This window comes from Bos mutus, chromosome 7 (assembly GCF_027580195.1).
Source record: "Bos mutus isolate GX-2022 chromosome 7, NWIPB_WYAK_1.1, whole genome shotgun sequence".
NCBI lineage: Eukaryota > Metazoa > Chordata > Mammalia > Artiodactyla > Bovidae > Bos > Bos mutus.
The window spans coordinates 50,793,718-50,864,279 of NC_091623.1; the positions used below are offsets into that span (position 1 = coordinate 50,793,718).

The window sequence follows — 70,562 nt, forward strand, 5'->3', positions numbered from 1 at the left end:
GCTCTTCCTAGAGCCTGGCCCTGGGCTTCATATACCCCATCCTCACCCTTCTCCAGAACCAGGGCCTCACTCTATCCTCCTGAGAAATGTACTGTTTGCTCAGATAACAGGAAGAGCCTTGGCCAACTTCCTGCTCAGGCCAGTGGGTCCTAGGAGACCTGTACCCCGACCCCATCCCAGGTCTCAGGGACTTCCTCTTGGCAGTCTCCTGGGCCAGAGGGCTGGGCCCTCCTGTGAGTGCAGGAACAGAGGTTGTGCTTTGTCTGCACAAGGCTCACCCAGGCCTTCACCTGTCTGGAGAGCTCTCTAGCCTGACACCATCTGACCTTCAGTAGTACTGTGGGTGTGAAAGGGACAGGTATATGACTCTAGTCCTTTCCTCTGCTCTCAGACCGTAAAATGCTGTGCAGTGGGTGTCCTTGTGGCTCCTTCTGGTCCTGGGGAGGCTAGTGAGGTTGACCAGGGGCAAACTCTGGGTAGCCCTTCAGGTGTCCAGTTCTCACTCCTGGCCACCTCCCCCGTTAGTAAGGCCACAGAATGCTACTAAAGCAAACAGAAGGATGCCAGACATTTTTTCATCTTTGAAATCAGTCTACATACTGAGGGGTTCCTCCTGGAGTCCTCACACATCTGTGACTGCAGAGAGAATGAACAAAACATTTAGCCCCATGACACTGGTGCATCAGAGGGACAATGACTTTTTAGGGAATGTCTTAGAATACCCGCATCGTGGTTACAAGCGGGTCTTGACCTTTGCAGCCTGGAGGGATCTCCAGGCCCCTTTCTCCATAGTCGCCTCTGCAAGGTGCTTCATATTCTTCCTCCTGCAGGCACTGCATGACTTGGTAATAGCCCAGATGACTGTGTGTACATTCACATGGTATCACACTCCTTTCTCCCATTCTTCCTTGACTGTTTTGTTTGTTTTTTTTTTTGTTTTTTTGCAGCAGCGTGGGAAAGGCAGATGGCCATGGCCACCTCCAGAGCCCGAGCCTCATCTTCTCAAGTGGATGCCTCCTGAAAAGGTGAGGTTACCTTTTTCTACTAGCCAGGGTAACCATCTCCCCAGCAGGCAGAGGGTGCCAGTGGTGGGGTAAAACCAGAGGAGTTTCTCTATGAAACTCAAGGCCTAAGGGTTTTCCAAATTGGATACTGGTTCCCGGGTGAGTGGAAACAATAGCACAACTTGGGTAAGGAAAACCAGACACAGTTGAGAAATTTCTCCCAGTTTCAAACCAAGGAGATTCTGTCTTTGCCCACCTTCCTCTTCCCCATATTAGTGTGTCTCCTGCCATTTTCTCAGGCCTAAGGACAGGGACATGGTGTCCCCTGCACTGTGTCCTTTCCCAGGAGCACCACCTCTGCTTGGAATGGAGAATATGTGCCCTGAGGAGAATCTGCTGGGGCAGAATTGTCAGTAAAGTTTCTTCAATGTGCGTGCGTGTGTGTGTGTGTGTGTGTGTGTGTGTGTGTGTGTGTGTGTGTTGGGAGCATGGTGCTGGTTGGTGCTAGAATGTTCTTATATGCCCTTTTGTCCCTTTGAGACTTAGGGACATGGGTCTTACAAGAGCATGTATGGTTCATGCCAACTTGGGGTTGGGGAGAAATGTCAGTGGTTCCCAGGGGTCCCAGACGGCCCAGGTCCACCCACAGCCAAAGTGTCCCCACCTGCTGTGGGCCAGCAGTGGTGGGCATAAGGGGTCTCTGGCCTGGGAGAGCCACACGGAAAGGCTGAGGAGAGCTGAGGTCAGACTGCCATTGGCTGTGCAGACTTGAGTCACAGCTTCGTCAGTTGATATTTGGTTGTGGGGATTTTGGAAGGGACTGCACTCCTACAGATGGCCAACTGCAGGTCATGGGGTTGTTGACTTCACCCAGATCCCTTTGTCATCTGCTGGTCAAAGAGCAGCCCTACCTGTAGAGCTTGGAGAGTACAACTCAGCATGATTCCCAATTGGAAATGGAACATGGCAGAATTTGGCATTAGTGGGTCCTCAGAGTCAACATAATTCCTGAACCACTTCACAGTTCTGGAGCTGCATCTAGGCAGCGTCCTTTAAGATACACGAGCTACAGCCAAGTCCCTGAAGACCAGAGTCAGGAAGTTCTGACTCCCTAGGAGGCCACACCTTTAGCTTCAAGAAACAGTTGAAACCCTGAAAACAGGGTTTCCAGAAGGAAGAAAAAGATGGACCAAGTTCCCTACCAGGGAAGAAGAACTCAGCTCCTCTGCTTCTCACTCCAGCCTCTCCTAAAAGAGAGCTCCTGCCAGCCAGTTCCATGCTTTGGATAGTTTGATGGTGGGTCCCTCAGTGGTCAGCCCACTGCTCTTCCTCTTTTTCCTGGTGCCTATTTTTCACCCAGTGCTGACCTTCTCTGCCCCTTGGCTCTTCTGTCTCGCAGATATAGGACCAGGAAGCAAGCCCTTAGGCCTGTGATCTAGGCTCTTGGCTCCAATCCAACATAACAGACCTATGAGTTCAGGACTCAAAGTACTCTGGCATTTGTTTTTCTTTGCCATCGCTTCTCACTGAAGCAAGGCAGAATTCGTTGGGTTCTTGGCCAAAACCCATCTAATGGCACCCAAGGGGCAGATAACATTTTCTACTACTTTGTCTAATCTTCTGGATCAAATTAATTAATGAGGACTAGGGCCTAGCCTAGACCATTCAGGTATGACCTAAATCAAATCCCTTATGATTATACAGTGGAAATGACAAATAGATTCAATGGATTAGATCTGATAGAATGCCTGAAGAACTATGGACAGAGGTTTGTGACACTGAACAGGAGGTAGTGACCAAGACCATCCCCAAGAAAAAGAAATGCAAAAAGGCAAAATGGTTGTCTGAGGGGGCCTTACAAATAGCTGTGAAAAGAGGAGAAGTGAAAGGCAAAGGAGAAAAGGAAAGATATACCTGTTTGAGTGCAGAGTTCTAAAGAATAGCAAGGAGAGATAAGAAAGCCTTCCTCAGTGATCAGTGCAAAGAAATAAAGGAAAAAAATAGAATGGGAAAGACTAGAAATCTCTTCAAGAAAATCAGAGATACCAAGGGAACATTTCATGCAAAGATAGGCTCAATAAAGAACAGAAATTGTATCCTAACAGAGACTGAAGATATTAAGAAGAGGTGGCAAGAATACACAGAACTGTACAAAAAAATCTTCATGACCCAGATAATCACAATGGTGTGATCCCTCACCTAGAGCCAGACATCTGGAATGTGAAGTGGGCATTAGGAAGCATCACTATGAACAAAGCTAGTGGAGGTGATGGAATTCCAGTTGAGCTATTTCAAATCCTAAAAGATAATGCTGTGAAAGTGCTGCACTCAATATGCCAGCAAATTTGGAAAACTCAGCAGTGGCCACGGACTGGAAATGGTTCGTTTTCATTCCAATCCCAAAGAAAGGCAATCCCAAAGAATGCTCAAACTACCGCACAATTGCACTCATCTCACACACTAGTAAAGTAATGCTCAAAATTCTCCAAGCCAGGCTTCAGCAGTATGTGAACCGTGAACTTCAAGATGTTCAAGCTGATTTTAGAAAAGGCAGAGGAACAAGAGATCAAATTGCCAACATCGACTGGATCATTGAAAAAGCAAGAGAGTTCCAGAAAAACATCTATTTCTGCTTTATTGACTATGCCAAAGCCTTTGACTATGTGGATCACAATACACTGTGGAAAATTCTGAAAGAGATGGGAATACCAGACCACCTGACCTGCTGTTGAGAAACCTATATGCAGGTCAGGAAGCAACAGTTAGAACTGGACATGGAACAACAGACTGGTTCCAAATAGGAAAGGGAATATGCCAAGGCTCTATACTATCACCCTGCTTATTTAACTTATATGCAGAGTATATCATGAGAAACGCTGGGCTGGAAGAAGCACAAGCTGGAATCAAGATTGCTGGGAGAAATATCAATAACCTCAGATATGCAGATGACACCACCCTTATCGCAGAAAGCCCGAGAAGAACTAAAGAGCCTCTTGATGAAAGTGAAAGAGGAGAGTGGAAAAGTTGGCTTAAAGCTTAACATTCAGAAAACTAAGATCATGCCATCCAGTACCATCATTTCATGACAAATATATGGGGAAACAATGAAAACAGTGGCAGACTTTATTTTTTGGGGCTCCAAAATCACTGCAGATGGTGACTGCAGCCGTGAAATTAAAAGATGCTTACTCCTTGGAAGAAAAGTTATGACCAACCTAGACAGCGTATTAAAACACAGAGACATTATTTTGCCAACAAAGGTCTATCTAGTCAAGGCTGTGGTTTTTCCAGTAGTCACGTACGGATGTGAAAGTTGGACCATAAAAAGGGCTGAGCACCAAAGAATTGATGCTTTTGAACTGTGGTGTTGGAGAAGACGCTTGAGAGTCCCTTGGACTGCATGGAGATCCAACCAGTTCATCCTAAAGGAAATCAGTCCTGAATATTCATTGGAAGTACTGATGCTGAAGCTGAAACTCCAATGCTTTGGCTACCTGATGGGAAAAACTGACTCATTGGAAAAGACCCTGATGCTGGGAAAGATTGAAGGTGGGAGCAGAAGGGGACAACTGAGGATTAGATGGTTGGATAGCATCACTGACTCAATGGACATGAGTTTGAGTAAACTCCGGGAGTTGGTGACGGACAGGGAAGCCTGGCATGCTGCAGTCCATGGGGTCGCAAAGAGTCAGACACGACTGAGCAACTGAACTGAACTGAACTGATGCGTCAATAAAAAAATATAATCCATGTTGGACCCATTATTTTATATATATATAACTATATATATTCATTACTATGATGTTTTTCTGATTTAAAGCGAAATACAATGAAACCTTTCCGTGTCCTAAGTGCATCACTGGTCCTTGGCTCTTCTCTGGAATTCACGTATCTTATGGAGAGCATCAGCCCTGAACAGAAGTAACTGGACAACACCTAGCACGTTGTCAGAGAAGCTCTATGGGCCTCTCCCAGCTTCTGGTGTGTATCTCTGTTCATTCTGCTCATGACGCCAATTGTCTTGCTGTATCTCACTGTGTTCACTGTTCACTGAACCCAGGGTAGGCAAGGCTAAAGCTAAGATTCTGGAAAAAGACTTGAGGAGCCATGGGAACTGCAGACACCTTTATTCTCTCCTGGCTGACTCGGCAGCCATAGCATAACCTAACACTACACAACCTCTCTCCTGGCTGACACAGCAGCCATAATAGTATTGTCTCCTCGCTGACGCACAAGCTGTGGCAGTAGACACACTACATTCGCTCCTCTTGTGGCTGACACAACAGACACAGCCATGATACAGCATTAAAACCACCACTTTCTAGGTGGAGCTCATATAGCCTGTGACCAAGCGAGTACCTCGTGACGTGCATGCGTGGTGCTACAAATGATCTCAGCTGTTACATAGTCATTATTTACAAAATGTGGGGTGAGAGAGCCCGAACGGGCCATCATGGCCAATTTGCTCTCTCCCCACACTCCACCCGCTGAGGGTCTCTCACCTCATGTTCTATGCACAGTCCATCTTCTGCGACACTGCCTTGATGAATAACGCTGACCCTTGGACTTACCTCCTGCAACAGCAGTAGCTACAACAACAAACAGTTACATTCCCCAGTACATTGCAAAACCCAGAGCCAGGTATCACCTGGGACTCGTGTTCCAGTCCTTGCACTCATGGGGCTAGAAGAGCCACCCACCACAGGCACAGTGCCTTTATCTTCCATGGCCAAGTTCAGTCTACTGTCTGTCCATGTGAAATTGCAGGAACATCTCCACAGGGGCAACTCCACTGCCGTGGGATTTTTTTTTTTTTTTTTTTTTTTGCAGCATTCACATGATCACACTTTGTCCTAATCTGAGGACACTGTCTTTCTAACGCACTATCTACATCCTAGGACACAGCCTCTACAGTACTCTGTTCTAAATCTGTATCACAGGACACAGCTTTATAGTACACCTTCACACAAATCAGCCCACATTGCATCCGTATAACCCAGTGGGACCCCTGCCAGCTCAGGCCCCCTTTGGGATCTTCACATTTTTAAAATGTAGTCTTGCATGCCATCCCTCTACTTCTCTTGGTGAGGACCCACAAACCCCCCACAGGTGCGGGGCCCACCCCTGTGTTCCAGAATTGCAAAAGGCAAGCTGCCAAGGTTTCCCCTTGCTTTTTGCCAAAACTGCTTACCCCAGTGGACCAATGGCTCCTGAGTATATGGTTGATACGTCATCAACTCAGTCACACTGGGGCCCCTTGAGGATGTCCCCCCTGGGCCATAAGGTGCTCATGCTTCACTTTTTGCTGCACAATGGGCCTCTCTGCCAAGTGGGAACCCTCAGTCTCAAAACGTTCATCATCACTGTCACTTACCACCTTGCTGTCAGAGATGCTGGGTTCTTCAGGGCCACAGGGTTCTTGCTGTAACACCAATATACATTGCTCTAGTTCTTCCAAGCGTCTCTGCACATTGTGCACTAGCATGGCAACACAGAGGGCATGATACATACTTGCCTTCAGGTCAATCAGGAAAATCCACCCCCCAGTGCCAGCAGCAGTCCGTGCATTCTTATTTGGCAAATGGGAACTCACCACCTGTAACGCCTTTCACTGCTATCCAGTGAACCGTCCACTGCTTCCCAGTCTTCCACCAGAGCCCACACTGAGAGGATTGCAGCCACATGGCACCACATGCTATATGGTGGCTACTGGCTTCCTCCATCCAGTGGAGCCTCCATCCCCTACCTGCTGGGTATTCTGCTGACTGCCTATTGTATGGCTGATGCTGTTTGTGATGCCAGTTGTCTCACTGTATCTCACTGTGTGCACTGCTTGCTGAACCCAGGGTAGGCAAGTCACGAGCTAAGAGTCTGGAAAAAGACTCGAAGAGCCATAGGAACTGCAGACACGTTTATTCTCTCCTGGCTGATGCAGTACCATAGCGGCAGACACACTATATTCTCTCGTCTAGTGGCTGACCCAAGGGACACAGCCATGAAACAGCAGTAAACGCCACTGCTTTCTAGGTGGAGCTCATATATCCCTACAACACAAAGTAGCCCATGACCAGGTGAGCACCTCATGATGCTCATTGGCAGTGCTACAAATGATGTCAGCTGTTACATAGTCATTATTTACAAAATGTGGGGTGAGAGAGCCTGAACAGGCCATGTTGGTCAATTTGCTCTCTCCCCACATGGTGGCTGCCAGCATTCCTCAGCTTGTGGCCACACCACTCCAGTATCTGAGTGATCACACGTGATCACACTGCCCCTTCCTTTTATATGTGTGTGTGAGAGAGAAAGAAAAGTCTCTGCCTCCCTCTTAAAAGACTTATATGTGATTTCATTCAGGGCTCATTGTATAATCCAAGATAATCTTATTTCAAGGCAATTAACTTCATCACATATGCTGAGAGTCTTTTTCCACATAAAGTAACATTCAGAGGTTCAGGAATTGGAAGCTGGATATTTTAGGGATACTTCTAAGGCCACCTCATCCTGAAGGCTCTGCATGACATCCCCATCAAGTCCGTAGAGGGTGCTCAGAGGGATATTGGAAGCCCACTTGGCTCAGGGCGAGGGTGCAGAGGTGAGCAGAAGACATCCGGATCCACCTGGGCCTCCCGGATCTGGATCCTGCACGCCTTCCTCCTGCTGGCAGGGGCTGGGGTGGCACAGAGATGCCCCTCCTGCAGATGACATGACCAGCCTGTCCTGGGTAGCTCTGGCAGTCCCAGGTGCAGTTCACATACCAAATCTGGGGGCTGAGGCAGACCACGGGGCTAACCAGACCTGGGAGCCAGGTGCTCAGACGGAGTGCTTCCACAGGGAGCCGAGGGCACATGCAGCCACCTCTGCCTGGGCCTCCTCTGTGGCTCTGACTTCAGCAAACCCCTGGAAAGGGCATCTGGCAGTGGTCCCTGTGTTGTGACAGGGACCAGTGGCTCCTTCACACTGGGCTGGGGCTACCTTGCAAGCCACTCCCTGCCCCTGAGGTTCCAAGAGATCCCTCAGTCTCTTCCCATTCTCTTTCTGTTAGATTAGCATCTGTGTTTCTGAGCTCTGTCTGAGAATCTGGCTAAGTAAATTATTAAGCAAACTGGAACAGATTATGGACACCAATTCCACTTCTCACTGAGGGTTAGGGTTAGGGTCAGCCCTAACCCAGCTTCGCCTTTCACACCAGTGGGCAGCTGGAGCCTTGGTTACTGTACATCACTGGAGGGCTCTTGATGCCCACAGTTTTTTTTTTTTTTTTTTTTTACAATAACTCACTATGGTATAGTCTCCTCATATTTGTGATGTTTCTCAAGTATAAACTCCTGAGTCAATCTCTGAAGCCAGTGCACATACAAGCCTGTAAACAGCCCCCACGGTGCCTTGCCTCATTCCTTGGTGCTCCTTTCCCAAGGAAGGTGGGGATGGAAGGGCAGTCTTGAGTTGGTTCCCAGGGTCCTGAGGCCCCTTTGCCATAGCCTGGTCTCAGAGACTCCCCCTGCCCTTATGGCTCCCCTCTCCCCTCCCAGGGATGTCCTCGTGGGCCAGGACTTGCCACACCAACCAACCAGGAGAAGATCCCTCCCTCTCCTGTCCTGAGTAGTCACCACGACTCAGGCAGTCATGCCCAGGGCCCTCCTGGGAGCTCAGATGAGGCCATCCCAGCAAGGCTTCAGGGTTCTCCCTTGTACAGGTCAGAGCAGCTGATGGTAAGCCGGTGGGGGAGGGCCAGAGCAGAAAGCTTGCTGGGCTCGGAGCTGTGTGGTCCTCCCCATGGCCACACCGTGAATCTCTGCCAATACCAACTTTTGGCTCTTCCCTCCTCCTCCTAGCTCATTCATCTGGGCCCTGGGCTCTGCACTATGTCACCAGCACTTCTATTCCTGCCTCCATGGGCACCTTCCCTTGGGTCAATATTTATCTGGCTCCCTCAGCTACTTCCTTCTTCCCTTCCCCTGTGCAGGGCCCTCCTTCTCTCAGAGCCCTGCTGTGGGGAGGGTGGACAGGGTCAGCTGCCATCCACATGGTTTTGCTGTGTGAAAGGGGTGCACTGCACTGGTAAAAGTGATGGGCTATGGCTTAAGCAAAGAATGAAATTCTGCCTTTTCAGCTAGGTGTCTGGCAGCCAGCAGTACCAAACCTCAGACACTATTTCAGGCTAGGGGGACAAGCTGCTATCCTTAGGCCCAGTGTTGCTCTGCTCCAAGTGGCCAAGCTGTGTCCTGCATAATTAAGTCCAGTTTGCCTGTTTCAGCCTGAGCTAGAGTGGGGTCCTACAATTCGTGGACTGAAGGTATGGTCAGCAGTGGTTCCTTACATGGAGTGGCATCACCCTTGTGAATCAGAAGAAAGGCAGCTCAGAGAATGTTGGTGACCTGCCAGGGGTCTGCAGCCAGTTCCGGGTGTGTCTGCAGGGTCTCCTCGGTCTCACCTTATGCCTTCTAGTGCCGCTCAGGACTGGAAGGTCCCCCGCTGACTAGCACCTTGCGCTGCCTCTACACACAGGGGCTGGGGGCAGCCATCTGCCAGCTGAGCAGTGGGAGTTGGTGGATCAAGCCCCGAGGGACATCCCAGCCCAGAGCCCACCCATACAGAGATGTACTCCCTGCCGTTCCAAAGTGAGGACGCTCTGAAGCTTATTCAACAGCTTCAAACCCAAGGGTTTGATAGCAATCCCTTTGTTATTCCCATCTCTCACAGGCCATGGAGGGAACCATGATATCCATCAGTGCCCAGGGTGGGCAGACCCCCTTCTAGGGTGCCCATGCCTGACTGTACTGATCTACACAAACCAGCTCTGATGGACATCACCCTGGGAGACATTCTGACCTAACTGGACCTCATGTCCCATGGAGGCTGACTGAGGCTTTCAAAGATGCTGCCTTACCACCTTCCTAAGCGCTCAATTCTGTCTCTCCAACCTTTCTGAATTCTTCCCTTAGCCCCTTTGTATTTCCCTGTCAGTATCCCTCACCCCCTACCCTGCCTCCCCCGCACATCAGCACTGAGCTGATGACAAACTTTACCTCCTCTGGCTACAGCTGGAAAGTAAAGGGGTTTCCACCTGGATCTAAAGAGACAGAGGTGCTCTCATTCGCTGTGCACCAGGCCAGGGACGACTCACTCACAGTGGTGGCTGCAGCCAGCTGCTCTAGCAGAGCCTCAGAGGAGGCTCACTGACTTCCAGAAGGTGCCCGTTTGGTCTCATACAAGCGATACATTTTCTTCTATTAACGTCATCTTGACCCTAATCCTCCTAAAAATAGGCTTTTCCACCTTCTCCTACAGAAGCCCTAACCAACTAGCTGAGAATAACTCTGTCCCCATCCTGTGGCTGCAGCCCCCAAAGTCTCTGTGATTCCTGAGAGGGGTATTTGTGGGTGGCTGAGTTCCCATTTATTCTGCCATGGGGAATGGGTGTGGAAATGGATGTATGTTTGTATGAGGATATGGGGCTTCCCTGATGGCTCAGACGATAAAGAATCTGCATGCCATGCAGGAGACCTGGGTTTAGTCCCTGGTTTAATCCCTGGGTTCGATCTCTGGGTTGGGCAGATCCCCTGGAGAAGGAAAGGGCAACCCACTCCAGTATTCTTACCTGCAAAATTCCTTGGACAGAGGAGCCTGGCGGGCTACAGTCTATGGGGTTGCAGAGTTGGACACGGCTGAGCGACTAACACACACACACACACACACACACACACAAACACACATATATGGATAGATAGATACATGGAGAGAGGGATGGATGCGTGCATGGGTGTGGATAGATGGATGGGTGGACAGATGGGTGGATGGATGGCACAGTGGGTATCTGGATGATGAGCATGGGAGGTGTTGGTGTTGGGTACCACTTCAGACAGGGTCTTTTCAAGCTGAATTAATGTTGCATTGAAGGACATGACTTGGTGAGGGCAGGGCTTCCTCCTCAGTGTGGTCACTCCTAGGGGCATTTAAATTGTTACCTCATTGTCAAGGTGGCAACATAGCAAGTCACAAATAAGAAACTAAGGCCCAAAGGGGCAGTGCCTGGCCCAGGGCCACGCAGCCTCAGGGTGCCGTAGTCACCACTCTTTGCTGTGAGAAGCCTGCAGAGCAGCCTGGCCCAGGCTCTCTGCCCGGTGGCTCAAGGCACCCGGGCCCCACTCAGGGGCGCTCAGGGGCAGGCCTCCATCCTGGCAATGCTGCAGTTCCCGCTATGAACCTGCATGTGGACATCTGGTGGGGTGGACCCCAGGACATAGGCACTGGCTAGTGCCTCAGACACTGTCTCCAGCGGATTATCTGGGCTGAGTGTCCGGCCTCAAGTTGGCCTGGCACTGCTAAAGACAAGCGGCCTGAGGGATCCACGTGGGGGTGAGGGAGGCCAGTGTCTGTGCTGGAAGCTGCTTTCTGGGTTCCTCCTGCAGACAGTGAACACTGAGTTCATGGATCCTGCATGTTTGAGGGCACTGACAGGGCTGGGCATCCTAGCTGACCCACTCGGGTGTCCCTCTATCTCCCCAGGAGCCCAGCATTGCCACTCCATCCAGCAAGTCCTGGGTGCTTTCAGTACTGCTCTCCCCTCTCTTCTCAACTATTTCTTCTCCCATTTGGACGCTGGCCCCTGCCCAGACCCGAGGAAGTCAGGAAGCCCCCTCCCTGGGTATGGGTCAGGCCTCATGCCCCCATTGTTCTCTCATCCTCAGAGCTCTTTCCCTGGCACTTGCGCTCCTGGACTGAGAATGCCCTGGGCCTCAGGCAGTGTGGGTAGAGGAGGTTTCAGTTCAGTTCAGTTCAGTTCAGTCGCTCAGTCGTGTCCGACTCTTTGTGACCCCATGAGTCGCAGCACGCCAGGCCTCCCTGTCCATCACCAACTCCCGGAGTTCACTCAGACTCACGTCCATCGAGTCAGTGATGCCATCCAGCCATCTCATCCTCTGTCGTCCCCTTCTCCTCCTGCCCACAATCCCTCCCAGCATCAGAGTCTTTTCCAATGAGTCAACTCTTCTCATTAGCTGGCCAAAGTACTGGAGTTTCAGCTTTAGCATCATTCCTTCCAAAGAAATCCCAGGGCTGATATCCTTCAGAATGGACTGGTTGGATCTCCTTGCAGTCCAAGGGACTCTCAAGAGTCTTCTCCAACACCACAGTTCAAAAGCATCAGTTCTTCAGCACTCAGCTTTCTTCACAGTCCAACTCTCACATCCATACATGACCACTGGAAAAATCATAGCCTTGACTAGACAGACCTTTGTTGTGAAAGTAATGTCTCTGCTTTTGAATATGCTATCTAGGTTGGTCATAACTTTCCTTCCAAGGAGTAAGCGTCTTTTAATTTCATGGCTGCAGTCACCATCTGCAGTGATTTTGGAGCCCAGAAAAATAAAGTCTGACACTGTTTACAGTGTTTCCCCATCTATTCCCCATGAATGATGGGACCAGATGCCAAGATCTTCATTTTCTGAATGTTGAGCTTTAAGCCAACTTTTTAACTCTCCTCTTTCACTTTCATCAAGAGGCTTTTGAGTTCCTCTTCACTTTCTGCCATAAGGGTGATATCATCTGCATATCTGAGGTTATTAGTATTTCTCCCGGCAATCTTGATTCCAGCTTGTGCTTCTTCCAGCCCAGCATTTCTCATGATGTACTCTGCATATAAGTTAAATAAGCAGGGTGACAATATACAGCCTTGACGTACTCCTTTTCCTATTTGGAACCAGTCTGTTGTTCCATGTCGAGTTCTAACTGTTGCTTCCTGACCTGCATACAAATTTCTCAAGAGGCTGGTCAGGTGGTTTGGTATTCGCATCTCTTTCAGAATTTTCCACAGAAGAAGCCAGGTTAGGCACTTAACTGAGTGGAGTTGAGCCCCAGTGTCCCACTGCTTCTAGCGCCCTCTGCTGGTGGCTTTTGGGGGACTCCACAGCAGAGTGAAAGTTAAGTTGCACAGTAGTGTCCGACTCTTTGAGACCCCGTGGACTGTAACCCCCAGTCTTCTCCATCCGTGGGATTCTCCAGGCAAGGATACTGGAATGGGTTGCCATTTCCTTCTCCAGGGGATCTTCCCGACCCAGGGATTGGACCCAGGTCTCCTACATTGCAGGCAGATGCTTTAACCTCTGAGCCACCAGGAAAGCCACACAGCAGAGTGAAAAAGCTGGCTTAAAATTCAACATTCAAAAAACGAAGATTATGGAATCTGGTCCCATCACTTCATGGCAAACATATGGGGAAAAAGTGGAAACAGTGTCAGATTTCATCTTCTTGGGCTCCAAAATCAGAGGACAGTGACTGAAGCCACGAAGTTAAAAGACACTTGATCCTTGGAAGAATAGTTACGACAAACCTAGACAGTATATTAAAAAGCAGAGCCATCATTTTGCTGACAAAGATCCATATAGTCAAAGCTATGGTTTTCTCCATAGTCATGTATGGGTGTGACAGTTGGACCATAAAGAATGCTGAGTGCTGAAGAATTGATGCTTTCGAACTGTGATGTTGGAGAAGACTCTTGAGAGTCCCTTGGACTGCAAGGAGATCAAACCAGTCAATCCTAAAGAAAACCAACCCTAAATATTCATTGGAAGGACTGATGCTGAAGCTGAAGTTTCAGTACTTTGGCCACCTGATGTGAAGAACTGACTGATTGGAAAAGACCCTGATGCTGGGAAAGACTGAGGGCAAGAGAAGTGGGTAACGGAGGATGAGATAGTTGGATGGCATCACTGACTCAATGGACATGAGTTTGAGCAAACTCTGGAGATACTGAAGGACAGGGAAGCCTGGCGTGCTGTAGTTCACAGGGTGGCCAAGAGTCAGACACAACTGAGTGACTGAACAATAACAACCTTTGGGCAGAGAAAGGGGGCATGAGTTGCCTCTACTGCCGTTTCCTTTGCATGGCCTGTCCAATGGGCTTGTAGGGCTGATGATCAGGTGGGAGGAAGGCTAGAATAAAATCTTAATAGAGATCTGGAATTTAGCTGAGAATCTATTCACTGTAACTCAAGACTGGCATCAAATTTATTATTATCTTTTGTTAAATACTTTATCTTTTTGGAGCATATGTTCTGCAAGGGGTAGGGGGAGGTTTTCTTCTCAATACATTTTTGTGTGTGCAGTTATGTGACAGGAGCATAGGTGGACACATGTCGGGAGGGGTCTTGGGCCTGGGCCACTGCACGGAAGTCCTTGAGATGCTTCTCTGATTGAAACACCCTCTGGACCTCAACCAGGTAAACCTGAGACCCAGGTCTTACAAGCAGGTGATATCAGGGGAGAAGGACACCTGGGGACAGTTAGGGTTACAGCCACACTTACATTCAATGTATCTTAAAGGAACAATATACAACGTGGTTGGAGTGGGGGGGGGGGGGCGGTGGTTCCTGCCGGGCACGCCCCTGCTCGCTGCACGGCCGCCTGTCCTGCAAGCGTCTCATGGTGGGGAGCGGGGTGTCAACCTCCGTGATACTAACTGGGATGAGGGTCTTTCTCCTGGGGTGTGGGTGGCCAGGCAGTGCGGAATGGTCCAGCCTCCAGAGGGCCCTCCACTGTTCTGTGGCAGCAGAGGCTTGACCTGCCAGACCACTGATGTCAGGTACAGATCAGGGGGCAGGAGACAGGGGCCTCCATGGGGGTGTAGGGGCATCTGTGGATTGCCTCCTGGTATACAGTAATACTGGTGGGTCCTCTGGGCCAGCCCCAAAGCCTTTCTTGAAGGAACCCATAGTATTTGCCTCTCATAAGGATGTTCACAGCTTGGGTGGCACCTTGGGTAGCAGATCCAGGCCCCAGAGGGAAGAACCAGGTGGCTTTCCAACGGGCAGCTCTAGACCATCAGATGACTCTTCCAATTCCGGACCAGGCAGGTACGGCTGGGGGCCTTCTCCAGAAAGAAGTGGTAGCCACAGTGGGGTCTTTTATGACAGCAGTTGACTGGGTGTCAGAGGCAAGAATTTTCCAGATTCAGAAACACCTTTCCTGGCTTCCCTTCAGACTGAAGTTTTTAAAAGTAAATTCTTCACAGCAGCTCAAATAGCCTCTGAAATTCTAATAAAAAAAAAAAAAAGTTGAATAGTTCTCAGCACTCAGGAGAAGAAGGCTGCTGTAACTGGTTTGGAACTGCAGAGATGGCTACTCTGAGCTGCTTGGTCAGGCTCAGGAAAGGAGACTTCCATCCCTCTCCACTCAAATTTCTCATTTGTTGCTTTGAGTTGGAAATATGGCACCTTGTCTGAGCCTTGGAAAGGCAAATGAAGAAAGCCATTCCCACAGGAAGGGGCAGTATTTGGGGCAGGGCTGGGAGACCACAGTTCGACCTGGACTATTATGTTATTCTCTTATTTCTCATCAGAAGTCAGGGATCACACCATCTACCATGCTGAGAGAGGCACCCAAAGAGATATTATTTCCTATGAGAGTGCTCAGCCCAGAGCTGGCCCCTGTGGATGTTGAACTAAGTGGAACCTGAATCTGAAGGGGAGGAGGGCCCCAGAGATCTGCAGGGTGTCCTGGGCAGGCATGGTGATGGAATTGAAGGGAACGCTGGAACCTGGGTTTTACTCTTCCTAGCTAAGGAGGAAGAAATGTTTCCTGGCCCAAACTAGATGAGATAAGCTTCCAGCCTGGGTCTCTAGCCCTCTGTTCACTGGCCAGGCGTGACCCCCACCCACTGTAGAGCCCAGGGTCCAGGGTGGCTTGTCCGAAGCTGCTTTAGTAGCTGCTGTCTGTGAAGAAGGGCGATCGGGCGGCTGGGGTGCTGGCGCTCTCCTCCGGGGGCCCTGCCAGCTCCCCGTACTCGCTGTTGTAGAACACCTGGCCCCGGGGCCCCGGGTCGGGCCACCGCCTCCCTTGGGGGTCGAGGTGTGCCGTGGTCATGCTCACATTCCTGCCTGGTCCTTTACAGCTGCAGAGAGAGGAAGGTGACATCAGTCAGAAAAGAGTAACGATCGGAACTGTGTTCAGGTCTGACTGGAATCACCAGAAACAACCAGAGCAACAAGCAAAGCCAATGGAAACACACACACATTTGACTTAAATAGAAAAACAAAGCAATGTGCCTGCTGGCAAACACCAGGACGTTCTTTGTCATGCCTGGGCATGGGACAATGGAGAAAGCCTGACTCCATCCCCCCAAACCTGCTTCTCTCCCAGTCTTGCTCATCTCTGTAAATGGCACCAACGTTGATTTAATGTCTCAAGCACCCAGGTGTCATCCTTTCCTCCTCCCCTTCCCTCACCCCTCACATCCAGCCCACATGGCAGTCCTGTCCTTTCCGAGCTGAAATGCACGCTCCACCTCTTCTTTAGAGTGAGCTGCCATGACCGCATGCTCTGTACTGCCCTATCACATCTTTTTTTCTCCCACTCATGCCTCCCTATAGGCCAGCCTTCACAGATCCTTCAAGTTACACCCTTCAACACAACTCATTCACTACAACTCTCTCTCTGAATAAAGTCCAAGCTTCTGCCCCAGGCCCAGAAGGCCCTGCAGCTTCCGGTCCCCTCCTGCCTCACCGATGGCCCAGTGATTCCCCCTCCTTAGCATTCATTTTCTTTGAGATTTCTGCAAGGTTGTTTCATTGTTTTTGCTTTGCATGGTGCTATTGAAAAGCCTGATGCTTCAATCTCTCTCTCTCTTTTTTTTTTGGTGACTTGGTGTTTTACCTGGATGTTTATCTCTAGCTGAACTTGATAGTTCAACTGGGATATGTCTCAGAGTTTACTCTTTTTGGACCAGTTTTCCCAGGTACCCTTCTAATATGTAGATTTGGTCTCCTTTTATTTAAGAGCATTATCTTGAATTACATATTTAAATATTAGTTCTATTTCACTGTTGGCATTTTTCTTCTTCAGAGACACCAGTTGTACATCTGTGGGAGTTTTCTATTTAACTTCTAAAATTTTCACATTCCTTCTGACCCTTTAGACCTCTTGATTTATTCTTGACCTCTTTTCATATCTATCAAATGTGCCCTCCACTGCAAGTCTGATCGTATTTAATTGTCCCTTGGGCACTCTGCTTTTCATTTTTGAGAGGCTTTGTCTTTTATTTCAATTTCTTCCATAAATTTAGTCGGCTCCCATTTGATATTGTTACACTTCGTCCATTTTTATTCTGAATTTTTGAATTTATGATTCATAGTACAGCTACTTATTTCATTATGAATTTATGCTGCTGTGTTGTATCACAGTTTTTCCATGCTATTTTTGGAGTGTTTATGGCTACTGAAAAGTTTTAATTCTGATTTTCTTTTTTATTCTTATAATAACTGTATGGATAGTGCTCATTTTTTTTCTGTTCATGCTTATCAGGCTGAGATTACCTTAATGGGTTTGATCTGACTGCAAGGAGATCAAACCAGTCCATCTAAAGGAAATCAGTCCTGAATATTCATTGGAAGGACTGAAGCTGAAACTTCATCCAATGAAACTTCATTGGATGCTGAAGCTGAAACTCCAATACTTTGGCCACCTGATGCAAAGAACTGAATCACTGGAAAAGACCCCGATGCTGGGAAAGATTGAAGGCAGGAGGAGAAGGGGATGGCAGAAGATGAGATGGTTGGATGACTTCACCAACTTGATGGACATGAGTTTGAACAATCTCCAGGAGTTGGTGATGGACAGGAAGCCTGGCGTGCTGCAGTCCATGGGGTTGCAAAGATTCGGACACGATTGAGTGACTGAACTGAACTACCCTATGGCAGGAGGGCCAGGAATGTAGGTGTCTCCGTAGCTTTCTTCATTCAGGAGTACTGTAACACCATAACCCCTTGAATCCAACTGCATCCCTCTCTCCAAAGGCTCCATTCACGTCCCATGCTGTATCACCAGTGGGGACTTGCCAGTCACTTAAGAGGGAGTGCTGGACGCCTCCCCAGCTGCTGCTGTGCAGCCGCACTGACCAACCACAAGCCCAGGGCTTGCAGATCTCCCTTTCACCTAGAGTTGGATGAACTGCCATGTCACAGGGAATGGGATATGGCATCCTAAGTGCCACTGAAAGGACTGGGTGAGTCACCTTGAAGTGAGGATGAGTTAACTTTCCACAGGATGAGTACTAACCAGTGGTTAACAGAAGATAGGAAAGAACTGAGGAGATAAACTCCTTCCTTCTCCCTGACAGATGCTTTCAAGGCACGTTCCATCCCACCTCTACATCTGTTTGGGGAATGTTCCATTTGCCAAGTGACCAGCTACACCTCTTTGTGGCTCATCACAATGTGTTTCTAAGGGAACCCGGGAAGAGAATAATGTCCTCTGTTGCTTCCATCATGATGTGCAGTTTCTGTAATGAAGAGACCCTTGGGTGTGTAACTGTCTTTTCAACTCTTAATATAACCTTGCTTCTATAAGACTCTTCTCCAACTCTCCTCTTCCTTCCCCACGAGGCACCTGAGAGGCACGCTCCCCTCCTGCTCACTGTCCTTTCAGAAGCAGAGCCTTCCTAAGGCCACTGTCCTAGTGCTCACACTCTGGAATCTCCTCAGTCTGCATGGCCATGGTCCCAAGGACCTGGAAGGTCCCCTCTCAGGGGGCAGTTCCCAGATGGCTCTCCCCAGCCAGGCTGTGGGCATGGCTCTGCTGGTTCTGCTGCTGAGTTCTCTACTCACACACAACTGGAGTCTCTCCCTTGCTTATGTCACAGTCACGGACTCTGAGAGGTCTTGTTTCATGTGCTGATTTTAAAAAGATGTGTGGAGACTGGAATTTAAGTACTTAACATCCTCAGCTCATCCTCTTACTGAAATACTTTTTGGGGAGATTAAAAAAAGTTTGGTAAAGAAAAATTAGCCAGAAACTATTTTTGTTGAATAAATAAAAAGCATTAATTTTTCAAAACTCAGTTACTCATAGAGGTTACCTGACAGAATCAATGAAAACAAAGAAGGAGGCCAAGATGCATGCTAGAGGTTCAGCAGTCATCTGCAAGCACGCGACCCCACAAACCTGCGTGTTCACAGTGCTGCACGCATGCCTTTGCGGGCTGCTGGGAAGGTAACAGATATTTGGCTAAGTTGCAGAGATCTTAATGATACCTGCCAGAAAGGTGAAGAATGACCTCAACTATCCTACTGTGATACAAACTAACACCTGTGGTCTCGGGTAAACTATTCAATGATAACACCTATTGATTCAAAAACAGCCTAGGCAGAAGACAAGTGGAACTACACCAGATGCCCCAAAAGGGGTCCCTGAAAGACACAGGTGTCACACAAGGATCTGGAAACAGCAAAAAAGAGCAGTGTTTTATATTAATATAATATTTTAGGTTCTATCATTTAAACAGCTATGAGCAAGTCAATTACTAAAGTAAATAAGCAGCAGCACAGATGGATACGGGGCACATGAAAAGATGTTCAATATCACTAACCATGAGAGAAATGAAAATAAAAACTACAGTGAGATATCACTTCACACTGGTCAAAATGGCCATCACCAAAAAACCCACAAACAATAAATGCTGGAGAGGGTGTGGAGAGAAGGGAGCCCTTCTTCAATGTTGCTGGGAATGTAAATTGATATAGTCACTACGGAGAACAGTATGGAGGTTCCTTAAAAAACGAAAAATAGAGCTACCACATGGCCCTGCTATCCCAACTCCTGGGCATATATCCAGAGAAAAACATGATCCGAAAGGATGCATGCATCTCAGTATCCATTGCAGCACTGTTTACAATAGCCAAGACATGGAAGCAACCTAAATGTCCATCGACAGAGGAATGGATAACGATGTGGTACATATATACATTGGAATATTACTCAGCCATGAAAAATAACGAAATAATGCCACTTGGAGCAACATGGATGGGCCTAGACACTGTCATACATACTGAATGAAGTGAGTCAGACAGAGAAGGACAAAGATCATATGACATCCCTTACATGTGGGTGCAATCCAAAAAGATGATACAAAACAGAAAGAGACTCACAGTCTTAAAGAGTGAACTTACAGTTGCTGAGGGAAAAGATGGGCAGAGGGGATATCTAGGGAGTCTGGGATGGACATGTATACACTGCTATATTAAAAAAGGCAACCTACAAGGATGTACTGTATAGCACATGGAGCGCTGCTCAATGTTATGTGGCAGCCTAGATGGGAGGGGAGTTTGGGGGAGAATGGACACGTGTGTATTTATGGCTGAGTCCCTTCACTGTTCACCTGAAACTATCACAACATTGTTAACCAGCTGTACCCCAATACAAATAAAAAGTTAAAAGACTGCATGCAAAAAGACACTAATCTTCATTTATGGTTCTATATGCAACAGAGTATCTTAGGCCATTGCCCAGACCCATCTTTAATGTGCAGTTTCCACTGGATTTTAAGAGATGCTGTGTGAAAAAAGAATTGTGTGCTTCTCTATGAAGTTGAAAAAATGGATCAAAAGTTTAAAAAAAAATGCACACATTTAACTATTTAATGTATACCCTTAAAAGTTTAAATATTCAGATCTATTTTTAAAGAGTGGAGATATCTTCTTGGAAAATGGAGGTCATTGTTTATGGAGCTCACCCCCTATGCAAGCACGCTGGAAGATTTCTCTGTAACTGTATTCTCATCAAAAAAGTACAACAGCCAGCTCTAGGTCACATGATCTGTGGCCTCCCCTGGCTGGGTGAAGGGTGTTACATCCATTGGACACAGCCGATGTTTCTTGGATTCACAAAGAGGTTATTGTCTAGTATCTGTCAAAGGGGAGGGAGGTTTGGGGACCAGCACCAGGGTGCTGGGTCAGGACAGTGATGAGGGGTGGGGCTTATGGGAAGGCTGGTGGACAAAATCCTCAAGTCCCAGTGTGGTCTGCCTTGAACACACAAAAAGGTAATTTGGAGACATGAAAAGTTTCAGGTAAGAGAGTGAGAGGCACATGCAGGCCTGGCCTCCCTGCACTGGGCCCTGGCCAGGAGGGGGCCTCCAGAAGCCCTACCTGAGCCTGCTCTCTTCTCTGTGCCTGCTCTCCAGCTGCTCAAACTCCTCGGAGGCCAGCACCATCCCACTGTCCGTCTGGCTGTCCTGCGCAGAGAGATCACGCCAAGGTTGTGGGTGGGCCCTAGGAAGGCCCGTCTGTAGGCAGCTGCCCCTCAGACCTGCCCCTCTGCTGCCTGGACACTCATCCTGTGTGTGGGAAACAGGCCTCCGTTCCATCCAGAGGCTGTTGGTCAGAGTTACACACCCCTGCCGCAGAGGGAGGAACTGTGACTGGCGGGGCCACACCCTATGATTCAAGAGGGTGGCAAGACTGGGACGCCCCTTTTGGGAGATACACAAGGCAGCCATACACCTGCTCAGGACACAGCAGAGCAGGAGCACCGGGAGAAACAGGGGAAGTCTAGAAAGAACCTGACAGCTCACAGTACAGAAAAAGGATCCTCAGATGCGTCCAAGGATTGGCAGGGCTATGTCACAATCAGTGTGACTTGGAGTGGTCTTGATTTCTGTGGAGGGGGACTGAACCGCACTCTCATCAAAGATGGGAGGCCCTCCCCCTATGCCTTTATCTGACCCTGGGGATGGGAGGTCGGGTCTGCATGGCGCTGGTTCAGGACACCCATCGCAGCCCCTGTACCCAGCCCCCCCGGGCCTGTACTCACTCCAGCCCCATCTGGATGGAGGCTAGAAGGCTGTGCTTTTACACAACGGTCACTGAGCTGTAAGAGGTCTCCTCTGCTTGACCGCATCTGAGAACATGAGTGGTCTTCCCACGTCTCTTACCCTAGACTTCTTGTCTAGTGACACCATCTTCTCCTCTCCAGTCACGGGGCCCGATGGCCACCCAAGGAGGGCCCTGACTTGAGTCAATCCCAGGAGAACCATCTAGAAGGAGGAGCTGACTTTCCACTGGGTTTCTACTGGGGTTTCTACCTTGCTGGGAGAAAGAGGCTGGGTGCTGGGGCGGCGGGGGGGGGAGGCCCTGGGTGAGTGAGGAGGGCTCGGGTGAAAGGAGCAGAGACATGGTGGCACTGGGCTCCCTGTGCTGAGCTGGCTTCTGCCATGAGCCTCAGGACTTCCTGACGTCCAGCTCAGCTCCCTGTGGAAGGAGTCCAGCAGCCCTGACCTGGGGCGGGGGCACAGGCCCACTCACCCCACTTACCACTATGGCCTTGTAGGTAGCTGGGGTCATGGGAAATTCCTCAAACGTTTTCATCCTGGAGGAACCCTGGGTTTGCGTTCCTCTGGCAAGGCATCCCGGAAAGGACACACAGTTATAATATCTGTGGGGAGGAAACGGCAAGTGCTGAGAAGTGCCATCCAGCACCCCTCCTGAACGCTCTCTCCACCTTTCCTTCTGCACCCCTCTCCTCTTGGGAAGGACCCCAGGGGCTGGTCTAGACGGCTCCCCAGGCCCCCGAGTCTTGCCTCTGCTCCCAGGCAAGACGAGCGAACCTCCCTGAGGCCACTGCTGGGGAGGATGTGGGAAGTGAGCAGCAGAGGGCACCTGGCCTGGGTGTGATGTGGAGCTGGAGAGAGGCTGGGGGAGGACTTCCCTCCAGGATAGGCCACCCTATGCAGGGCAGGCAGTACTGATGTCACAAGCCCCTGCCTGACCTGCACGTGTGTACGTGTGTGTGCACATTCGAGTGCCTACGGTGGGGCTGGTGGAAGGAACCTGGCAAAAACCAGCTGGGTGTTCCTGTTCCCCAGGCTCAGCCTTGCTCTCTGCTGGGGAAGATGGCGTGGAGAGTCCCGAGCTCTTCTCTCAGCAACACCAACGCGAATGTGGATGTACGACCTTCTTGGAATGTAAATATTCACTAGCCTCTGACCCCAAACTCTGGATACTTAGGCTCCATTCTAAATCCTGAATAAGGTTAGTGAGTGACCAGCCCCACCCTTGGGGTCCCTGGGAACTCGCCCCTCTCCCCGCCTGCTCCATTCTATTTCCTTACAGGGTGGAGCTGGCCAGGCCGTGGTGCCTGAGAGCGGCGCTCCCTTGAAATTGATGGTGGAGGGCCTTTCAGGGCCTAGGAGTGTGGGCAGGCGGAGGAAGCCAGAGGGAAGAACTGAGGGGGCATGGAGAAAAGCAGAGTTCAGAGGCCACATGGGCTTGCAAGGACTTGAGACTGGCCACACCCACCAGGGCATCAGCGATGCTGTCACTTAGCTCTTTGAGTTGATAAACAATGGCCTCTTAAGTCCTTCTCCTTCACTTTTCCTTGATGACTGATGACTTACTTGTCCAAACTGCTTTCCCCTTGCCTGGGGGACCCTTGGATCTGAAGGCGGGGTGGGGGAGGGGGCTGACCTGGCGGCCAGGCTGTGCTGGTGCAGGCTCAGCGGGCTGTCCTCTGTGTCAGCATCCGTCTCTGTGGTGTGCATGGCCGTGGTGGATGCCTGCAAGAAGCTGCCTTCCTCCGAGCTCTGAGAAGCACAAGGAGCCACGCAGTCATCTTCCTGGCAGGAATGGCACAAAAAGCCAGGGTCAGAGGCTCCTTGGCCCCACTTCGCCCCTACTCCTGCACTCAGGACTTCTAGAGTTCCTGATCCTTCAAGTGCTATTCTCAAGGGCTCCAAGGGCTAAAGGAGCTGGGCAAGTTCTCCCCACAGCCCTTCCAGGTGCCCCATCTAAGGAGGAGGCAGGCATAATAACAGCATCCTCGTTTCAGAGCCTGGCTGTCCCACAGCCTTGAACATCGGTACTTCCCACCCTCACCTTGGGGGAGCACTGGCCCCCAAGTGCCCATCTCAAGTCCCTGACGCTGGGGCAGCAGGCAGCTCCCTGCTTCCTCCTCCAGGTCTCAGGGCTGCCCTGAGCCAGCCCTGAGCTTGGGGAGGGAGATACAAGTCAGAGGTGGGTGCAGGGGGCAGAGGGGCAAAGAGGGAGGGAGAAGAACATGCCACTCTTCTGCCAGGAGGTGGGGGCTCCTTGCCGGCTCCCTGAGGATCAGCCTGGGGCTCTTCGTGGGAAAGTTGGGCTCTGACCATCCATGTGATGGTCCCTGGCTTGAGGGCCAGAGGTTGCTGCAGCAGGACAGGGAGAGTCGGGGCCTCACCTGCTGGGCCCTGCCCTGAAGCAGGTTCCCCAGGATCTCCACCAGATCTGAGAATGCAGGCCTCTCTTTGGGGTCTCCCGCCCAGCAGCTCAGCATGATGCGGCGTCTGTGGGTATAGCTGGATGCTGGACGGCAGTCTGAGTGCACCCTGCACCCGAGCCCAGCAGACCCAAGTCTCCCACCTCCCGTCGATCCCTCACACCTGCTCTGCCTGCCTCCCTCCCCCGGGCTTAGGCGGGCCGTCCCTCCTACCTGCAAGGAGGAGAGTTGTCAGCAGACCCATGGTGGAGTGAGAGGCGGTGTCTGCAGGCCTCCAGCCCGGCTTCTGTGCCTGAACTCCCTCCCGCCTCCCACCCCTGCTGGCAAGCCCCCTTTCCCAAGCCTGCACACAACCCCCCTTATCTTTTCCTGGTGCCCACCCACCCCTACGGCCCCTCAGTGCCAGCGGCTTCCCGAGAGACTCACATGGCAGGAGTGGCTAGCTCCGGGGCCCGCATCCGGGTGCCCTCTTTCAGCCGCTGGCAGAACTCCTCATTGATCTGCACCCCAGGGTATGGGGAGGCCCCTGATGGTAGAACAGGATGGGGGCTGGGTGGGGAGCAGGCTACCGCTATTCAGCTCAGGTCCGACCCGCTTCTTCCCCGGCCCCTTATGGCAGGGAGCTCACCCTGCTGCCCCCCTCCCCTCGGACGAGTTCTTTATTTGTTTAAGAGGATGGTGGCACCCGCTTGTGAGAACTGCCATGAGCATCAGAGCTTTCACAGGCACACTGGCGGAAATACTTCCCACCCTGGGACCGTCAGGGTCAGTAGAGGTTTGCTGAGCCAGTTGAGTGGCCCTGTCACAGTAAGCCCTCTTCAGAGAAGCCTTCTCCAGTTCTTCCTTAAGTCCTGTGGGCTCTACCAGCAAAAAGGACCTAGCTCCTGCAAGCCATACAGTAGTGGAAAGGCCCTTTTAAGACAAGAGTCCCTCCCTCAAACCCTGCACGGCTCCCAGTAGACTTAAATCCCAGGCCCTCACCCCAGAGGGCCTGCAGGGGCTCCCTGGACCACCAGTACAAGCTTTTGCGGCATCTCCCAATGCTGACTGCTTACACTGCTCAGCTCCCAACACGAGGACCACGGCCCTGACCAACCCTGCACCCTGGACTGCTGTTTTGCAGGCCCTCTTGCCTCCAGCCCACCCACCGTCATTAGCCTGCCCGTCCTGGCCCCTCTGGCTCACACCCAGCACCGTCCTTCCTGTGCTCCCCGTGCTCTTTTATCTTTACTAACAGTGCCGGTCATGGTTGCCATTCAGCCTTTTCACTTTTCTACTTGTTTCCTGCCTCACTCCCACCCTGGTTGGGGCCCCTCATCTTGGATCCAGCGAGGTCCGGTTTACTATGTGAGGCGTTAGCAGCTGTGGTCATCAAGGGAGCAGCTGGTCTCCTTCCAGATGCTCCCCAGACCCACGAAGCCAGGAGCAGTGTCCCCAATGGCTTGTGAGGAAGGGGCTTGGCCAGGGAGGGAGGGGTCTGGGGAACTCCTACGGCCTTTCCCTCTGTGACAGGTAATGAGCCCAGGAGCTGCTGGGTGAACATGGGGTTCTGCTGTGGGCACAGGCTGGACATGAAGGGGGACTCAGGGGGCCCTCCAAACAACTGTCTCAGAATGAGCGGGACTGCTCGGCCCAGGTGTGCATCTCTGCTGAGCTTGCCCTGCCCTGCCCCCTGCCTGTACTCACCCAGGGAGAAAATCTCCCAGAGCAGGACCCCAAAGGACCACACGTCGCTCTGCGTGGTGTACACCTTGTCGAAGATGCTCTCAGGGGCCATCCACTTCAGGGGCAGCCGGGCCTGTGGGATGGACGTGTGTCCCAAGGGGAAGGGAAGAATGGAGAGAGGCCAAACCCAGAGGCATCCCTCCCCTGCCCCTCTTCTCCCCAAGAAAGGCTCTTTGGTCAGGACCACCCTGCGTGTATTCAGATGGCTCCTGCAATTGGCTCTGTCCCTGCCGCCTCCCCCAACTCCATTCCAGAGGTGCCTGGTGACTTCTTTGAAGGCTTCTTCCCTGCTACTCTTCTGGGCAGACATCCGGTCCCTCTCTTCCCCTGTGCTCTCCCAGAGAAAACTTGTAGCTTGTCTCCAGCTCCAGACCCTCTGGCCCAGTATATTGAGGGATGCTGTATCCCTGCACACCCTCACCAGCTCCACCTCTATCCATTCACTTGGTCCCCACACTGGAAACCTGGCATCACTCCTGACCCCTCCTCTGGTGGCTCCTAATGTGACTTCCCTCCTATGGCTTCGACCTGGGAGCCTTGAGGACCATGGGCCTTCCTGACTTGCCTCTGCCTCCACCCTAGCACCCCCCACCCCTCTCTTGTTATAGCTTGTAGAGGGAGTTTCTGGACAGCTGACTGTTATCTCCACAGTCCCCACACACCTGAGAGTTAGAATAAAGGACAGAAGCCTGCACGGTGGGCCTCTCGTTGTTTAGTCGCCAAGTCGTGTCCGACTCTTGCAACCCCATGGACTGTAGCCCACCAGGCTCCTCTGTCCATGGAATTTCCCAAGCAAGAATATGGGAGTGGGTTGCCATTCCCTTCTCCATAGCCTGGACCCAATTTGCCTGTCAACCTCCCTCTAAGCCTCTTCCTTCATCCCCTGGGGCAAAACCCTAAACAAATGTAGATGCTCAGATGCCTGCTTGGCTACCTCTGAGCACCACCAAGGAGACACAAGCTGCCGCTAGCACCCAGGTATTTTTCTCTGACTGTGCTACACTAGGTGTGTCCACCTCGAGGACAGACGCCACGTAGGCTCTACCTCTGTATGGCCGGCCCCTACTGAGCAGGTGTGTGGAGTCAGTGCCCACCTAGTGGACCAAAAAGGCCAGACACAAGCTCCATTCGGAGCACTGGGGCCCTTGTTTGCCAGCTCCTGTCTCCACTCACCTGCTCCAGGTGCCTCAGCAGGGTCTCCAGGATCCCTGTGGGTGCAGACCTTCCAGGTCGATGGCAGTGAGTCCCCCACCCTGCTCCGTGGCCCACAGCCCCCAGCCCCGCTCTGTGGCCTGTACTCACACTGCCCTTGCGCACATAGTCAGGGTCCTTGTAGATGTCCCGGGCCAGGCCAAAGTCACAGATCTTCACCACGTCACTTTCTGACAGCAAGATGTTTCGAGCGGCCAGGTCCCTGTGGATACACTAGGGGGGTGAAGAGGAGCAGTGAGGCGATCAGAGCAGGCCCCTGTGGCCACACCCCCACCTAGAGCTCCAGGATGCCCTGCATGAGTCCTGCTCTTATGAGGATAGATTTCTGTGTGCCCCATAACTTGCCATGGAGAGAGCTGGTGGCACTGTGCAGACAGCGAAGAAGGCTGTGCAGTAGGACAGACTGGCTCTATACCTAGCTCTGCCTCTGACTAGCGGAATATCTTGGGAGTTCGGTTCTACCCTTTGGACTCAGTCTACAGCTCTGCAAAGTGGGAGAGATGTGCCTTGACTACGGCTTCACTGTGGGGTAAGCTGGTGAGTTTTGGCCTTTCTCCCCTCTGAAGAGACTGCTGGGGCAGTCACCTTTCGAGAGGCCAGGAACTCCATCCCTCGGGCCACCTGGAAGCTGTAGCAGACAAGGTCTTCCATGGTCAGCGGGCTCAGCCACAGGTCCTTGGCTGCACAAAGAAGTGAGGCTGGCTAGGAGGGTCCTCAGCTGTGGCTCCCACTTTCCACCCAGCCCCAAAGGGAGCACTTACGTGTTCACTGAACCTGGCTGTGTCCCTCCTGGCCAGGCTTAACAAGCCTGCTGGCCCACTGTCCTGCCCCTCAGCTTCCCTTCTCTCCGTGGTATCCACTAACTACTCCTAGAGCAGTGAGTACTGTTGCCACACTAAACCTCTGCCTCTGCTACTTCTGCCTGGACCGCTCCCCACCATGTTTGCAGGGTAAACTCTTGTTTATCTAGAAGACGACCAAATCAAACATCAGAAGTCTCACACCCCCAGGAGGTTGACCACGTTCAGGTGGTTACCCGTGTGGATTAGGATTTTGAGCTCCGACATTAGGGCGCACGGCTCGCTGGCTATGGCGCCCTCTGGCGGGAACATGGGGGCTTTGCTTCCTGAGGTGGCCTAAGGCAGAGTGCATTTCATACGCTCCCATGTTAAGTCCCTCCAGGAGGGCCCCAGGTTGGCTTATCCCAGGGTCCAGGAGCATGCCAGCCGTTTCGGGCAAGGGGAAGCCAGACTCTTACCTTCTTGGACTGGAGCGGCCCGCCCTGCCCCGCCCTTGCCCGTTAAGAGCCTTGTGAGGAGGGCCATGTCGCAGTTCCCTGGCCTCCTCTGGTCAGCCTTGGCGTCCTCCACCATGGAGCAGAAGCGCCTTCTCTGTTCAGCAGACTTCTCCTGCGATGCACAAAGCAGGTCGGAGCGGGAGGAGGCTCGCCATCTACTGGAAAGGCACTTTCTGCCCTCCCCACCCGGCTCACCAGCAGAGGCCTGGCCCTCGGTGGGGCGCCCACCTACCGCGCAGGGATTGAAGGCCTCTCGCTTGGTGCGCAAGAAGTTGGAGAGATTGCCATACTTGCAAAACTCCACGATCACCATGAGAGGGCCTGGGGCAGGGCGGGAGGGTGCGCTGGAGGGCAAGCACCACAGCCACGGCCCCGCCCCCAAGCCCTCCTGTGTCCCGCCTACTCCCGGCCCAGCTGGCCCTTCACACCCACAAAGATAAGGGCACCTTGGGGCTTCGCCCTCCCCGCAGGGCGCCCGAGTTCTTTACCATTGGGCTTGGTGCAAGCCCCCAGGAGGTTGACCACGTTGAGGTGGTTACCAATGTGGATTAGGATTTTGAGCTCCGACATCAGGGCGCGATGCTCGCTGGCTGTGGCGCCCTCTGGAAGCAACATGGGGGCTTTGCTTGGTTCCCGGCTCCACCTGGCCCCTGACCCAGGCCCTGAATATCCCTTTGTGCTGGCCACTAGCTCAGATGGTAAAGAATCCCCCTACAATGCAGGAGACACAGGAGTCCCAGGTTTGATCCCCGGGTCTGGAAGACCCCCTGGAGGAGGAAATGGCAACCCATTCCAGTATTCTTGCCTGGAGAATTCCATGGACAGAGGAGCCTGGTGGGGTACAGTTCATGAAGTAGCAAAGAGTTGGACACAACTGAGCGACTACTTTCACTTTCAGCTGAGCTGAGGCCTGGCCAGCACTCTTACTGGTGGGGGTGCAGCAAATACCACCTCCCTCTCTGAGGCAAAAGGTTTAGGTGGGACTGATAAGTATTACTCAGAGGTGAGCTCCAGGCTATGGATTCCCTATATAACCTCTGGTAAGAATCTGTTCTGAACCTGTTTCCCCTCCGGCACCACAGACCCACCAGCCCACCCAGAGTTGCTGATCCTCACCAGCTCAGCCACCCCTTCTACCCATGACCCCACACCTTTCAGCATTTTCACAGCCACAGTGTCACAGCTGCTGCCCTTGTTGATGCCAAAGGCTGAGGCTTCCACCACCTTCCCAAAGGCCCCGTGGCCGAGGACTCTGCCTGTGGGTGCAGGGAGCCGGTTCCAGGTGAGCTGTATGGGGGTGTGGGTGGAGAGGACTGGGCAGAAGGGACAACCCCTGTGGAGGGCCAGGAAGGAAGGCCCAGGAGGGGGAGGAAAGTCAGGAGCCCCCCTGCCAAACAGGAAGTGCATGGGGAGCAGGGTGGGGAGAGAGGGAGGAGAGAGACTGACAGGAAGGCCTGCATCCTCTCCCAGCAGGTGTGACAGGCCCACCCTGCTCAGAGCAGCAGGAAGTGACCTCGGGGGGCCTGGGAATTGAGAGCCCCTATAATAGTTCTGGGGATGCGTGCCTAGATGGACAGGTCAGGCCAGGTGGGGGCCAGGTGGGACTTTCTGGCATGAGTTCTGAGAATAGAGGGATTGCAGGGCTCCAGCCTGCCTGACCCCAGAGCAGCTGAAGCAGTGTCTGCCCAGCAGGACTGGGTGGGTGAAGCAGGCTGGGAGCGGGTCTCACCGAGGTGCAGCCGTTCCCGGGGGAACTCCCATTGACTAGCATCGTAGGACAGGTATTCACACTGCTCCTCCAAAGGCACCTCCCCGGGGTCCATGATGATGGACAAGTAGCCAGTCTTGATGTCTGCATGGGTTGGCTGGGAGGTGGGGATGGGGACAGCTCACTGACTTGGCCATACCATCCTGGCTTTGGTAAAACTGTGCTCAGGACAGATGGCCTCTCCTTAGGGACTTCTGATATAGGAGGGGACAGATGGACAACCTCTTGTCCTCTAAGAGTGAAGCATGGAGGGGTCTGGGGGGCCTCCCAGGATACAAGGCTTCCAGGTGAGCCAGGGTGAACCATATTCCTTAACTTAAGGGCTGGGCAGGGTGGAGAGAGCCCATGAGCAGCTAGGGATGAGGAGTACTTACCCTCCTCATGTTACAGAAGATGAGGAGAAGGAGGACCCAGAAAAAGACAGCGATGACTCCGGTGCCAACAAGGATCACGATCTCCATGCTGCCTTTATCCTCAGAGCCTGAGTGGGCAGAAAGAGGGGGGTGGCTACTGTGCACATATTGTGATGGGGGAGAGGGTGTACCCTTCCGGCGGCAGCCCTTCTGGTGGGCACAACTGGCAGTGAGGTGGCCGTGAGGAGACGGCATCGAGTGCGGGCAGAAGGTGGGCTGGGGGGCGCGAGGGGGAGGCGGGACCTTCCACAGCCACGCTGGCAGAGGAGTTGACACAGCCCTTGGCGTTGCACACACTGCACAGATAGTGGCCCGCATCCTCCTCGCGCACGCGCTGGATGCTCAGCCTCTGGTTCGAGTCCGCCAGGTCGATTCCTGCAGCGAGGGCGGTGGACGTTTGAGTTCAAGTAGGTCTGGGGCTTTGGCCTCGAGAGCTTCCGGACCCCGCCCTCCACCTATATCCATCCCCCTACCGGACTCTTCTTCCAGCAGCCTCTCATCTTTGTACCACACGATGCTGGGTACGTGCGTCCCAGCCACTGGGCACCGCATCTCCAAGGAATCGCTCACGTTCACCAGGAGGTCGCTTAGGTTCTGTGTGAGCCGTGGGGCTTCTAGGGCTGGGGGCGGGGGTCGAGAGAGAGCTGAATGGAGCTGCAGAAAGCAGGAGGGCACTCCAGGAAAGGGCCCTCCAGTGCTAGGAGCTCTCCAAGCTGAAGGGTCAGGATTTGAGCTCGGGGTGGGCAGGGCTGTGCACCTCCCCGGAGGGGAAGGAGACGGGGATGGATGCTCTTGCAGGCTCGGGCTTGTGAATGGACTGCCCAGGCGCGTGCGGGGCGGGGGGTAAAGGCTCCTTGGGGAGCGCTGCCCTGACTGGCCCCTCTGGCCCGGCTTGCCTCACCCTGCACGGACAGGTACTTCTTATGGCAGTGCTTGTCGTGGGTGCGCCGGTCCTGCACCTCGCACACGTAGTCGCCTTCGTCTTCTGGTGCCACACTGGGGATGGTGAGGGTGAGCGTGGCGTGGGGCTCCCCGGACGCCACCTCCTCCAGGCTGGCGGCCAGTGGCGTGGCAAACAGGTGCACGTTCTTGCAGTCAAGCAGCAGTGGGTTCCCCTGCGCGTCATGCAGCGTGGACAGGTTGAGGCGGTACCATTGCAAATGCTCATATGTGTAGTTGTCAGCCCGGCAGCTCAGGCGCACGGTCTGGCCCTCTAGGGGCTCTTCTGATGGCTCTGACTCTATGCTGAAGCCATCGGGGATGGCTGGGGAAGGAGGAACCACTCACTGTGACATTGTGAGGTGCTGGCGAACCTACCCACCTGCTCAGGGACTGTCTCTCTCTCTTTCTCATTGACCTTTGAACTCACTCAGCTCTCAAATAAGGGTGTATGTCACCCTACCTCGGCCAGGGACACCACTCTGGAGACCTCCTCTCCCTCTCCCTGACAAGAGACCGACTCTCTCAAGTCAATTCCACCAGGGGCTCCTCCTGCCGTGCCTCCCTCTAGTTTTTCCCGAACAAGCCCCAGCTGGGTACTGCCCCTACCTCTCCCAGGAGCCCAGGCCACCAATGAGTTTCTTGCCAGCAGCTGAGCAAGGGCGCAAGGGCCCATTCTCCCTCACTGCTGAGCACACTCCCACCCCTGTCCTCTTCCTGACACAGTCTGGTTCCATTAGCCTTTGGCAGTGGCTCCCGATTTCCTTTCGTCCCTCTAGCTGTCCACTGTCGAGCTCCTATGGGCTCCTCTCTCCTGTAGAGTGTTTTCTTTGGCTCCACCTCTCTTCCAGGTGCCCGCATTTAAACCTCTGGGCCCAGTGACTGTCCTTCCATGGTCTTCTTAGTGTTCCTGAGGTCATTAACAGGTTTGAAAAATCTGAGGCAACCATGGACCTTCTTCCCAGGGCCAAATGCACATATGAACCAGCTGCTGTGCAGGATCCATGGCTCAGGAAGAGGGTGGGAGGGAAGCGGAGGTAGGTGGAGCTGTGGGGAACAAGATGGCACCCCTCGGGAGGCACCTCCTGGTCTAGGGGCAGATGGCGCTGCCTCATCCCAGTTCATATGTCTATAGCCTCCAAATCTGTCCTCCTGCCAAGGCCCAGAGGCCCGGGGTGGGGCTGGGGTTTCTCCTGGTGCCTCACAAGACACTCACTGGGGCCTCAACGCAGGTGTGTTTTCTCCTCCCATGCCTGGCCTCCTCCTGCGCCCACCTGGCTCCTGACCTCCATCCAGGCCTGCCCAAGTCACTCACTGGCCACGTAGAAGTAGATGAGACGCTCATCCTGGCCCACTTTGTTGAAGACCACGCACTTGTACATGGCGGACACATTGGCCTCCTGGATCACCAGCTTGCTCACCGTCTGGACAGGATACATGTCAGGTGTAAGGATCCATTCCCTGCCTAAGTTCCCCTACCCTAACCTCCTCTTTCTGCATGGAAGTTGCTGTGCCCACCAGAATAATGGGGGAAACTGAGGCTCTGGGCTGGAGATGACCAACGCTCAGAGACAGTACCAGGACTGGTGAGGCAAGGAGAAGGTGATGAGGTCCTCGGGCAGCAGCAAGCGGTGGCTCCCCTGAAAACTCAAGGGACAGCACGATGGACAGCTGGCCTCAGCTGTGGCTGGGGTCAGAAGGCAGTGTTAGGCAGGACCAGAGAGACCTCTGGCTGCAGATGGGCTCAGGCTGCTGCCATGCTGGGGAGGCGACAGGGGCCTGGTGGCACTGGGTTGGTCCAAGCCAGAGTTCCGATGCGCTCTGGTCACATCGAGCATCAGCCTGTGGTCCCAGGAGTCGCTGTGTGCCCACAGACACCTCGGGGCTGCCCCCTGTGATGTGCCCACAAACACTTCGGGGCTGCCTGCAGCGCCTCTCAGTGCTCTAGGTTGTGGCAAGGGGAGGAGACAGGGTCCAGGGCTCCAGAAGGACTCTGGCCTGGGGGAGTGGGCAGCTTGGAGGCAGAGGAAGAGAGAGGGCCATAGGCTCTGCCTACCAGCCCAAGAGCCCACCCCCCAACCTCAAGCCGGGCACTTCCTGGCCAGCCTGGAACAGGAAGAGGCTCTGGAGGTGTGTAGGAAAACAGGAAGTGACTGTAGGAAGTGGGTGCCTTTGTTCAGTCCTTCCCCTGCTTGGCCTCTTCTAGGGATTGCCCCCAGCCTGGGCCAGACGTCTTTGGGGAGGATAAAGCTTGTCCCCAGCCCCAACTCTCCCAGCCTTTGCTAGTTTGGGCCCACAGCCGTGAATCTCAGCTTCCCTCTCTGGGAAGCAGCAGCAGGTCAGGCCCTTGCAGTCTATTGCAGGCAGGGAAGCTGATGTCCAGAGACATTGCAGAAAGGTTACTGACTCTCAGATGCTATTGCAAGAACTCTGCAAGTCCAGTGGAGACCGAGAAGGCTAGGAGAGGACCCCACCTCTCCTTCTGATCCCACCTTTCTTCTTCTGAAGAAAGGACCTCATCTCTCTCTTCTTCTCCCCCAGACACTCAGTGTCCTGGCTGGTCCATACCTTATTTTTGCCCTCCACAAACTCCGTCCAGGTGTCCAGGCTCTCAATGGGGTTCACAGCATCCTGTGTGGTCACCTCCCTCCAGTCCTGGCACTGTGGCATTCGGTCTCGCTGCTGCCGCCGCCGGCTGCTGGAGACAAGGAGGGACAAGGGCAGTTAGGGATCCAGGCAGAGGGGACTACACTAAGGGTAGGGTCAAGCTTTTCTCATACTCAGGGTCATCTCATCTCATGGTGGGGAAGGTTGGTCCCCCAAAGTAAGCGAGGAGGGCAGGGGCTTTGTTGCTGGCACACTGTTCAGGGCTCAGCAACCCATCCTGCATGGGCTGCCAGGCCCAGCCTTACCCAGTAGACCAGGATCTGTGCCTGCAGAGCATCACATGCCTGTGACTCTGTGCTAGTCCTCTGGTCTGCTGTGCCCCCTGCGCCTACCCTCATGTGTCCCTTCCTGCAAAATCCACCTAGATCTCCTGGGGCAGCAAAGTCACTCCTGTTAACTCCTGCTACAGGAAGCCCTCTCCTTCCGTCCCTCTTCTACAGCTGCAGCCCCTCCCTGGGACGGCTGTGCATCCCAGCACCTTTGGGCTTCTGCTGGGATGAGGGTCTAAGGCGGAAGGCATGGCGCCAAGGGAGGCTCTTGTCTGCCCTAGGGAAGCAGAACTCGCCCTAGGGCTCCGTAGTCATACAGGGCCTAACAGTAGATCATCAGATGGAAGCACATTTGGAGGTGCCAGTGATCTGCAGCCTCATGGTCCAGAAGAATCTCTTATGAGCCTCGAGTGCTGTGGGCTGCCCACCCCTACTGAACCTCCCTAACTGACCATGCCAAGGGCCACAGTCTCTCTGCCAGTGTGGCTGCCTCGTCTCCCTTGGTTTCTCAGCTACTGTCCTTCCCCAGCCTGTGACCCTGTCCCCTGTCCCTTAGGATCTCTTGCTAAATGGCAAATGTGACTAGTCCCTCCCTTGCTCAGCACCATTCACTATCTCTCTAGTGCTTTCCAGACCACTAACCATCTTGGAGCCCTCCATTCCTGGCCCTTGCTGGTTCAAGTTTTCCGTTCTCCTGGACTGACTGTCCCACTGGCACCCAGGTAGGGCAGTGTGGCCCAGCAGTTGGGCAAGCTCTGCTGCTTACTGCCATGACATTAGGAAAGTCGTGTCCCTTCTCCAACCTCACTGTTTCTCTCTAAGGGGTAATGGTGAGCACTACACGGATGAACTTAGTGTGCCTTGGAGTTCACTCAGTACACGTCTCGCAAACCCAGCCCAGGCCTGCCTGCTTGCTGAGGGGTGTCCTCCCTAGTGCCCAGAGGCATGTCCTTTGGTCCCCTCCAGACGTGCAGTTGCGTGTCTGGGGAGCATCGCTTTCAAGGGAGAGGATGGTGGGGGCCGCACCATTCCTGTGTCCAGCCTGGCCTGACAGTACAAGGGAGGGTCTGAGCCTTGCTCAGGCAAGGTGAGGTCAGGGATTGACTTACAATGCATGAATTGTGATAGGGTTTGGGTTTAAAGCGGAGCTATGGGGAGGGGTGCTGGTAGTGAGAGGGGGTTATGGTTGAAGTTGGGGATGGGGCTGGGAAGTAGGGGAGGCGGGGTAGAGCTACACTCACAGGCTGCGCTGGCTGAAGGTCCTGCAGGGCGTCCACGGCCGCCAGTGCCACTGGATGCCGAGAGGAGGGGGCACCCCGTAGGCCGTGCAGGTGAGGGCCTGGCGGCTATGGCGGGAGTAGATGCTGGGAGAGGAGGCCTCCTTTTCGTGGATGTGGGGGGGTACTGGAGACACAGGCAGACAGCCAGTCAGTCAGCGCACCCCCAGACACCCCCCTGTCCCCTCCCCCTCTCCTGCCCCACCCACACCTACCATTCACCACCAGCTCTAGGCTGATGTTACGTCTCAGGCCAGCCGCGGTGTTCCACAGGGCCAGGGTGTAGATGCCCGCACTGGCCTCCGTCACCTCCTTGAGCACCAGAACATGGGGACTGTGGCGCCCGGACACTGCCTTTCTGTCCTTGTACCTGGCCCAGGGAAGGAGTTCAGGGGTCTGTGTGACCTCCGCCCCAGCCCTGTCCTGTCCCTTCTTCTCTGAAGCGCCCCAGCCCTGACCACTAGAACACAGTCAGAAAGTGGGAGAGGCCTCCCGCCCCAGACCTGCTTCTGGGATGAGCAGCAGGGGTGAGGGCTGTGGCAGCCGACTCTGGACTGGGGAACAGACAGCTGCGCAGATGGTCCTTGGGCTTGAGCTGCAAGGGCTCACAACACCCCCAGGCTCAGGACCAACGAGAGTCCCCAGGGGCCCTTGTCTCTGCCATAGGCTTCACGGGGCTGTGCTGTGAAGGAGTGGAGGAGTGGTCCCCAAGGGCGCAGCTCAGACCCTGACCACGTGTGGGTCTGGGAGCCCTGACCCTGACTCTGCCCTTCCTGGAGCTCTCCAGATGCGTGGGCTTCTTGTTGCCCTGCCCCCTTTCCCAGGGCCTTTGTACTCACTTTCCTGCTTTGCTTGGATGCTAGACACCTGCAGGGCTCCCTCTCTCCTATATCCACCATCATCCAGCCATCAGAGCAGCTGTGTGGACCAGGAGCTGGCCCTCGGCCCTGCACGCTAGCTGGCCCTCCATGTCTGGGCGCTAGTGTTCACACAGGCGCGTGTTGCTTGTCGGTTCCCACACTGAGCTGTACGTACGGCCACTGCCGTATGCCCTATGTGAAGAGCGGCACCCAGCACACATAGGCTCTCAGTGTACATGGGTATAAATGGATGACTCATACCCCAAAGGAGACTCCTCTCCAGTCCTGAGTTGGGAATGAACGCAAGCTCTGGCCTCTGCCTGGAAGTAGCCCTCAGGAAGGCATCGTCTTCTGGTTTACTAAGCCAGAGAGACACGAGGAAAGCACAGCCCTCGGGATGGAAAGTAACAGCGAGGGGCATATAGGGGCCTGGCTCTCAACTGCTGCACCACAGCCCATTCAGAAGAGGTTTGACTTGCCAGAAGTAATACAGCAGGGCAAGGCAGAGTAAGGCCAGGCTGGGAGGCCTGCTGGGCTCTGGTGCAGAATCCTAGTTGCTACCTGCTGCGTTTGTGATCCTAGGCACACTCCTTCACTGCCCCAAGCCCCCGAGTCTTCACCTAAAAACCAGGGAAACCAAATGCTCCTTCTTGTAGGTGTGGTCAGGTCTCCCAAGATATAGCCTTGGGGTCAGCATGGTGCTGGACACACAAAGGCTGCTTCGGGGGCGAGGACCAGCCTGTCCACTAGATTTCTGTCTGTTCACTTGCTAGTAATCACCACATGATTACCCAGAAGACTGGACCCTGGTGGGGCTATGCTCACCACTAATGCCCCGGGGCAGGTGTCCCAGTGGACAGTGGGCCCAGCGGAGCACTTCTTGGAGGCAGATATTGACCAAGTGAGAGAAAAAAAAGAAAGGGCCAGATGTGGTGGGAATGGCAAGAGGAAGTCAGCTGCCTGAGGATCAGGCCTGGACCAGATCTTTGATGCAACAGAGCTGGCCACTCTCCCAGACAGGGTCAGTACTACTGGCCTTGGAAAGCAGGGGACAGGGCCTTAGTCCAGACTGCACCAGTGCCCTTCAGGATACTATCTCAAGTGTCCCGGTCCTGCACCAGGTGGCCCTGACGGACCCCAAAGCCTGTGCCTCACAGGGAGAGTCACAGAAGTCCCAGGCCCAGGGCTTCCAGGGCCCTCCCAGGAGAAGCCTGCTTCCGGACTATGGCCAGAGAAGTGGGATGCTGGCTGAGAATGTCTGGGCTTCTTCTTGCCAAGCTCTAGCCTTTCAGAAAAGGTCATCCTGTCTGGTAGGAGGTGCTCCAGGCTAGAAAGGCGAGGCTCCCCTGGCCAATTGTGAAAGAGCAGATGAGTCCCGGGAGGCTCAGGGCTTGGGCAGGAATGCCTTTACCCTTTCCTGGCCTATTTCCCTCCTGTGTATGATGAGAGTCAGACTAGAGTGTGATCTCCCAGGATCAGGCCATATAGACTGCTCAGGAGGCTGAAGGGTGCATGGTGGGGTGCTGTGCCTTCCCGAGTTCTCGGGGAGCATCTGGTGAAAGTAAAGCCACCACTGAGGGACCTCTTTCTGACTCTTGGCATACCCTGCAAGGAGTACCTTATTCTCAGGTCACACCCAGAGCAGGGATCTTGAACTTGTAGGCCTCCCGGAAGCTCTAGTTCACTGGCACACAGGTCTCGGGCCCAGCCCAGAAATCCTTGTGAAACTCTTATCATATCTCTAAAATTCTGGTTAGAAGTATCCTGGGAGTGGCAACCTGTTTGGAGAGGAGCCTAGGAGACCTGAAGCCATTCCTGTATGATCCCCTCCAGTGGGGGCCCTCAGGCTGAGTGGGTGCAGGAAAGAGTTAGATAAAGCCCTGTGCTATGCCCACCACACCCACACATAACAGGAGGCCAGTATTCACACTCTTTCACAGTTTAGCAGCAATTCAGGCCAATCTTCCCTCTAGCCAAAATACCACATGATGTGTATATTCCTTGGAATCTTCATAGGGGGTCCCCCACTCCAGGCACAGGTCCCCATCTAGGTCTCAGGAAGTAGGCCCTGATGGGGGGAATTTTGCCCTTCCCTCTCTGTGGCTCTTTCTTGCACTGGACTTGGTGGGTAGGGAGGGGCAGGAACAAGGGAGGTACCATTGGAACTCTGGTGGGGGATAAGCCGCCAGCTTCACGGGCAGCTTCACCAGCTCATCTCCTGCCGTGGCCTCTAGAACCGGACCCTTGAGCCACTCGACGCTGATGAAGGGCTTCTCTGTCAGACAGGAGACATCAGGGTAAAGCCAGGGCTGGTGTGGCTGACCCACCACCACCCAGGGATTTGCAGCCACCCCCAGTGGCCAGATGCCCTGCTCTCTGGGGCGTGGGAACTGGGCAGTCCATCCACTCATGACCCTCCCTTCCCTCTGGCTGGACTCCACATTATTCGGGTGCACCATGACCTATGACCCTGGGCCCACACTGCACAAGAACCCTTGTGCTCCAGGCTTGACAACTGACACCCAACCTAGCCCAGGCCATGCTGGGCACAATGGCCTGACAGGCCGTACCATGCACAATGACCTCAGTGCTCTCCTGGAACTGCTGGATACCATTGTTGGCCTGGCACACGTACGGGCCCAAGTCACGCTGGCTGACGTTGTGGATGGTGAGGATGCTGGAGAGCTCTGTGTGAGTCTGCTGGGAGCGCCGCTCTGGTACCCACTTACCCCGCTCTGCCTGCCCAGGACCAGGGGAGGAACAGGGTCAGAGCAAGTGGGCTCTGACAGAACTGACCCCCATAGGCACACCCCCCCCGCCCCAGCCCAACCAGCAGCAGCTCCAGAAGCCTTGGACTCAGACTCTGAGTTTTCCTTGGCATAGGAAAACTTCCCTATCAGACAGGGGCTCCTGGGACAGAGGGAAGTACGTGTGGGCCAGACCAGGGTGAGTGTGGGCCGCGACAGGGATTCCTGGGGATGATTCAGGTACAGCCCCTGCCAGGGATGCTGAGCTCACCTGCTTCCCTGGATAGTTCCAGTCAAAGGTGACACCTGAGTTGAACTCGGCCCACACGGTACAGTTCAGGACTAGTTTTTCCCCAACCAGCAGCTCCAGCGATCTCTTGGGGAACAGCTGGATGTCATAGAGCTCATTGCCTGGTGACACATGCACAGGGACCCCCATGCCCTTTGTAGGACAGTGCATGTAGAGTACAGGGCACAGGGCATCCCCTGAGACCAGCCAAACCATGGTACCTACAGCCCCACTGCTGGGAGTTAGAGGGTTCCTGTCCAGGACATGGGGAGTAGTCGCTGGGGAGGGTCCTACAGCCCCAGGCAGCCCCCTACCTGTGATGTGCACAACGAAGGGGTTGGACAGGAAGGCCTGGCCGCCCCAGGTGGTCTCACATTGCAGGTACAGGGCATCGCGCAGCAGAGGGGTGGGCACCCGCATGCCCCGGCGGTCATCCCACACCACCTCCTGTCCATCAGGCTGCAGTGCTGAGCTTTGCTGTAGGGACGCAGTGGCTGTCAGGGCCCAGCTACCCCCTGCCCCTTGGCCAGACGATTGGCCATTTTCCCAGGGACAGAACTGGAGGGCCGGATTGAGGGTAGAGATTGGGGTGGGGCTGTACCGAGCGCAACGTGACGTTCAGGCCGGGGATGGACACCAGGCAGGGCACCCACGTGGAGTCCTTCCTGTTGACCAGGAGTGTGTCTGGCTTGTTGATGAATGGCTGCTCCCAGTCTGAAGAGAGGGGACAGGGTGGGGGGGCGGGGCGGGGCTCAGGGAGTCTCTGCCCAGGTGTGGAGCTGCAGGGCAGCGCCCCCTCCCCCAGGGTCCCAAGGCTGGGGTTGCAGCCACAGATGCCAGCCACCTCTTGAGGACCCAGGACCCTGCCCATGGCTCCTGAGTACCCTTGGGGGTGGGTGCTGGGCTCTCTCACCTCTCACAAACACATAGGTGCTGGCCGCAGTTGTGCCCTCAATGCGAGCCTTGATGTACTTGTAGTAGCAGCGGTAGCTGCCTGTGTTGTTGGCGTGGGCCTCCTGCAGCTGCAGAACCTTGCAGTAGGGCCGGGTGTCTGTGCCTTCACAGTCTCGCACGGTCCCCGTGTCCTCACCATCCTTCTCCTCTGGGACTGGTGCATCCTGAGCCCCCGGCCAGGCCCACTCCAGGGGGTGCTGCCCCCTGGCGAAGGAGACAGGACATCAAGAGAGGCCCAGGCCACAGCCCTGGGGGACAGTCCCTGTGGAGCCTCTCAGAGGCCCAGCCTTGCTCATAGCTGATCCCATTCAGAGGTCAGGGTAGACCAGCACTTGGGGAGGGTACCCTTGAGCCTCCTGGGGCCTCTACCTGGCTCCTGGGCCTGCATTTGGCAGGCTGTCCTTCAGAAAAGCCTGAGCCTCAGATTACAGCTGGGGCTGAAGGGAAGATCACAGCTTGGCAGTCTGTGCGGGTGGGTCTGGGGCCAGTGAAGGGTGGCTGAGTGTGGGTGCAGGCAACCTATGGTGCAGGCAGCATCCGTGTAGGGTGACCTGGGGGTGGGCATGGGGTGGCCTGGGTCACTACGGGTTGACTCAAGAATGGATGCAGGGTGATAGATCTGTGGTCCGTAGGAGATTGTGAGGTGGGTATGGGTGAAATGGGGTAGGCTGCAGGATGCCTGCGTCTACAGGGCAGGGGATGGTCTGTGCCTCTAGGAACCTACACTGAAGCCACCTGGGAGCACCCCTAAGCCTTGAGGCCTCTCTGCCTTGGGGCTGGGGTGCTGCCTTCTGAGTCCTCTGCCACCATCAGCTCTGCCTTCTATAGTCTCCATGGTCTGCTAGGTAGGAGAGACCCAGGCCCAAGCCCCCCTGGGTGAGGGCGGAATACCTGCAGGAGATGGACAGGCTGTCACTGGAATCGATGACATATGTCTCTTCCGTGATGTTCAGGGTTGGTGGGGTCATGGAGTAGCCACTGGCCAGGCCTGGGTTGGGAGATAGGGTTAGCGTGGGATTGGGTCATAAGTTCACAAGACGATATCCATCTGGTGCTGGTGGGCCCCTCTGCAGGGCAGGTGCTGCCTAGCCTTTCGGCCCAGAGCAGGACTGATATGGCCCAAGACATCTGGGAACCTCCGCCTCAGGCTTAGCCTGCCCACTGGCTGCAGCCCCAAGTGAGCCCTGATTGAGGCCTGGGCTGAACTCAGGCCTCTGGTCCCCCAGGAGTGGAGCTGCCGACATGAAGTCAACAGGGGAGACCACAGGCTTTCTCCCACATTAGGCGAAGCCTGCAGTACATTTCCTTGGCATTAAGACCCCCCCTAGCCACCGCCTGTGAGGGGGTCCTGCACAGCGCAGCTCCCCAGACATGCCCCAGACTGAGGCCTTGGTTTCTCCCTGGGATTCTTCCTGTGGCCTTACCCTCTTCTACATCCCATGGAGTCCATCTCACATGTGCTTGGTTCCATCAGTTTCCCTTTGCCCCCAAGGGACCTTCAGGCTGCCCTTGCTCCCCACTCCCTGCTCCCCCTGCCTCAGCCCCTCCATGATTCCAACAGGTCTAATCCCCAAACAGAGAACTGCCTCGCCTGGTTAAACACTTCCTGTAGCCCTCCAGGACCTCGGCCCTGCTGCCCACATGGCTTCTTAGTCTCCATCTTCCTCCCAGCAGGAGAGTGTTGCGTGCGTGTGTACACATGTGTGTGCATGTGTGCACGTGTGTGTTGTCTTTGTGTGCATGGGCGTCTGTGGGCATAGATCTGTGTTTATAGGACTGATGATGAGTGCTGTGTGTGTGTGATTTTGTGCATGTGTGTTACTGACATGTCTGTGTGTGTGTGTGTGTGTGTGCGTATGATCCTGGAGGAGTGTGGGAGCAGGCCCCAGGGGAGGTCTGGGCCTAGAACTCTGGCAGATGCATCCTGCCAGGACCATCCTGAGACAACAGGAAGTGAGGACTGTGTGGCTGGAGGCCCGGGGCTGTGTTCTGTCCCTCCCCCGAGTCCCTGTCCTCCTGGGGGGCACAGCCCACTGCCCTGCCCTAGGCCCCAGTCCCACAGGTCCAGTTCCTCTGCCCTCCCCAGTTCAGCCTCCTGAGGCTTAGAGTCTTGCCTTGGCAGCAAACTGTGGGAGGCAGACCTTGGAGGAATCCCCACTATAGTGGATTCTACCTCACCCTGACCCCAAGCTGCCCTAGAAAGCAGCACAGGATGGTACACTCTGCACACCAAGATCTCATTTCAGCATCACATGGACAAGATAGCTCCCAGGGTCTGGCCTTCTGCTGGCCAGACTTCTCTATGTACCACACCACCACTGGTCAGAGGCAGAAGGTCCTCATTGAGCATCTAATCCAACTAGCATCTACTCCAGCCAGGGAACCTGAGGCCCTCCAGCTGGACTGCGTGGCCAGCTGCTGGGACCACTATGCAGTCTCTCCTTAGCTTGAATCCAGTGCACCCACTCCTGGCACTCAGGACAGAGGCCCACCCTGGGATCCCCAGGTGGGAAAGTAGCAGGCCCATTCCTTCCCAGGGTGGGTTCTGGCTCCCCATCATACTTCCTCACCTAGCCCTGGGGCTGCTCAGGTGGAGAGGCCCCACAGTGCAGATGATTCCTTCTGGTGGTGAGGGGCTGGGAGTGAATGCCAGGAGGACACCTCTAAGGTGGGTTTTGAAAGAGAAATAGGATTTTCCAGGCAGTGGAATGTGAATAAAGCCACTCTACAAACTGGCTTCTGAGCTACAGAAGCGGAGGAGGGGCAGGGATGATGAACTTGGGTTTGTGTGAAGGGATGAAAGAACCAGCTCCCAAGTGGACCACTCAGGGGTCAGGCCTGAGGCTGGCATTTGGGCACCAGAGGAGACAGGCAGCAGCCAGGACCTATTTGCCCTGGGTCATTTGTGCCCCATTGTGAGGGCTGTAGTGTTACTCTGGGGCCCCCGGGAAGGCCAAGCTAGGGCCTCCTTCCCTGAGGTGCTTCTCCAGGGCATGCCCTTGGCACTAGAGCTACGGCAGTCGTCAGCCCAGCTTCCTTTGCCAGCTCTCCTTTGCTCCCAAGATAAAGCGGGGAGACCCCAGGCCTCTCCCTCTGCCCACTCCTCTTCTTTCGGGCTTTATCGAGACATCTGACAGGCACAGACTTCTCACTATCATCCCAGAGTGCCAGACTTCATCTTGAAGTCTCTGTGTTCATTTTTTCACCCTGGACATTTGTACTTCCTTCCCTCCTGTGGATCTTCCTCTTTAGGTTCTAATTCACGAGTCCCTCTATAAGGGGCAGTCACTCAGGAGAGACTCAGGTGGTGCTGGCCCCTAGGCTCATGCTGCTAGAACACTTACTAGACTGAATCATGGTTTTCTGGTCACATCTGAACAAAGACTGCATTTTATTCATCTTCCTAACCTTAGTACACAAGAGGTACACACCTAAAATTGAGGATATGTATTCAAGAATACGTAGGCAAACTGGGAGATTGTTGAGCGACAGGGAGGACTGATGTGCTACAGTCCATGGGGCTGCAGAGTTGGACATGATTTGGTGAGTGAACAACAACAAATTCAAGAATGGTAGGATGGATGAAGGATGATCAGATGAATGAATGGGTGAGTATGTGGAAGGATGGTGGGTTGAGTGGCTGGATGGGGTATGGAGCCTATAGGAGCTTCCTTCCTAGAGGCTACCATATCACCAAAGGAAGCATCTGAATCACTGTGCTAAATGGGAGGTTCGTCCACTATGCTTGCTGACCCTTTCACCCATCTGAGAGCTTTCCTTTATTGCCACATGCCCGGAATTTCCCCGGTGCTCCTTTTCTCCCCCGCCTCTTCCACTGCACCCTGTGTGAGCAGTCGTCTGTGCTGTACACATCACTGGCCTCCTCCATCCTTCCTGCCTTAACTGAAATCTGCATTTCTGAGGACACCGCTGCCCCTGGGGTGGTTACTGCTCCCCATTGCACATGTTGGAGAACTCCTTGTGGTCACTTCCCCTTTTCCAGCAGCACCACCCACTCCCCACTAAAGCTGTCATCAGCCCTGTCCTGGTCATTTCCCCTCATTCTCTGCTCCTGGCTCTTCAGGCTCCCCGACCTCAATCCAGGCCATTTCTCAGAACTTCGGCAGCCACAGGACTGAGTCACCAGCACCCCGCCTTTGCGGTCCTCATCCCCATTGTCCCCCGCCTTCAGCCCCTCACTTCCTGGGCATACCCCGGTCTTGGTCCGCACCAGAAGCTGTCACCATCAAGTCCCTGTTCTCCTGTACTTCTTGCTTTGCCTCCTCTGTCTCCTACTAAATCTCACCAGTGCTAAGTCCTTCAACCTCATCAAAATATCCAGGCCAGGAGCCCCTCTGCACTGCCACCTCCTCCTGGCCCCGCCCCTCTCCTGGCACTGCATGGCCCACAGCCCATCATCCTGAACGCTCCCTTGCCCATGCCTGCTTCCCCAGCCCTGCAGTGCCCATGCCCCTGAGAGGCTCAGCATGCAGCGCAAAGCCCGGGACCCGTGCTGCCTCCCCACTCTCCTGGTGGCAGAGCCTGAGTGGCCTCGGGCTGAAGTTCAGGGCAGTCCCTCCTCCTTCCCTCTCAGCACTAATGAAGTAGAGGCATCAGATGGAGACCCCTCATCTTCCCACACTCTAATCTTACACCCTTCCCACACCCACATCTCTGACATCCCTGCTCCCAAGGCCAAGCCCTCCAACATGTCAGGGATCCCAACCCCCCCAGATCTGACCTCTGCAGATCATTTCTTTCTTTTCTGGCTACCAACTTTCCTCTATGCAATCATCTCCCATCTTGTAAACAAACAAATAAACAAAAACTCTCCACTTCCTTGATCCTGTATTCCCTTCCCCTTTTCTACCCCCATTCATAGCAAAAATTCTGTTCACTGCCTCCTTCCTTTCACATTTCCTCATCTTCCCACAGAGTGCAGCCTCCCTCTACTTCATGGAGCCACTGGCAAGGTATCCTGTGGCCTCTGTGCCGCTGCAGGAGGCTCTCCAGGGCAGGGAGCAGAGCTGTCCCCTCTTCTGCTAGCTTCTGTGAGCTCACCCTCCCCTTGTCTTCCATCCCTTCTGCCCAGCACCAAATACTGTTCCTAAGTGGTCATGTATTAGGTTGGCCAAAAAGTCCATTCAGGTTATTCCATACGATCATATGGAAAAACCTGAACAACATTTTTGGCCGACCCAGTACTTACAAAATCTCTACCTCCAGCCCAGAGCCCCTTCTCTCAACTGCAGCTTTAAGGGACCAAATCATGCTTAAATGTCATTAGTGACATTCCACTATACTTCAAGGAACATCCAAACTTCTGACTGTGGCCTGGCCGTCATCCCCTTTCCATACCCTCCTGACCAGGAGGTGTGACCACTCTCACCTCCTGCTCTTGTCTTCCAGCCCCCGTGGCCCTAGGCTGTTCCATATCATGCCACGCTCCTTCCTACCCCAGGCTTTTACACACACCTCTCCTCCTGATGAGCCTCTGCTCACACGCCTTGCACAGCCAGGCCCTTCTCACTTTCAGGCCTCAGCTTAGACATGGTCTCTGCACTCCCACCCCAAAACCTAAGTCCTCCTTTAAGCTCCACCTTAACCTCCTGGTTGGTTATTTCATTCTTCTTGTCATAATATGTAATTTTGTTATGTACTTAAGTTATGTTTTTCCATTTCCTCTCCTAGACAGTAAGTTTCAATGGTGTAAAGACCCAAACAGTCCCTTTTCCAGCCCACTCCATGCCGGGCACTGTACTTGACACAGAGTCAAGGCTCCATAAACCCTTGTTGAATGAATAAACAAATGGACAGATGGACAAAAGCACAAATGAGTGGATGGATGAACGGAAGGATAGAAATGTGGAAAAAAGAAAGGGTGGCTAGATGGAAGGACAGATGGGCAGTCAGATGGAGGGATGGGTAGAAAGATGAATGGATGGGTGGAGAGAAGGATGAATGAATGGCTGACTGAACGAATGGCTGGTTGGCTAAACAGACGTCTGCAATCAACCTTTGGGTTAAAACTCTGTCGAACCTTGTTGTGCCTTTGTAAAAGGTTCCAGTTTTAAAGGCCAGGTCCCCTGGTGACCATGAATAGCCCAGACTGCTCAGCAGCTGGGGAAGATTCAGGCCTGTGCTGCCATGCCTGAGGCTCTATACTGCCCAGCCCCCACGTGCAACCCCAAAGAAGGCGCATCCTTCCTGCCTGGCTGTTGTCTGTCCCCGCTGTCCTTCCCTTCCCGAAGCAGGAAGCACTGTCATCCTGGCCTCTGCTGCACTCCCCCTGCCTTCCTGTTCCTGGCCCAGGAACTGGCTTCTTCCTTCCCCTGGCCAGCAGCCCTGGCCCCCTGGCCTGAGCAGAGCAGTCAGGGTAGGCGCCAGGCCGAGGTCAGGGGGCCAGAGTGCATCCCTCCTCTTCCCTGTGCTGTCAGCAGCCTTGGGCGGGGGGCCGTGGGGTCAGCCGCAGGTGCTGGGTATGGGAGCAGCACCCCGGGATCTTGGGTGAGGGTAGACAGGAGGGTGGGAAGGCCGGTGGGCTAGATACTGACCACATCCCAGCACTTAGCGCCTCATTTGATCCTTACACTTACTGGGAAAGAGGGATGGATTGGGAGTCCAGTCAACAGGGAGGACACTGGGGCTCCAGCCTCCACGTCAGTGGTAACCAGCAGCTGTGCAGGAGCCCAAGTCTGCCCAAGTCCAGGCCAACCCTGCCCGGGACTTGGCCCTCACACTTCTCCATCTCCTCCTGTCCATTGCCACTGCTAGTGCCAGTCTCCTGACCTCTCTGCTCCCTAGCAGTCTCCTCCCTGGCCTCCAATTTGTCCCTCAGCCCAAAGGACACCTTCCCTGGCTCCTTGTGGCCCTCTGGATCTGTAAAGGCCCTTGGCCCAGCCTCCAGAGCTCTGCCCTGCCCCACTGGCCCCCTTCCTGGTCACCTCCCAATGCTTCTGCCACACAGTCAGGGTATCAGCCACACCCAACGTCCCCCGCAGAGCACCCCAGGCACTCATGCACCACACAGGGAAGGGCTGTACCACTGAGTGGCTCCTGAGGGCCAGGGTGTCACTGGGCCACGTCTCTGTCCTGAGGTCCAGCCCTACCAGCCCAGGCCCATGATGTCAGGACGGTGCTCCAGCTCGGGGGTGCCATTCCACCTCTGGCAGTGTGTTGCAGTAGTGGTTTTTGCATTTGGCAATTTCCTATTTCAGGCCCTGTCATGATCACCCAGTGGGTAAGAGGGGCTGTACAGCAGTTCTGCTAGTCGGATCCATGGTCTCCTGAGCAGCTATGCCCTGAAGACTGGGGGCAAGCTGAGGGGGAAGCACCAGGGCCAGGTGAGGCCAGGTGGGGGCTCTGTGCAGCAGTCCCAGGGCTCAGCCAAGTTGGAGAGCCTGCTCTCCCATCACTCTTGGGGCCGGGCTTGTGCATTGACCTTGGGGGAAGGCTCACGGTGTGTTCTGCCTTGGCGTTCCCCTCCAGCCCCACGTAGATGGCAGTCTCTGTGCCTCCAGAGAACAAGGGTGAGGGCATCGGTCCTCCCACCTCCCGCCCTGCAGGGCTGAGAAGGCTACGCCGGGAGGGGCTGTTCAGAGAGAGTGCTCAGCCCTGAGAGCCCAGCCGTGTCCCCTCCAGTGTCACTCTGACTGTATGACCTTGGGCAAGTCACTTCCCCCATCCACACTTATGAAATGAGAATTGTCCCCAGGATCATTGAGAACCACAGACCACAAATAACGTACGATCACACGAAGAACCGTGGTAAGAATGTGCTATTGTGGGCTGAGGCACACTGAGAGGCACACTGAGAGCCTCTCCCAGCCTTGGAAAAGCTTTGCCTTTCACAGCTGGAGCAGCTACTGTGACTTGGTGCCCTGGCCACAGTGCCAAGGTTGCGGGGCAGTCAGAGAAAGTCTTACCAGTGGAAGGGAGTGTTCACATGAGTTGAAAAGGACTTTGTAGAATGAATAAGAAATCGCTGGTCCAGGAGGAGGGCGCAGAGGGCAGAGGGCCATGTGGCAGAGTGCTGGTGACCTTGGGCTGTCAGGCAGGCAGAGCTGTCAGGGAGGGGGCGCACAGCATGGGGCAATAAGGCCCCAGAGTTGGGCCATGGGTCACAGGCCTAGCCTTAGGCTCTTGGCAGGCTCATTTAACTGGAGCCCTGCTTAAGGTGCGCTTCCTCCTCCTAGAGGGGCTGTCTAGAACCCTCTAGTCTAGAGCCCCAAGACTTCAAGCCCACCTCTGAGCTCCCCCACCCTCTCTGGCAGCCCTCCTGAGCTCCAGCCCTAGGGGGCTCTGCTTCCCAGCTGTTTCCTGCCAAGTGCCCCCAGCCCTAAGACCTAGACCATCCCCACCACTGAGGAGAACAAGGAGCCACAGGGTAGCACAGAAGTGTCCCCGAGCCCAGATAAGCAAGCATTAAAAGGATAGAGGATTCCCAGTATTGGCAAGGCTGTGGGCAAACAGGCACTCACAGAAATGAAAATTATGCTCATTCACTTTGACCCTCAAATTCTGCTTACTCCAATACATCCTGTTACGACAACAGACAACAAGCGCAAACACTTTCTGTATGCCAGCACAGCCTACACACTTGAGCATACCACACCCCTCTATTGCCCCCTGAAAGAAGAAAGTGAAAATGTTAGTCATTCAGTCATGTCCGGCTCTCTGCGACCCCATGGACTGTAGCCTGCCAGGTTCCTCGGTCCATGGGATTCTCCAAGCAAAAGTACTGAAGTGGGTAGCCATTCCCTTCTCCAGGGGATCTTCCCAACCCAGGGGTCAAACCCAGGTCTCCTGCATTGCAGGCAGATTCTTTACCGTTTGAACCACCAGGGAAGCCCCCTGAGGTGGGTACTATCCTGATCATTTTGCAGATGAAAAAACGAAGACACAGAGGTTCACTTACTAGTCAGAGATTATCTTTGGGTGACAGGATTATGGAGACTGCTGTTTACTCTATACCTCCTCAGAATCAGCACCAACAGCAGAGTGGCTGGAAGCACCAGGCTTGCTCCTCGCCTCTCCCTACCACCCTGGCAAAGTGCTTTGCATTCCCAGAGCTCCAACACTGAGCAGTAGATGTCCTCTAGCCTGAGTGCGACCCCTAGATGTTCTGGGACTGCCCTTTTCAGCCCCTTTCCTCGCCATCTGACTGACTGGCCAGCCTCAGTGTCCCATCCTTGGGTTACCACACTTTCGTCTCCCCACTGGTCCAGGCCTTTCGCAGTGGTTAGAGGATTCTTTGAGAACACAAATCCTTCTTCTACCTAAAACCATTTCCTGCCTCTCTGCTGCTTGGAGACGGAATCTGAGCTTCTCATATGACTCTCTAGTCACACTTGTCACTTGCCTGGTACCTACTCCAGCCCTAGGCTTGCATTTTTAGGTTCCTGGGAGCCTCTCTGCACATGTCCACAGCTTCATGTAGCAGCTTGACTCATTACACTCAACAGTTCCTCAGTGCAAGAATTAGATCCTTTCCAGGGTGGCATCGCCAGCATGGGACTTGGCCCTGGATTGCTCTTGACTGGCTTTGAGGATCCAGGGAACAAAATTAGAGTGCACAGTGTGTGGGCAGAGGTGGAGGTGGGGATGGAGGGGCAGAGGTCCTGCACCGAAGCAGGCACATCTGTCAGGGGCAGGTCCAGGGGGAAGCAACGTGTCTAGCGGCATGCTGCTTTTGAAAGCTCTCTGGGACATCTAGGTGAAAATGTCCACAAGGTGGTCAGCAATTTAGGACCCCACATGCCCACCTTGCTGGAATATGGGCACACCAGCTATGCCTGCCCCTTCCTGCTCCTCAGCCCTTATGCCATCTGGCACCAGACCCCAGACACCTGTCACTTCCCTCAGAGCTGCTCTGACAATCTAATGAGCCATTTCACTCCTCTAATTTTCTAATTAATTTTACTAATCTCCAAAATGGGGACAGTAGCCTACATCACAAGGTTAAAATCTTCACACACCCCATAGAAATTTGATTAACCATTTCAGACTGAGGTGGGACTCACTGGCAGTGTGTGTGCACATGTGTGTATGTGTGTGCATGAGTGCTGCTTCACACAAACAAAACTTCATTAGGTAGAATTCTGAAGAGCTTTGAGGATGGTGTTTAGGTTGGGTAAGGATGAGAGCTTTCCGTGAACCTACCCTAAAGCTTAGATTCTGTGCTCCTGGGGCACACAAGGGGTGGGGAATGAGGCTCTCTTCCTGCCCTAGTAGATCCTTCCCACTTGGTGCAGCATCACCTTCTGCCTGAAATTCTTAGCAGCCTCTGGCATGTATGTGGAGCACAAGAAAGCTCACACACTGAGGCTGTGGTGTGGGTGCAGGCTAGGTGGATATGGGGCTCGGGCTTCTCTTGGAGGAGGCCCTCTAGCAGGAGGGCCTGTCCCACCAGCCCAAGAGGACTGAGGGGCTGAGGAAGGCTCAGATCTGTGTTTCAGAGTGGTCCTGCTAAAGCAATTTTTGGAAGCAGGGAGTGTTGGAGAGGCTGAGTGGGACTGTAGGCTGCTTGAGTACCCACAGGGGGTGAGATGGGGGAAGAGCACTTTAGTAGGTGTAGGGATCCCCATGCAGCAGTCATGGGTGCAGCCAGCTTTACCAGGCAGTTGCCCTGGCCTTTCTGGGGTCAGGGCTCTGTTCTGTGGCGGCAGGACGGGCAGTGTTATCAGACAGCCCAGCTGGCTCAGAGGTGGCCCCCCAGTGCTGCTAAATCTGGGCCACGGGCTCCTGCTGCAGGAAGAGGGAACGCAGGCAGGATGTCCTCTCCTGTGGCCGGCAAGTCCTTTCCCATGAACCCATGCTGACCTCACTGGCCACGTGGCGGGGCTCCCCCACTTGCCACCCTGACTTGTGCGTGCTCACAGGGCCATCCGCACCCCATCCGGGCCTCGGAGATGGGGGTGGCCTGGGACACTGGAGCCAGGCAGGGCTGTGCCTCTTTCGGGCCACACCCAGCCTCAGTGGCAGCCAGTCCCAAAACCTGCATCTTCCTGCTCCCAGACTTCTCCCTTCGGTGTGACCGGAAAACGGAGATCCCAGAGGAAGCCAGTGTCTGAAAAGGATCGAAACTCAGGAATCCCTGGCTCCAGCTAGACACATGGGCCATGTCTTGCTCAGAGGTCGGTGCAAGGAGTGTGGGAGTCTCTGGACTCCTCTCCCTACCCATTCCCCTTCGCCAAGGGATATCTCAGGACTGTGGGGCACGGACTGGGTCCTAGTGGAGAGAAATCTGCATGGTGGCAGGAAACACCAAAATGGCAGCAGGAGGGGTGTAAGCTAGACGCAGGGAAAAACTTCCCTTCGTGACTGAGACCCCACTTAATTCCCCTGGATTCCCTGACTTCCCTCTATCATATCACACTCCCAACTTTCTTCCTTCCTGCCTTTGACTGGAAGCCCTGCCTCCCCAGTGGAACGCCTCATCTTTCCCCATCTCCTCCTCTTTCAGGGTTCCCATCTGGTAAACAATTTCATGATCTATTCTGCCACTTCAGCCAGAGACTGGCACTCGTACCTCTCTCTCCACCATCCCCTGCGGCCTCCTTCCCTGGTATATCTCCTGGGTGCACCCGCAGCCTCCTTGTTGTGGCCTTGTATCTGCTCTTGCCCCTCTGGTGATGCCTTCAGGAGAGTCTGACCACGTAGCTCCCTGCTCACAGCCCCCCTTTCCAGGTGTGCCGCTAGCTTCTGCGTCTCCATTTCTTGTCTCTTCCACCCCGTCGCTCTGCCCCCAGGACTCCAGCCTCATCTGATCACCATCTGACTTTTCTGTCTCTGGGCCTTTGAGGCAGTCTTTGCCCTGCTTGGAACCCCTTTCCTGGAGTCTGCAGACCCCTCCAGGAAGCTCCAAGCTGGAAGCAACTTGGTGAAGCCCACACCACTAGCTGGACCTCACTGGTCACTGAGCACTCTCACCCCTGGGCTCCGATGTCATGTTTGTGTCCCTGCAAGTCTGGCACTTGAGAAGCTCCTGCAGAGTGCACTTGGTCCAAATCTTCCCTTTGCCACCCTGAGCAGACACTGTAGCTTTCACCTTGCACAGGACTACAGTCCCCTTCCCTGGTTAGGCTGCCTGCCACTGCCTGGGGGTCAGGGTGGGGGTGGCACGGCAAGGAGATGGCCAAACAGTCCCCTTGTTACACCTCGTGCCCAGCCTGGCACTGGGTCATGTGGACACTGTGCTGTGGGGAGGCAAAGAGTCCTTTGGCCACACTGACCCAGTGCCTCCAGCACTCTGGGTATGTAAGCACACCTGTATGTGTGAGTCCTCAGAGCACTGAGCTAAGGCCAGTGCTCCACCCGCACTGACTCACATGCCCACCCCACTCCCACACCTCTGTCCACATCTGGCTCTGGCTCAGGGCTGAGGAGCACAGACGGTGAAGAGCTGGGATGGTCATGTGTGTCTCAGTCGTAGCAGGAGCCAGTATCCTCATGGCAGGCCAACCAAGCTTCCTGGCAATTGCCTCCTTCCCCACATGTCCCTGAGCTGATTGCCCACTGTTCAGAGGCACAAACAACCTTTCTAGAGTCTAAGCCCCAAGAGATAAAGCCTGTGGGAGGTGGCCTCTGCCATCTACTTTCTCTAGAGGGACACGATTGGGGTAAAGAGTCCAGCGCCAAGCACAGCCCCTCAGAGCCTGCCAGCTTGTTGCAGTGCTGTGTGTGGACAAACTGAGGCACAAGGAGAGGAAGGGAGGGGTCCAGGCAACAGAGAAAGTAATTTAGGGGTAGAGCCAGGAAGGAGCCAGCTCTGGGACAAGCACTGCATCTCTGAGGGTCACCTTCAGGGCCAGGCTGCTCACCTGCCAGCACGTGGCCTCCCACGGTGGCCACGCTGACAGCTGGCAGCACAGGAATGTCTGTGCTTCGGCTCCAGCACCCCCATCAGTCTAGGGGCTTCTCAGGTCCTCTTCAGCCCCAAATGGGTGGCACAAGTATAAGGCTCAGGGACTGTGGCCATGGTCTGCTCTCAATGGGTTATCTCCCTACCAGCCACGCCCTGGTCCAGCCAAGGCCGTCCCCCTCCACGGGCCCCTTAGCTTCATTCTCTCTCTTCTCCCTCACTGCCCAACTTTGGTAAGAACCACCTGTACTCACTGCAAGACTGACTTATCCCCGCTCTGTCTGCCACCTTCCACTCTGCTCTACTCAGGAACACCAGGACATGAGTCTCTCCTGGTTTTCCTTACACCCTGCACGTTGGATGTTTTCTGTCTCCCTGGAAGCCTCTCGCTCTCTGGTCCCCTCCTTGGGGAAGACGGTCCCATCCTGGGACAGCTTCCTCTTTAGCCTCTCTTCTGAGCCTTGGACACTATACCCACTGCCCGCCGGATGTCTTCTCAAGGTGGGGTCTCCCACTCCTCAGCCCTGAAGTCCAACCACGGCACCTGTGAAAGCTTGGTCCTGGGAAGGGTGCAGGGGAGCAAAGAGGCAGGCCCTCTGCTCAGACTTGCCCTGACTTGGAGGCCAGAAGATGTCTTCTTCCATCCTCCTCCCCCTAGGTTCACCCACACGTCCCTTCACTCCACTCTCCCCAGCCCTTCAGCCTATATAGACACACAGAACGGGGTTCCGGTACCCCAAAGACCTGGATTGAACATGTCCTTTACTACTGGCTTCCTGAGGACTTTGGGGGAAGTTACCCCTGTCCTTGGTCCAAGTGTTCCCATTTGTAAAAAGGGTCTAACATTTCCTTGTGAGGATTAAAAGAAATGAAACATGTAAAGCCAGTATTCAAAGCCAACAGTGTTTAAAAATAGAGGTACCCATTTCTCCCTTCAGATCTCTCAGAACTACTCCCTCAAACACTGGGGACCCATAATCAGTCCTCTACCCTCTGACCTCCAGGGTCACTGGATCTCTCATGGGCTTCCAGCTCATCTACCTCTCATTCCTGATGCTTTACCCCTGACATCTCCAAACAGCCATCCCTCCCTCACCCCCCAAATTCTCTTCCCTCCAATCCCTCAGAGGCAACCTTTAGTCATGTTCCCATCACCTGTTTCCACACTGCCTCTCCTGTGTTGAAGACCCTTCCTTGCAGCCCCTGCCTTATGATCCTTAGCTTGGCCATCCAGGGTGCTACCCCTCAAACATGGCGAGGGCCGGCCTTCTGCCTCTCCTGCCATGCTGATCATTTACGAGTTGCTGACTCAAGATTAGCCTCAAATTCCAACACCTGCACCCAGTCTTCCCGGATTACGCCTGTCTCCCTCCGTCCCGAGTTTTTGCCCCAGCAGTCCTTGGCCTGGGGAAAGTGAACAGCAACCAGAGTTCCCTCAGGAGTACTGATCTTGAGCGCAGACTAGAGTCGCGGGGAAGTGCGCACCCCAGACTACGACCCGGCGGGGACTGCAACCTCTGCGTTGGGGGACAACCTCAGTGCCCCCAGATCGCAGGATAGAGTAGTGCGGTGCCCCGACTCCGCAGAAAGCGTGTAAGCAAGAAAAGGATTCAGGCTGAGGATGCAGCGCGAAGGGGCCCGGGTTAAAGGGAGCTGAACCATAGACCGTGGAGTGAAGTCGAGAACCCATCTCCACGCTGCTGGGCTGCCCCGCGGCCCGTCCTCTCTCTTTCCTCATCCCGGCAAGCTCGGCCCGACTCTGTGCTCCTTCCGGGATCTGAATTCCTGGCTCTCAACCCTGTCTCCCCTCGTGCCCAAGGGTCCCGCGGGCCCCGTCCCCCGACCGGTCTCGCGTCCCTGCAGTCCCACCATTTGCCCAGGGAAAGCGTCCCCGCTCGTGGCCAGCTGCGCACTGGGGCAGGCGGAGGGCTCACCACGCTCGTTGTCGAGCAGTCCGAGGCAGAGCCACAGGCGCAGGCACAACGCGGCACCCCGCTGCATCTCCGGCCGCGGTGGCGCGGATCAAACGTGCGACCGCAGCTCTCGCTTGAGTGTGGGCGCGAGGCACCGCGCAGGCGGGGCCGGGGCGGGGCTGCGACCGGGCCGGGGCGGGGCCGGGGCGCCCGCGGCGGGCCTGGGAATCGAAAAGCAGCCCTCGCACCTCTTAGGACCGCCCTCTAGCCTAGGAGACTGCCCCAGAGATGTGAGGGTGCTGGTGGGAGGGAAGGCTGGTCCTTGCCCCACTTCCGAGTCAACCACAACCCTTCAGGCTGGCCATTGTGAGTTAAAAAGGGCATGAACCCAGCCGCCAAGATTGGACAAAACGTGGCAGCACGTATTTTTCTGTAATTTTCTTCAGTTAATAAATACTATATTTAAAGTAGGAAAAAGAAGAAAGCAATATAATTTAAAATAGCAATATATCAAATCTTTGAGACCATTCAGTAAACTTTATCTTACTGCCTACGTGGCGAAGATGGAGACTGTACCCTTGCGCCAGGCACCCAGTATAACTAACCTCTATCCTGCAGGCATGTCCTCTTTAGATTTCCTCCAAATAGTTTTGCTCTGAGCTCATTCATAAGTCCTTTCATCAGGTGACAGTTTGCTCTCTGACTTGGCAACCCTTTCATAGACTTCCTTTTTCTTTTCAGTTCTGTCTCTAGAATTTTCCTATTTAAAAACAAATCCCATGAGCATGACTGTCTCCCTCTCCTGCTTTCATAATCACACTTTTACTATCCCTCCCCCTACCACCTGCAAAAGTCCATTCATCCTTGTCAAAAACCATTGTTGAAAACAATTGTTACTAATGTCTAATGCAAGAAAGAATTGAATTTAAGTTGTAATCATATATGGAGTATTTAATAAATAATGTGAAAAGTAGGCAACCAAATAAATGAAGTTAGATCCTTTTCCTCAACCACATGTTGATTTTCTTTCAACTTTTGTTTTTAGTTTTAATATATTGAAATTTAGTTTTAATATATTGTATTTAGTTTTAATATATTGATATATAATCAATGTATTATAAATGCAAGTTTTAAAGCAAATACTTCTGTTTCAGTCCCACAGATTAAAGAATATAAAATGGCGCGAGCTTTCCAGAAGCTTTCCCTTTCTCCTCCTTAATCCCCAAATCCTGACTTTATCATTTCCCTGCTTTTCTTTGTCATTTTATTTCCCAGACATGTTTTGCTTGTTTTTTAACCTTATTTAAATGGATTCATTGCACAATCTTTTGCTCAGCATCTTTTGTGAGATTCATGTGTATCGCTATGAAGACCTATGAAAAAGTGAGTGTTAGTCAGTCAGTCTTGTCTGATTCTTTGTGACCGCATGGACTGTAGCCCACCAGGCTCCTCTGCCCATGGAATTCTCCAGGCAAGAATACTGGAGTGGGTTGCCATTTCCTTCTCTAGGGGATCTTCCTGACCCGGGATTGAACCTAGGTCTCCTGCATTGCAGGAAGATCCTTTACAGACTGAGCCACCGGGCATGCCCGATACTTCACTGAAGACCAATACTTGACTCATTTTTACTGATGCATAGTCTTCTGTGTGATGCAACATAGTTCATTTGTGCACTGTTGATGGAAGTTTGAATTGTTACCAGTTTCCAACTTTTGCTACAAACATGCTTTTATATGTTTCTTGGTATACAAGGCAATGGCACCCCACTCCAGTACTCTTGCCTGGAAAATCCCATGGATGGAGGAGCCTGGTAGGCTGCAGTCCATGGGGTCGCTAAGAGTCGGGCACGATTGAGCGACTTCACTTTCACTTTTCACTTTCATGCATTGGAGAAGGCAATGGCAACCCACTCCAGTGTTCTTGCCTGGAGAATCCCAGGGATGGGCAAGCCTGGTGGGCTGCTGTCTATGGGGTCACACAGAGTCGGACACGACTGAAGTGACTTAGCAGCAGCAGCAGGTATACATGTGCCCTATTCTCTAAGTTATATGTACAAGAATGATACGACTACATTTCTTCTACTTTGTAGTTGGTACCAATTATTCTTCCATTATTTGTATATTTTGCACTCCGTGGCAGTGTAATTAGTTCCCTGTGTTCCACACCTTCACTGACACGTATTGTCAGTTTTAGTTTTCGAATTTAGCCATTTTAATTGATTTGTAGTGGCATCTCTTTATGGTTTTCACTAGATTTTCCCTAATTGATGTTGAATTTGAGTACATTTTTATAATTTTCCATTTGAATGTCAAGTCTTTTGCTTCTTAGCACTGCCTATTGTCTTTTTCTTATTGATTTGTAGGCATTTTTTTTTTCTTTGCTGCTGAAATGTTTTAATCTATTTTTAAAAAAAACTTATAATTTTGTATTGAGGTGTAGCCAGTTAACAAACAATGCAATGTTGTAATAGTTTTAGGTGAACAGTGAGGGGACTCAGCTATATATATATATATATATATACATATATATATACTCCCCAAACTCCCCTCCCATCCAGACTGTTACATAACATTGAACAGGGTTCCATGTGCTATAACACTAGGTCCTTCTTGGTTATCCATTTAAAATATAGCAGTGTGTACATGTCCATCCCCAAATCCCTAATTACCCTTTCCCCCTGTCCTTCCCCTTGGCAACCTTAAGTTCTCTAAGTCTGTGAGTCTCTTGTTTTGTAAGTAATTTTCTTTGTATCATTTCTTTTTAGAGTCCATGTATAATGGATGTCATACAATATTTCTCCTTCTATGTCTGACTTACTTCATTAAGTATGACACTCTCTCTGTCTTTCCATGTTGCTGCAAGTGGCATTATTTCGTTCTTATTCATGGCTGAGTAATATTCCTATATATATGTACCACATTTTTATCCATTCCTCTGTCGATGGACATTTAGTTTTCTTCCATGTCTTGGCTATTGTAAACAGCACTGCAATGAATATTGGGATGCATGCATCCTTTCGGATCATGTTTTTCTCTGGATATATGCCAAGGAGTGGGATTGCAGTGACATATGGTAGCTCTATTTTTAGTTTTTTAAGGAACTTCCTTACTGTTCTCCATCGTGGCTGTATCGATTTACATTCCCACCAACAGTGTAGGAGGATTCCCCTTCTCTTCACATCCTCTCCAGCATTTATTGTTTGTGGATTTAAAAATTTTGTTTTAATTGGAGAATAATTACTTTACAGTACTGTGGTGGTTTATGCCATACTTAGACATGAATCAACCAGGGGTGCACAGGTGTCCCCCATCCTGAACCCCCTCCCCCCTCCCTCCCCACCCCATCCCTCTGGGTAGTCCCAGAGCACCATCTTTGAGTGCCTGCTTCATGCATCAAACTTGCACTGGTCATCTATTTTACATATGGTAATATACGTGTTTCAATGCTGTTCTCTCAAAACATCCCACCCTTGCCTTCTCCCACAGAGTACAAAAGTCTGTTCTTCACATCTATGTCTCTTTTGCAGACTTGCATATAGGATTGTCATTACCATCTTTCTAAATTCCATATATATGCATTCATATACTGTATTGGTGTTTCTCTTTCTGACTTACTTCACTCTGTATAATAGGCTCCAGTTTCATCCACCTCATTAGAAAAGACTCAAATGCATTCTTTTTTAAAGCTGAGTAATATTCTATTGTGTATATGCATCACAACTTCCTTATCCATTTATCTGCCAATGGACATCTAGGTTGCTTTTATGTCCTAGCTATTGTAAACAGTGTGCAATGAACTTTGGGGTACATGTGTTTCTTTAAATTCTGGTTTCCTTGGTGTGTATGCCCAACAGTGGGATTGTTGGTTCATATGGCAGTTCTGTTTCCACTTTTTAAAGGAATCTTGTTGGTGGATGTTTTGGGTAATAGGCATTCTGGCTGGTGTGAGGTGATATCTCGTTGTAGTTTGGACTTCCATTTCTCTAATAATTGGCGATGTTGAACATCTTTTCATGTGCCTAGTGGCCATCTGTATGTCTTTGGAGAAATGTCTATTTAGGTCTTCTGCCCATTGTTTTGAGTGGGTTGTTTGTTTTGATGCCATTAGGCATCATTTGCTATTTGTAAAATTTGGAGACTAATCCTTATTGGTCATATCATTTGCAAATATTTCCTTCCAATTTGTGGGTAGTCATTTCATTTTGTTTATTTTTTCCTTTACTGTGCAGAAGCTTTTGCATTTATTTTTGTTATTATTTTCATTATTTTTGGAAACAGATTGAAGAAGACATTGCTGTGATTTATGTCAGAGAGTGTTCTGCCTGTTTTCCTCTAGGAGTTTTATAGTATCTGATCTAACATTTAGGTCATTAATCCATTCTGAGATTACTTTTGTGAATGATATTACAGAAAGAATGATCTAATTTCATTTTTTTTTACATGTAGCTATCCAGTTTCCCCAGCACCATTTGTTGAAGAGACTGTCTTTCCAATATTGTGTAATCTTGCCTCCTTTGTCATAGGTGCATGGATTTCAGGGCTTTCTATACAGTAACACTGATCTATAGTAGTTCTATTTTTGTGCCAGTACCATACTATTTTGATGACTGTGGCTTTGTAGTATGGTCTGAAGCCAGGGAGCCTGATTCCTCCAGCTTTATTGTTCTTTTTCAAGATTGATTTGGCTATTTGGGACCTTTTGTGTCCCTATACAAATTTTGAGATTTTTTTCCTAGTTCTCTGAAAAACGTCATTGGTAGTTTGATAGAAATTACCTTGAGTCTATAGATTGCCTTGGGTAGTTTAGTCATTTTGATGGTATTGATTCTTACACTCCACAAGCTTGATATATCTTCCCATCTGTTTATGACTTTGATTTCTTTCATCACCATCTTATAGTTTTTGGAGTACAGGCTTTTTATGTCCTTAGGTAGGTTTATTCCTAGGTATTTTATTCTTTTTGATGTGATAGTAAATAGAAATGTTTCTTAATTTCTCTTTCTGATCTTCCCTTGTTAGTGTATAGAAATCCAACAGGTTTCTGTGTATTAACTTTGTAACCAGCAACGTTATCAAGTTCACTGATGAGCTCCAGTAGTTTTCTGGTACCACCTTTAGGATTTTCTACATATAGTATCATGGCATCTGCCATCAGTGACAGTTTAACTTCTTCTCTTCCAATTTGGATTCCATTTACTTCTTTTTCTTCTTTGATTGCTATAGCTAAGACTTCCAAAACTATGTTGAATAAAAGTGGTAAAGCAGAAAGAAGAAGTAAGAACTACAATCCTGCAGTGGCTAGAATGAAAACCACATCACAGAAGGTTAATCAGAATGAAGAAGCAGAGTGTTAGTTCCCCAGATGAAGGGACAAGATAAAACCCCAGAGGGAGACTCTGGTTCAAGTTGGCAGAGTAGAAGAACCTGTGCTCTTCTCCTCCTGAGAACACCAAAATTACAACTAATTGTTGAACAGCCATTGACAGGAGGATGCTGGAACCCAGCAAAAAAGATACTGCACATCCAAAGACAAAGAAGAAACTGCAGCGAGATGGTAGAAGGGGTGCAAACACAATAAAATCAAATCCTATACCCACTGAGTGGGCAACTCACAACCTGGAGAACCATATAATACCCAAAGAATCCCACTGTTATGAAGGTTCTGAGCCTCATATCAGGCTTCCCAGCCTAGGGAGCTGGCAAAGGAATTGGAAATCCCCAGGGAGTCTGACTTTGAAGGCCAGTGGCATTTGATTTCAGGACTTCCACAGGACTGGGGGAAACAGAGACTCTATTCTTGGATGGCACGTACAAAACCTTGTGCACATTTAGACCAAAGAGAAAGGAGCAGTGATCCCACAGGAGACTGAACTGGACTTACCTGCTAGTGTTGGAGGGTCTACAGTGGAGGACTGGGGGTGACAATGGGTCACCCTGGGATGGGGGCACTGGCAGCAGCTGTCCTAGAAATAACTCCGTGGCATAAGTCCTCTTGGAGGTCACTGTTAACCCTATTATAGAGTCTCCATAGACCCCAGGGCTGCATCCCCATAGGCCAAACAACTAACAGGAAGGGAGAGCACCACCACCCATCAGCAGATTTTTAAATTTAAGTTTTACTGAGATTGGCTCTGCCCACAAATGCCCTGTTTTCCCCACCACCAGTGCCTCCCATCAGGAAGCTTATACAAGCCTCTTAGCCTCATCCATCAGAGGGCAGCAGCAGAAGAAAAAAGAACCACAATTCCACAGTGGCTGGAATCAAAATCACACCACAGAAAGTTAACCAGGATGAAAAAAACATAGAGTTTTGTTCCAGATGAAAGGACAACATAAAACTCCAGAAAACCAACCAAATGGAGATAGGCAACCTTACAGAAATAGAAATCAGAATAATGATAGTGAAGATGATCCAAGATTTTGGGAAAAGAATGGAGGCAAACATTGAGAAGATGCAAGAAATAATTACAAGTGACCTAGAAGAACTAAAGAACAAACAGAGATGAACAATACACTAGAAGAAATCAATTAGCAGAATAAGTGATGCAGAAGAATGGATAAGTGACCTGGAGGGAAGAATGGTGGAAATCACTGCTGTAGAACAGGATGTAGAAAAATGAATGGAAAAAAAAGACAGCCTAAGAGACCTCTGGAACATTAAATGCACTAACATTCGCATTATAGGGGTTCCAGAAGAAGAGAGAGAGAAATGACCTGAGAAAACACTGAAGAAATAATGCCGAAAACTTCCCTAATATGGGAAAGGAAATAGTCAACCAAGTCCAGGAAGTATAGAGTGTCTCAGGCAGGATAAACCCAAGGAGGAACACACCAAGACACAGAGTAATCAAATGAATGAAAATTAAAGACAAAGGTAAAATATTAAAAGCAACAAGAGGAAAACAACAAGTAACATATAAGGGAACATCCATAAGGTTATCAACTGATTTCTCAACAGAAACTGTAGAAGTCAGAAGGGAATGGCATGATACATTTAAAGTAATGAAAAGGAAGAACCTATAACCAAGAATATTCTAACTAGCAAGACTCTTGTTCAAATTTGACAGAGAAATCAAAAGTTTTACAAATAAGCAAAAGTTAAGAGAATTCAGCACCACAAAACAAGCTTTACAACAACTTCTAAAGGACCTTCTCTAGGCAGAAAATGCAAGCATAGGAAAAGACCTACACAAAATAAACCCAAAACAATTTAGAAAATGTTAATATGATCATACATATTGATAATTATCTTAACTGGAAATGAATTAAATTCACAAACCACAAGACAAAGACTGGCTGGGCAGATGAAAACATCTGCATGTATATAATAATTTTCCTTCCACTTACCACATCATTCCACTTAACCCCCAAATTCTACATAATTATTTTTATATTGTTAGGTTAATCATGTTTCCATTATGGCTTGCAATTGTAATTATATTTTATATTTTGTCTGGCTATTGATTGTGAAAACTGGTAAAGATCTTTTACTATTGTGATTATGTCAGTATTATTCACTTAATACCATTGTATCATGATTGGTCCACAGAAAATAATAGAAAAAATAGAATTAAAGTGGTGAGAGTTGACATTCTTGTCTTTTTCCTGATCTTAGAGGAAATACTTTCAGCTTTTCACTATTGAGTATGATGCTAGCTGTAGCTTTGTCATATATGGTCTTTACTATGCGGAGGCATGTACACGCTATGCCCACTTTTTAGAGAGATTTTACCATGAGTGGGTGCTGAATTTTGTCAAAAGCTTTTTCTATATTTATTGAGATGATCATATGGTTTTTATTCTTCAATTTGGTGATATTGTGTACCACATTGATAGATTTGCACATATTGAAAAATGCTTGCATCCCTGGGCTTTCCTTGTGGTTCAGTTCGTAAAGAATCTACCCACAATGCAGGAGACCTGGGTTTGATCCCTGGGTTGGGAAGATCCTCTGGAGAAGGGAAAGGCTACCCACTCCAGTTTTCTGGCCTGGAGAATTCCATGGACTGTGTAATCCATGGGGTCCACAAAGAGTCGGACACAACTGAGCAACTTTCACTTTCTCACAGGGATGAATCCCGCTTGATCATGGTGCATGATCTTTTTAATGTACTGTTGGATTCTGTTTGTTAGTATTTTATTGAGGATTTTCGCATCTTTGTTCATCATTGTAATTTGTGTGTGTGTGTGTGTGTGTGTGGTATGTTTGTCTGGTTATAGTATCAGGGTGGTTGTGGCCTTGTAAAATGAGTTTGGAAGTTTTCCTTCCCCTCCAATTTCACAAGGATAGGTATTAACTCTTCTCTAAATGTTTGATAAAATTCACCTGTGAAGCCATCTGGTCCTGGATTTTGTCTGTTGGGAGGTTTTTAATTACAGTTAAAATTTCAGTGCTTGTGATTTGTCAGTTCATATGCTTTATTTCTTCTTGGTTCAATCTAGGGAGATTGTACCTTTCTAATAATTTGTCCATTTCTTCCAGGTTGTCCAAATTTTATTGTCGTACAGTTGCTAATAGTAGTCTCTTATGATCCTTGGTTTTGGATTGATGCTTTTGAACTGTGATATTGGAGAAGACTCTTGAGAGTTTCTTGGACTGCAAGGAGATCAAACCAGTCAATCCTGAAGGAAGTCAATCCTGAATATTCATTGGAAGGACTGATGCTGAAGCTGAAACTAATACTTTGGCCACCTGATACAAAGAACTGACTCATTGGAAAAGACCCTGATGCTGGGAAAGATTGAAGGCAGGAGGAGAAGAGAGAGAGAGAGAGGATGTGATGGTTGGATGGCATCACTGACTTGATGGACTTGAGTTAGAGCAAGCTTTGGGAGTTGATGATGGACTCCAGAGAAGTCTGGCATGCTGTAGTCCATGGGGTCACAAAAAGTCAGATATGACTGAGTGAGTGAATTGATCCTTGGTATTTTCATGTAGTCAGTAACTTCTTTTTGATTTCTAATTTTATTGATTTGAGTCTTCTCCATTTTTTCCCCTTGATGATTCTGGCTTAAGATTTACCAATTTTGTTTAAAATTTCAAAGATGCAGCTTTTAGTTTCATTGATGTTTGCAACTGTTTTCTTTGTCCCTATTTCATTTATTTACGCTCTGATGTTTATGATTTCTTTCCTTTTTACTAACTCTGGGTTTTGTTTGTTTTTCTATCTCTAATTGTTAAAACAATTAGATGTAAACAAAAAACCACATAAAACAATTTAGGCGTAAGGTTAGGCCGTTTACTTGAGACTTTTTTTTTGTTTCTTGAGGAAAGATTAAGTATTGCCACAAACTTCACTCAGAATTGCTTTGCTGCATTCCAGAGTTTTCAGATCATTGTGCTTTCACTTTTCTCTAGATATTTTTTGATTTCCTCTTCATCTTTTTCAGTGATCCATTGGTTGTTTAGTTGTGCAGCCTCTACATGTTTGTTTTTTTTATAGTTTTTCTTCTTGTGGTTTATTTCTAAACTAATAATGTTGTCATTGGAGAAGATGCTTGATATGATTTCAATTTTCTTAAATTTACCACTTCTCATCTTGTGGCCCAGCAGGTGGTCAGTCCTGGAGAATGTATAGTGTACTACTTTTTGATGGAATCCTCAGTTATGTCAAACTGATCTAAAGTGTAACTTAAGGCCTGTGTTTCCATATTAATTTTCTGTCTGGATGATCTGTCCATTGATGAAAGTTGGGTGTTAAAGTTCCCCACTATTATTGTGTTACTCTTGACTTCTCCCTTTATGGTTATTAGAATTTGCTTACATATTGAGGTACTCCTATGTTGGTTGTATATATATTTGCTATATCTTCTTCTTGAATTGAACTCTTGATCATTATGTAGTGTCCTTGTCTCTTACAACAGTCTAAGTTTTAAAATCTATTTTGTCAGATACGAATATCACTACTCAAGCTTTCTTTTAATTTCCATTTGTATGGAATACTTTCTCCCATCCCCTTACTTTCAATCTGTAAGTGTCCCTAGGTCTGAGGTGAGTCTCTTATAGACAGTGTATGTATGTGTGTGTGTGTGTATAAGATTTTATATATACGTGTATTTATATATAAAATCATGCTTCTGTATCCACCCAGACAGTTTATGTCTTTTGGTTGGTGAACTCAATCCATTTATATTTAAGGTAATTATTGATATATATGATCCTATTGGGCTTCACATGTGGCTCCCTGGTAAAAAAAAAAAAAAAAAGTTGCCTGACAAGCAGGAGATGTGGATTCAATCCCTGGGTCAGGAAGAGTCCCTGGAGAAGGAAATGGCAATCCACTCCAGTATTCTTGCCTGGGAAGTCCCTTGGGGAGAGGAGCCTGGTGGGCTACAGGGTTGCAAAATAATCAGACACGACTTAGTGACTAAATAGCAACAACAGTAATCCTATTACCGTTTTCTTAATTGTTTTGGATTTATTTTTTGTAGATCTTTCCTTCTCTGTGTTTCCTGCCTAGAGATGTTCTTTTAGCATTTGTTGCAAAACTAGTTTGGTGAGGCTGAATTCTCTTAACTTTTGCTTGTTTGTAAAACTTTTGATTTCTCTGTCAGATTTGAACAAGAGTCTTGCTAGTTAGAATATTCTTGGATATAGGTTTTTCCTTTTCATTACTTCAAATGTATCATGCCATTCCCTTCTGACTTCTACAGTCTCTGTTGAGAAATAAGTTGATAACCTTATGGGTGTCCCCTTGTATGTTATTTGTTGTTTTCCTCTTGTTGCTTTTAATATTTTATTTTTGTCTTTAATTTTAATCACTTTGACTACTATGTGTCTGGGTGTGTTTCTCTATGGTTTTATCCTGTCTGAGACTCTCTGTGCTTCCTGGACTTGGTCGACTATTTCTTTCCCATATTACAGATGTTTTCAGCTATTATCTCTTCAAATATTTTCTTGGGTCCTTTCTCTCCCTTTTCTCCTTCTGGGATCCCTATAATGTGAATATTGCTGTGTTTAATGTTGTTTTAGAGGTCTCTTAGGCTGTCTTCATTTCTTTTCTTTTTTTAAAAATTCTGTTTTGTGGCAGTGATTTTCATCATTCTGTCTTCCAACTCATTTATCTGCTCTGTCTCAGTTATTCTGCTGTTTATTCCTTCTAGTGTATTGTTCATCTCTGTTTGTTTTGTAGTTCTTCTAGGTTATTGGTAAACATTTCTTTTACCTTCTCCATTATTTTTGCAACATCCTGGATGATTTTCATTATCATTATTCTGAATCTTTTCCTGGAATGCTGCCTAGCTCCACTTTATTTAGCAGTTTTTTTTTGGGGGGGGGAGGGGGTGGATTTTTACATTGTTCCTGCATCTGGGACATAATCCTTTTTATTTTTATTAGCTTTTTATGATTGTGGGTTTTGTTCTGAAGCCTGTGGGGTTCTGGTTTTTCTTGCTTCTTCTGTCTGCCCTCTGGTGGATGAAGCTAAGAGGCTTATGTAAGCTTCCTGATGGGAGGGATGGACTGTGGAGAAAACTGGGTATTGCCCTCAGTTCAGTCCAGTTCAGTTGCTCAGATGTGTTCCACTCTTTGGACCCCATGAATCCCAGCACGCCAGGTCTCCCTGTCCATCACCAACTCCCTGAGTTCACTCAAACTCATGTCCATTGAGTCAGTGATGCCATCCAGCCATCTCATCCTCTGTCGTCCCCTTCTCCTCCTGCTCCCAATCCCTCCCAGCATCAGAGTCTTTTCCAATGACTCAACTCTTCCCATGAGGTGGCCAAAGTACTGGAGTTTCAGCTTTAGCATCATTCCTTCCAAAGAACACCCAGGACTGATCTGCTTTTGAATGGACTGGTTGGATCTCCTTGCAGTCCAAGGGACTCTCAAGAGTCTTCTCCAACACCACAGTTCAAAAGAATCAATTCTTCGGTGCCCAGCTTTCTTCACAGTCCAACTCTCACATCCATACATGACTACTGGAAAAACCATAGCCTTGACTAGATGGACCTTTGTTGGCAAAGTAATGTCTCTGCTTTTGAATATGCTATCTAGGTTGGTCATAACTTTCCTTCCAAGGAGTAAGCGTCTTTTAATTTCATGGCTGCAATCACCATCTGCAGTGATTTTGGAGCCCCCCAAAATAAAGTCTGACACTGTATCCACTGTTTCCCCATCTATTTCCCATGAAGTGATGGGACCAGATGCCATGATCTTCATTTTCTGAATGTTGAGCTTTAAGCCAACTTTTTAACTCTCCTCTTTCACTTTGATCAAGAGGCTTTTTAGTTCCTCTTCACTTTCTGACATAAGGGTGGTGTCTTCTGCATCTGAGGTTATTGATATTTCTCCTGGAAATCTTGATTCCAGCTTGTGTTTCTTCCAGCCCAGCATTTCTCATGATGTACTCTGCATATAAGTTAAATAAGCAGGGTGACAATATACAGCCTTGACATACTCCTTTTCCTATTTGGAAGCAGTCTGTTGTTCCATGTCCAGTTCTAACTGTTGCTTCCTGATCTGCATACAGGTTTCTCAAGAGGCAGGTCAGGTGGTCTGGCATTCGCATCTCTTTCAGAATTTTCCACAGTGTATTGTGATCCACACAGTCAAAGGCTTTGACATATCAATAAAGCAGAAATAGATGCTTTTCTGGAACTCTCTTGCTTTTTTGATGATCCAGTGGATGTTGGGAATTTGATCTCTGGTTCCTCTGCCTTTTCTAACACCAGCTTGAACATCTGGAAGTTCATGGTTCACGTATTGCTGAAGCCTGGCTTGGAGAATTTTGAGCATTACTTTACTAGTGTGTGAGATGAGTGCAATTGTGCGGTAGTTTGAGCATTCTTTGGGATTGCCTTTCTTTGGGATTGGAATGAAAACTAACCTTTTCCAGTCCTGTGGCCACTGCTGAGTTTTCCAAATTTGCTGGCATATTGAGTGCAGCACTTTCACAGCATCATTTTTCAGGATTTGAAATAGCTCCACTGGAATTCCATCACCTCCACTAGCTTTGTTCATAGTGATGCTTTCTAAGGCCCACTTCACTTCACATTCTAGGATGTCTGGCTCTAGTCAGTGATCACACTATCATGATTATCTTGGTGGTGAAGATCTTTTTGTACAGTTCTTCTGTGTATTCTTGCCACCTCTTCTTAATATCTTCTGCTTCTGTTAGGTCCCTACCATTTCTGTCCTTTATCGAGCCCATCTTTGCATGAAATATTCCCTTAGTATCTCTAATTTTCTTGAAGAGATCTCCAGTCTTCCCCATTCTGTTGTTTCCCCATTCTGTTGTTCTCCAGTTTTACTCAATAAAACTTTAATTTGATTATCTGCTGATGGGTGGGGCTGTACTCCCGCCCTGTTAGTTGTTTGGCTCATGCCAGTGGTTACCTCCCAGGAGTGCTGCTGCCAGTGTCCTGCTGCAAGTCACTGCTGACCCATGCCTCCACAGGAGACCCTCTAACACTGTCAGGGAGGTCTTTTTCAGTCTCCTGAAGCATCACTGCTCCTTTCCTCTGAGTCCTGTTGTGGACAAGGTTTTGTTTATACTCTCAAAGAGTGGAATCTCTGTTTTCCCCAGTCCTGTGGAAGTCATGCAATCAAATCTCACTGGCCTTGAAGGTAAGTCAGACTCTCTGGGAATTCCTAGTTTCTTTGCTGGATCCCCAGACTGGGAAGCCTTACTTGAACCTTCACAACAGAAACATGTGCACCTTCACAACAGTGAGAGAACCTCTTTGGTTTATTTTTCTCCAGTTTGTGGGCCACCTTCCCAGTGGGTGTGTGATTTGATTTTATCATGATTGTGCCCTTCTATGGTCTTGTTGAAGCTTCTTTTTTTCCTTGGACACGGGATATCTTTTTTCTGGTAGGTTCTAGCACCCTCCTGTCAATGACTGTTCAACAGCTAGTTGTGATTTTGGTGGTCTCGCAGGAGATGAGTGCACATCCTTCTACTCTGTAATCTTGAATCAATCTCTTTTTGTGGTTTTGATTGGCATTTCCCTCATGGTTAGTGATGTTCAACCTCTTTTCTTGTACTTACTGGCCATTTGTACATATTTGGAGAAATGTCTATTCAAGTCCTTTGCCCATTTTTAAAAATTGAGTTTTTTTTTTTTTTTTCCTTCCCTTTTACCCTTTTTTTCTGATATGTTTCTTTGGCAGAGAAGAAACAAACTCTGACTCTATGTTGGAAACTGTTTTTATTGCTTTTCATTGCTTTTGTTATTATAATCATACATAATTGCCTGCCTCAGAGGACCTTGACCTGTTACCTGAACTTAAACTAAAGTGCCTTTGTTCAGCTCACAGAGAGATAATCTGACCTTGCCCACCTGTGAATAGAATACATTAACACACCCCAAAGTCTATGGCCATACCAGCCTGAACGCACCCGATCTCATCGGATCTCGGAAGCTAAGCAAGGTCGGGTCTGGTTAGTACTTGGATGGGAGACCGCCTGGGAATACCAGGTGCTGTAGGCTTTTGGGGCTTCCCTAGTGGCTCAGAGGTTAAAGCGTCTGCCTACAATGTGGGAGACCTGGGTTCGATCCCTGGGTTGGGAAGATCCCTTGGAGAAGGAAATGGTAACCCACTCCAGTATTCTTGCCTGGAGAATCCCATGGATGTAGAAGCCTGGTAGGCTAGAGTCCACGGGGTCGCAAAGAGTTGGACATGACTGAGCGACTTCACTTCAACTTCATCTTCCAAAGACTAGAAATGTTTTGCAAGACTGAAGATCCTTTCACTTTATTTCCGCACTGCCTCTCCTTCTCTATTCTGCCTTTTGACTTTGATTCCTTATAGACTCTCTCCTTGGCCCTGCAAAAGAATGTGGCTTCCAAACCCCAACAAGATGGTTCCTTTGAGACATTAGTCTACCATCTTCTCTGTCAGCTGGTCCAAATAAAGTCGTATGCCTTCCCTCAACACCTTGTCCCTTGGATTTATTGGCCTCTTGTGCAGTGAGCAGAGTGAGCTTGTACTCAGTAACATTGTTTTTGAAAATATGTATGTTTTTATTTAGTTGGCTGCACTGGATCTTAGTTGTGGCACACTGGCTCTTCGATCTTCCTTGTGGCATGTGTGTCCTTTTTTTAGTTGTGTATGTGAGATCTTTTATTTGTGATGTGTGGAGTCTTTTGTTGCAGCGTGTGCAATCTTTAGTTACTGCATATGAACTCTTAGTTGTGGCTTGTGGGATCTAGTTTCCTGACAAGGGCTTAGTCCTGGGCCCCTTCTACACTTGGGAGTGTGATGTCCTAGTCACTGAGCCAATAGGGAATTCCCCCTAGTGAATTTCCATTCAGTTCAGTTAACTTGCCCAGTCATGTCCAACTCTTTGCGACCCCATAGTCTGCAGCACGCCAGGCTTCCCTGTCCATCACCACCTCAGAGAG

The 70,562-nt window shown here is 51.1% G+C and overlaps 1 protein-coding gene and 1 non-coding gene across 2 annotated transcripts; one reads left to right on the forward strand and one right to left on the reverse strand.

Moving 5' to 3' along the window:
• Positions 1-13,995: 13,995 nt before the first annotated feature.
• Positions 13,996-55,364, reverse strand: FLT4 (fms related receptor tyrosine kinase 4). The gene is made up of 30 exons (XM_070373506.1): positions 55,237-55,364; positions 41,332-41,428; positions 40,400-40,644; positions 40,088-40,200; positions 39,801-39,963; positions 39,469-39,608; positions 39,021-39,189; positions 38,608-38,725; positions 35,806-35,960; positions 35,555-35,717; positions 33,946-34,072; positions 32,693-32,801; positions 31,340-31,702; positions 30,912-31,058; positions 30,682-30,813; positions 30,400-30,506; positions 29,987-30,122; positions 29,409-29,513; positions 28,746-28,859; positions 28,490-28,578; positions 28,219-28,369; positions 27,546-27,640; positions 27,051-27,173; positions 25,710-25,821; positions 24,450-24,549; positions 23,985-24,090; positions 23,237-23,385; positions 22,085-22,205; positions 20,921-21,006; positions 13,996-15,891 (listed from the first exon to the last, which is right to left on the reverse strand). The coding sequence occupies exons 1-30, from the start codon at positions 55,301-55,303 to the stop codon at positions 15,699-15,701; spliced, it is 4,095 nt and encodes a 1,364-aa protein (XP_070229607.1). The 5' UTR covers positions 55,304-55,364; the 3' UTR covers positions 13,996-15,698.
• A 14,164-nt stretch (positions 55,365-69,528) lies between these two features.
• On the forward strand, positions 69,529-69,647 carry LOC138988715 (5S ribosomal RNA). The gene has a single exon (XR_011464978.1). It is a non-coding gene; the product is annotated as a 5S ribosomal RNA (ribosomal RNA).
• The last annotated feature ends 915 nt before the right edge of the window (positions 69,648-70,562 follow it).

Bases quoted from the DNA above. Each gene is read 5' to 3' on its own strand.
- FLT4 (XM_070373506.1), bottom strand. From the start codon at position 55,303: ATGCAGCGGGGTGCCGCGTTGTGCCTGCGCCTGTGGCTCTGCCTCGGA. The intron at 41,429-55,236 runs GTGAGCCCTCCG...CTCCCAACCCAG, and splicing joins ACTGCTCGACAACGAGCGTG to GCCTGGCCAGTGGCTACTCC. The intron at 31,059-31,339 runs GTGAGGCAAGCC...CCCCGCCCCCAG, and splicing joins GAAGTACCTGTCCGTGCAGG to CCCTAGAAGCCCCACGGCTC.